The 72,089-nt window shown below is 40.3% G+C and overlaps 1 protein-coding gene and 1 pseudogene across 2 annotated transcripts; both read left to right on the forward strand.

Moving 5' to 3' along the window:
* The first annotated feature begins 3,177 nt into the window (after positions 1 to 3,177).
* Positions 3,178 to 31,677, forward strand: LOC105496939 (ring finger protein, LIM domain interacting). 2 transcript variants are annotated; one of them, XM_011767580.3, is made up of 5 exons: positions 3,178 to 3,368; positions 5,161 to 5,224; positions 21,101 to 21,293; positions 22,764 to 22,847; positions 24,090 to 31,677. In XM_011767580.3, the coding sequence occupies exons 3-5, from the start codon at positions 21,125 to 21,127 to the stop codon at positions 25,709 to 25,711; spliced, it is 1,875 nt and encodes a 624-aa protein (XP_011765882.1). In that variant the 5' UTR covers positions 3,178 to 3,368; positions 5,161 to 5,224; positions 21,101 to 21,124; the 3' UTR covers positions 25,712 to 31,677. The 2 variants fall into 2 exon arrangements, with proteins under 2 accessions (XP_011765882.1, XP_011765881.1); XM_011767579.3 differs by lacking the exon at positions 5,161 to 5,224.
* A 154-nt stretch (positions 31,678 to 31,831) lies between these two features.
* LOC139360818 (polyadenylate-binding protein 1 pseudogene) lies at positions 31,832 to 43,084 on the forward strand (annotated as a pseudogene).
* Positions 43,085 to 72,089: the final 29,005 nt, after the last annotated feature.

Raw genomic sequence — 72,089 nt, forward strand, 5'->3', positions numbered from 1 at the left:
AGTAAGGCTGAATATATTTTCATCAAGTATAAGGTTATTTACTAACAAGAAAAAAAGAATATATTGTCATATGCTTATCAGTCACGTGTTTTATCCTTTTATGAATTACCCATTCATGTTCTTTGCACATTTTGAAATGGAAGTAGTTATCTTTTTGTTTTTTTTTTTTTTTTTTTTGAGATGCAGTCTTGCTGTTGCCCAGGCTGGAGTGCACTGGCACAACCTTGGCTCACTCCAACCTCCGCCTCCCGGGTTCAATCAATTCTTCTGCCTCAGCCTCTCAAGTAGCTGGGACTTTATGCGTGCACCACCATACCCAGCTAATTTTTGTACTTTTTAAAGTAGACACGGGGTTTCACCATATTGGCCAGGCTGGTCTTGATCTCCTGACCTTGTGATCCGCCCGCCTCGGCCTCCCAAAGTGCTGGGATTACAGGCGTTAGCCACCGCACCCGGCCGGTATTTATCTTTTTAAAAATCAATGTTTAACAACTCTTTATAGGCTAATATTAGCCATATGTGTTTATTTCATATGTAACATTTTTGCTAGTGTTTCATTTATCTTTTTATTAAGTAAAGATATTACCCCCGGCTGTAATATGTCATTTTGAAATGATTTTTTTCAGTTTATCATTTGTCTTTTAACTTTACTAACCTTGTATTTTGACATTTAGAAGGTTTACTTTTATTTATGAAGTTGTACTTAATAGTCTTTCCCATTATGGATTTTGTGTTGTATTTCGAAAGTGCTTCTGCATCCCCAAGGCTATAGAAATATGAACCTAGGCCGGAGTAGTGTCTCACGCCTGTAATCCCAGCACTTTGGGAGGCCCAGGCAGGCGGATCATGAAGTCAGGAGTTTGAGACCAGGCTGGCCAACATGGTGAAACTCCGTCTCTACTAAAAATACAAAAGTTAGCTGGCCATGGTGGCGTACACCTGTAATCCCAGTTATTGGGGAGGCTGAGGCAGGAGAATCGCTTGAACCCAGGAGAGGGAGGTTGCAGTGAGCTAAAATCATGCCACTGCACTCCAGCCTGGGCAACAAAGCAAGACTCCAAAAAAAAAAAAAAAAAGAGAGAAAAGAAAAGAAAAGAAAGGAAGGAAGGGAGGGAGGGAGGGAGGAAGGAAACATAAATAGTAACCTATATTTTATTCCACTTCTTTTGTGATGTTATATTTTACATTAAGCCACATAAGCCTCAAGAATACGTTAAGGAGTGGCTAATGTTATTGCCATAATCAGAATATCAGGCTTAATGGCAATTGCAGGCTACTGAAGAATTCATTTTACACGTTCTAGGTAAACGTTCTAGTACATGATTATGTAAAATAAGACAATAATCTGAGTAGATACACAGCACCTAAATCATGTATCCCTCTGCCAAAAATGACAATATCAATGAGTCTTCTAGGGAGTTGGGCAGGTAAGTATGAGGGATATTGTTTTAACTGCTTGGAGTGAAATATTTATATTCCAGGCTGATATAACATCCATCAAGCTGAGGGGGTAATTCTCCCAAAGTATTTTGAGGGCTTACTGTGTGGTCGCTGGGGACACAACAGTGAACAAAACAGAGAGGTTTACTTCTCAGAAAGGGTGAAGTAAACAAATAAATAACATACTTTCAGATTAAGTGTTTTATAAGAAAAGTAAGCAGGTAAGGAGATGGGACAAATCGTTATTCCTTTTTTCTTTTTTTTTCCTCAGACCCTTTTCCGCCTTCAGGAAGAAGTTATTTTATGTAGGGTGGTCAGGGAAGGCTTCTCTAGGAAGGTAATAATTGTGAGGCTTGGATGATGAAAGCAAAGATATGAAAATAAAATATTCCAGCAAAGGTAAAGTAGTTCAGGTAGGAAGAAGTTAGCTTTGCTGGAAAAACAGTAAGAAAGCCAGCATAGCTGGCATGCTATTGGAAAACAGAAAAATTGGGAAAAGGAAAAGAACCTAAAAACTTGGGTAAGGTTTTCCTTTAACTGTGACAATGGGAGTGGCATGCTGTGTGGCGCGTTCCCTCAATTCTTTCAGGCATTACTACCGAAGAAAGGCCTTCTTTAACTGCCCTTTTACAAATTCCAACGTTATCAGATTTTCCCACCCTTTTACAATCACCGCCCTTTTTCGAATACTTTTAGAGTTACCGCCTCAAAGTTATCAGTCTTTTAAACATCGCGAATCCGTTTGCCCCTTGAAGGAACTCTTCCGTCCCCCTTCTCCTTGATTTTTCTCCTTGGTATTTACCACTAACATTATATATATATATATATATATTTATTTATTTATTTATTTTTGTGTGTGTATATATATGTATATATATTTGTTTGTTTCTAAATTATTGTCCCCGGCCCTCAGTAAATTATAAAGACTCAAGAACTGGGATTTTGATATTTCCTTTTTTTTTTTTTTTTTTTTTTTGAGACAGAGCCTTGCTCTGTCACCCAGACTGGAGTGCAGTGGTGTGATCTTGCCTCACTGCAACCTCCGCCTCCGGGGGTCAGCTATTCTCCTGCCTCAGCCTCCCGAGTAGCAGGGATTACAGGCGCCGGCCACCACGGCTACTTTCAGTATTTTCAGTAGAGAGTGGGTTTCATGTTGGCCAGGCTGGCCTCGCACTCCTGACCTCAGGTGATCCGCCCGCTTCAGCCTCCCAAACTGCTAGGATTACAGGCGTGAGCCACCGCGCCCGGCCTGTTTTCTTTCTAAATTTTGGTCTATTTTAATTTCCTAAGCAGCTACAATGGCGTTTGACATACAGTTGGCATTCAGTAAATACATGTTGAATAAAACGTAGGCTACTGTATGAACTGGTCTGGACGGATTGTGTGAACTGATGTGATGTCAGGTTAGACTAATATCACATTTCTCACTCTCTGAAAATGTCTTCAAGCAGTCAGACAGTGACGTCCTTCAGTTTTCAAAATGGGAAAGCGAAGGTTCCCACAATTCTCACAACGCAAATTTCTCGCCACAATTCAAAATGGCGGAGGAGGGTGGGGCCTGTCACATGGTGGGCGTCATAACAGCTTTCCTTTTCCAAACCGCCGCGTCGTCTGCCGTCCCCCTCCTCCTCCCGCGGAGCCTTTTCGAGGAATCGACTGGGATTGGCTAATAGGCTGGGAGTGGGGCTGCGGTGCCGGGAGGCGGCATCATCACTTCCTGTTGTGGGCAGTCGTTTCCTGTCGCTGCTTGGTAACAATGGGGAAGATAATGGCTGCCTGAGCAACGTCTCCGAGCAGGCGCTGGGCTAGAGGCGGGTCTCAACCAGCTACTCATTGGAGCGGGCTTGAGAGCGGCGGCCAGGGAGGTGCGCAGCAGCCTCGGCGGCGGCGGCCGAACCAACCGAGTCGGATCCTGACCCTAAAACCTAGTAAGTGAAGACTTGGGAATCCTGTGAGAAATGGATGTAGAGCGAGAGGAAGACAGCGGAGCCGCGGCTGCCGCGTTCTCTCAAAATGGCCCGAGTGACGCGTCGTGGCAGAGGCTCAGCGCCGCCTCCGGACCCCAGGCCCGTTGCTGCGGGGGGCTCCGTGGCGTAGTCGCCGCTGCCATTTTAGTTGAGTGGTATAGTCGACAGGCTCTTTGAAGGGGAAGAAGGTGGGTAGTACTTCCTCTCCGTGGCCGCGCGAGCTGCAGCCCAGGCCCTCCCGAGCCTTAGGAAATCAGGGGAGGCGGTTTTCGAGTTTTGGCCTCAGGCATCAGAATCTTAGAGCGTCTCAGGCTTTTTCTTCTCTGTTCTCTGGAGGCTTCCCTGACCTCCCCGCGTTTTTCATGGCGGGCTTGGGTTTGGGAAAAGGGAAGTAAAAAATCAGGCTGCCCCAAGTGAGATGCTGGGAACTCCTGGGCCTTTAGATTTCCCCAGATTTGCAAAACCTCGTTTTGTGCCCTTCTGCAGGGTATTACCAATTAGGCGCCCCCTGGGGCCGCGATGACATCTTCCCTGAGGATCTGAGGCAAATGTGGTCTTGCTCGAATAACCCTGGCATATCCTTTGCCAGTTATCACTGGAAGGATCCCCTGCAAAAGAGAGGGAAAAGCCGTTAGGTGTTTGTTGTTTTCTCCTGGGTAAGGGATGGAATTAGGCCAAATTATTTTCAAGTTAATTTCTGTTTAATCCACCAACAACCCAATCCCTCCCCCGTTTAAAAAAAAAAAAAAAGTCTAAGGGGTCTCTGCTTCTGCAGGCGGTACCTGCCACGCACGCCATAGCTTAGTAACTAGTATTAACCGGTTGGGCTTCTGCTTCCTGAATACTCGGTCCCTTTTTCCCTTATGCTGATTAATTTCAAGATGGAGGAGACAGCCACGTTCCTTCCCTAGACAGTTTCACCATACTTATTCCACAGGTTAGTCTGGGAATGTGAGGCCTAGCAGTCCTGTTATTGAGGTCATTTTTTTTTCATTTTGGGGCAAGAGGAAGCAGTTATATCAGATTGTCATCTACCATTTGCAAGACCCCACAATGATTTTTTGCCAGAAATAAGGAGCCCGCATTTCCTGAATCAGAATTAACCGCAGTGCTTTGGACTGATTGAAAGGGGGAAGAAATAATAAACCTACTGCTACTAATCATTTCTTTCACTCTTCGTGATTATAGACAAAGTAACTACTTATCACCCCATTAGGTACATTGTGTCTTCCCTGGAAGACTGGCACAATTATAGCCCCTCCCCCTCCCCGTGACTTTTCTAAACTGTAAAAATATAGCTTAGGTAGGTAGAAATACCAATCCACTTTTTAAAACTTGATTTTAGGACACTCTCCACTTACTGAAAAATGTTACAAAGATTTTTTAGCCCATGATGTTCTGATGAATTTTAATACTTTAGTCCCTACCTTAGGCTAGTGTAATGTGCCCGATAAGTTCTTGAAAGTGACTATCAGAATCTGAAAATAATTACTGATATGATAAGAAAGGCCTATTTTAAGCTTATAATGAAACGTAAATTGTCTCTCAGTCTTAAAAGACATGTTTTATCTAACTCCTGGTCCCCTCTGACCTTCTTGCTCTCACCAAATGCCGTAATACTAGCATTGAGTGAGGTTGGGTTGTGGTGTGTCTGTATTGTTTTTTGTTTTTTGTTTTTTTTAGGTTGTGTCTGATTCAAAGAAAATACGTATCTTTTAAAAGAGGAAGAATAATGGATTCTTTTTTTTTCTAGAGCAGAGTGTGAAGAAAACTAAAATCCAGTTTATTATATTTCAATACTATGTCATAACAGTCAGGTAATTTATTTTTTGTTGCGTCTCCTGATGATTTATGTGTAGAATGCATGTTTACAAATATTTATTGTTCTATTTTGCAGGCCCTGTAATTCGATGGGCTCATTGGTAGATGTTAGATGGTGTTGGGTATTCTTCATGATAAGAATGGGTACTTTTCACTGGGAATTAAAAGGGTAATGTTTCTGGATACCTGGAACTCACCAGTGCTTTATCTGTGCATTTGACTCTTTAATGTCTGAGGTTTACCAATACCTGTATAGAACAACAAAAAAATTTGTTGTCTTATATCATTGTTGGAATGGCATGAGTATAAGTAAAATAACATTTAAATGTTCATTGGATAACTAAATGAAATATCAGTAGGATAGCTTACAAGAGTATGATCTTACATTACTTTGGTGGTTGATTTTTTTCCTTTAAGATTCAAAAATTCATAATTGATACATGATACTCTTAATTGGTATTAACTCCTTTCATTATTATTATCATTGTCATTAGGGTAACCACATAATTTATTGCCCTAACCAAGACACTTTTAAGAACAAAAGGAACATTAATAATTCCTGGACAACAGGTGCAAACCTTGATTGTCCCAGACAAACTGGGATGGATACTTAGCCTAAATTCATAACCAACTTCTGCTGAAGGCCTGTGATGCTAGGCCATGTGCTTTACATTCATTATTTTATAATCCTCACAACAAAGCCTTATGAGAATGTTAACTGTTTTATAGAGGAAACCAAAAACACAAAGAGGTTAAGTATAATTTGTCCTCAGTTAAATAGCTTTAAGTGGTAGAGCCCTCATTTTATCCCAGGCCTGTGTGACATTATGCTTCTAGGTTTGATTGCTGTCTAATTAGATAGGAAATTCAATGAAAATGAAAGGTTGTAGTAAAAAAGTCTGTAGGTTATGTTGCATCAGAAACTTTTATTAACACTTAAAGATTATCCAGCAATCCCCCCTTTTTGTCTGTTACATTCCTGTTTCAGCTATTATGCATGTTTACAAATATTTATTGTTCTATTTTGCAGGCCTTGTAATTGGATGGGCTCATTGATAGATGTTAAATAGATAGCTCTTTGTATATAATTTGATAAACTTAATTTAAAATCAGAAATTATTTTAAGAAATAGCTTAATAATGAAATGATCCGGAAATATTAGGCTGGTTGGATATCTTTGAGGTTAGTGAACATGTAGTGAACCTTAAATAATATAGTAGGTCAAATGAGGCATCTGCCTTTATGGAATTACATTATGTGTACATTAATTTTTCCATGGCCATGGTGGATCAGAAATAGAGCAAATCACCAGCCAGCCTCCTCCTGTTCTCTTCATTTAAAATAGAGTGGATGACCAATCAGAAAATAAAAAGTCTTCTGTCAAACCCAAACCAATGAGGTCCTAGAATTTTGTGCCACTGCATAGAACTGGACAAGTTTTTCTTTAACACAAAGATTTCCAAAACCTATGGCCCATTGATTTCAGAAAGTATCTAGTTTACATAATAAATTGAAATTCTGATGTCCAATATAAGAAAGCAATAACACTTCTGTGTCTATTTTTCTTTCATTTTTTTTTCTCAACCTCAAACATGAAAGTTTCCCAGATAATCCAGCAATTCATTTCTCTTTTCATCAATTGAGGTATTTTTAAAATACACCTCACTTGGGGGAATATATTTATGAACTTGTGGTTTTTCTCCTGAAATATATAGTTGGTATTTTTGCTCTAGATTTTCTTATATTTTAATGCTCCAACCCAAGGTGGGTTTTTTTGTTTTTTGGTTTTTTTGGTTTGGGGGAAGGGCAGGACAAGTTTTGCTCTGTCGCCCAGGCTGGAGTGCAGTCGCGTGATCTTGGCTCACTGCAACCTCCGCCTCCCGGGTTCAAGCGATTCTCCTGCCTCAGCCTCCCAAGTAGCTGGGATTACAGGCATGTGCCACCACGCCTGGCTAACTTTCGTATTTTTGCTGGAGAAGAAGTTTCACTGTGTTGGCCAAGCTGGTCTTGAACTCCTGACCTCAGGTGATCCACCTGCCTCAGCCTCCCCAAGTGCAGGGATTACAGGTGTGAGCCACTGCGCCCAGCCCCCAATCCAAGAGTTTAATCTCATTAGTCATAATAGCACCTACATATTTGTGAGACAAATAATCTGTAGGCGGAGAGCACTTGGTGCATTATATAGATTCGTGAATTTCTTGCAGTAATTTTGCAACTACAGGTTGGGTTGCTATTAAAACATTTGACAGGCTAATGGTGTTTCCATGATGGTGAACATGTTACTTCCTGGGAGAAAGGAGGTATTTGTGTTTGATGTTTTAAATTTTTTTCTGGAATGACAAAAGGTCCCTTCTGATATCCCTTGACTGTAGGAAGAAAGGTGTTAACTACAATTTTCATGTTTTATTGACGAATAAAAGTTCCCTTTAGTGCTGATTATAACTAAGACCATATGAATTATCTAAACTGGGACACTTTTGAGAGTGAAAGGGAGAGCCATATTACTAATTGCTTCAGTACAAGTGTAAACCATTACTCTTCTGGACATAGGTATACTAGTTCAGGAAGGACAATTGTCATCATGGTTGGTCTTAAATACAAAATTATTTCCTCAAATAATATAACTGATTGGTATAGATAGTATTTTTTAGTTAAGTGATTTTAATTTTAAAAATTGGCTTCACTCTTTAAAAACTTGATTTTTGATGGAAAAATCTTAGGTCCTTAAAATAGTGCCTTAGTTACTGATGAACACCAGCGTTGTCAATTATCAGTGATTTTTACATTAATAACTTAAACACATGCACTCTGGGTTTTTGAGTCATTTTCTTTTTGACTTCTTAGGAATAATGAGAGAAGCAAGTCAAAATGAGTTTATGGATAAGACCAAATTTTAATTTAGTGGCATAGCTCGATAATAAAAGAACATAAAATGGGTAATTGAAGATTAAATTCACTGTCTAGATTAAAGTATTTGACTGAGATGAAATGTCATAATGGTTTCCTTTTTTAACTAACTTGATCCTGTAGATCGACAGAATTTGGCATGGTCTTCAGTCTTTTGATTTACTGAAGTTCTTAACACTCTTTCAGTTTAACTGTTTTAGAGGGTTTTCGTAAAAGTTGTTTGAGCTGCAAGTCGGTAGGTACATGAGGAACATTCCTGAGTCCTTTTAGTTTTTCTCTGTCCTTTTCAAGTGGTAAAGATAGAAGAATGTAAATGGAGGCTAAGCTAACTGCCATTCAGAATCTCTTATTGCTATAGTAGCATGAGCAGTGGTGGATGCCTTGGTAGCATTTTCTGATAGACCACTCTTGGAAATTATCAACAAATTGTTTAGTTGGTGAGAGGTATCATGCAATAAGGAAAGTCAGTGAGACATTAACCCTTCCTGTTCTTTTTTTTTTTTAAGAATGCTTTATATTTCTTTTCAACAAGTTAAGATAACCACATAAGTGGAGGTAGAAGTACATTGAGTGAAATGGTAGTGAGAAAAGCAGAGCTTATAAGCTTATGTCCTAGTTATTTGTGCTGTTTCCTAAACCTAATTTTTCTTAATATCGAAATGTGGCCTAGGTTATATCTTATTTACAGTCACAGATACATAGAACTGGAAAGTACCTTGCAGATGGTTTAATCCAATACTCTAATATTGGTGGGGATTCTGTGGCACAAGAGGTTAAATGAATTGGCCAAATCCACATAACCAAGTTATAGCCAAGACTAGATTTCAGTGTGTCTTTTTTCCTTTCACAGAGCTGAATTTCACCCCGCTACCCATGTGTAGAATAAAAAAAGATACCTGGTTGTTATCAAATATTTGTCTGTTACAAATACCGTAGCATTTGAATTAAACATTCTATATATGAAGAATCCCCAACACTTTTGGTGCCTACGTACATGATGGTACTTTTGTTTTCTGGCCTGAAATTCAGCAGTTCTTTGTGATTTAACTTTTAAAAAACTGAATAAAGTATTTTTCATTTTGGTGATGGTATTTAACATTTTCTTCATTGACACAGATCACATGTTATTAGTTCTTATCTCCTTTATGAGGTTCTTTTTTGGGTTTTGTGTGTGTGTGTGTGTTTGTGGTGCGTGGTTTTTTTGTTGTTGTTGTTTGTTTTTGAGACGGAGTCTTGCTCTGTCACCCAGGCTGGAGTGCAATGGCACGATCTCTGCTCACTGCAACCTCCACCTCCCAGGTTCAAGCGATTCTCCCGCCTCAGCCTCCCGAGTAGCTGGGATTACAGGCAGCCACCATCATGCCTGGCAAGTTTTTGTATTTTTGTAGAGACAGGGTTTCACCATGTTGGTCAGGCTGGTCTTGAACTCCTGACCTCAGGTGATCCGCCTGCCTCAGCCTCCCAAAGTGCTGGGATTACAGGCGTGAGCCTCTGTGCTTGGCCTCCTTTATGAGGTTCTTAATGAAGCTCTGTTGCAAACAAAATGGATTGCCCTTCTCTTGTCAGTGTGACACATTTTTGTGTTCATACCTGTAATTTTTAAAACATTGGCATGTCCTGCTTTAGAACTTTATTATAGAATTTGGAGCTTGAATGAACACATGCACAAGGTGAACATATTCAACACGATTTAGTAGTTACTTGATGTTAGGTTACCTTAATTCCTCCCTCCCACCCACCCCTTTTTAAAAAAAAAAAAAGAGGTAATTTCTTCCAGGTGACTTTTTAAATTTTGATATGGAGTCTCACTCTGTCACCCAGACTGGAGTGCTGTGGCGTAATCTGAGCTCACTGCAACCTCTGCCCCCAAGCTCAAGCAATCCTCCCACCTCAGCCACATCAGGTCCCAAGTAGCTGGGACCACAGATGGGCGTTACCCTGCCTAACTAAGTTTTTGTATCTTTGGTAGAGACAGGGTTTCACCATGTTGCCCAGGCTGGTCTTGAACTCCTGGGCTCAAGCGATCCGCCAACCTCGACCTCCCAAAGTGCTGGGATTACAGGTGTGGGCCACCACACTCGGCCGGCACCATGCCCAGCCAAGATGACTTACTTTTTAAAATTGGTTTTTACACAAGCATTTCACTTGGTGTTTCAGAATTTAGTTTTGTAAGGTCTGTTTTATTAATGGTATTTTTGGATGCCTTAAGTCTCCTTAATTGGGTACTATAGTGTGTCCATCAAATATAACATGCTTGTGTTTATGCTTAGCACCAGGTCTCCTGACCTGTTAGTACTGAACAATATGTTTTAAATGACTTTTTGCCTTAACATTATAACAATTAAATTTTTAAAAGTTTGGTGTGCATGGATTAGAAGAATTAAATGAGATATTACATTTACCAGTAATCAGAAAGTCATTTGCACAATTTATATTAATATATAATAATAATGACTAGAAGAAGTTGGGATTATTAACAATACTTTAAAATTCTCAAGGTGAATAAAATCTGTTTTAAATAAATCTCAGGCTTGGTGTTCTTGCTGGCCTTTCCTCCCCAGAATTAAATTTACCTGATACAATCCCATTCATTGACCAGATGAGTAGCTCTTTGAAATGATTGGGCAGAATTTCTAATTTGGTTTCTTGTTTCCAGGAATGGATTTGGATATATTGGCACACAGTACTGTAAAAGAAATAAGCTTAATAAAATATGCTGTTTATCTAAGGAGCAACTGTATTTTTAAAAATTACTAAAAGTTGACTTATTTAAAAATAAGTCCATCTAGGTTTGTGCTACTTATAAAAGGTGTTTTGTCATTTTGGAATTTTTCATACAGGGAGTGAACATGCTATAAAAAGCTCATAGAATAGTTTAGTCATCCCTATTGGGATTGAAGGAAGGAATGTGTTTTAAAGTATAGAGTCTTGGGTTATGTTGGAGGGCGGTTATCTTAGTGAAAAGTTGACTGGATTTGGAATGCAGAGACCTGGATTTAATTACTGGCCCTTTCCATTTACTAGCCACATGGTTTTTGGTAAATCACTTTCTTTCTCTGTGCTTCTGTTTCTCACCTGTAGAGGTGGTGATTCTTACTTCATGGGATTATTGTGAAGATTAAATGAAATACAGGTGTATGGGCTGTGTAAATACAGGGTGATGAGTATTGCTTATAGCCAGAGAGAGACCTAAGTGGCTTCAAAACAATTATATTTCATTGTCTAAATTACTGTATGTTTCACTGGTAATCTTGGTAGAAAAACAGCTGATGCTAATCATATGCTGAAGTCAAAATTTCTGACTTATGTGAGATAAGAAATAGATTTATGACCTTCTCTTTTACAGTGATGTTGAAAGATCCCAGGGATGTATAAGGATTCTCTTTTTCCTCTTACTACTTAAACTAGAAATGTACCACAGTGTTACTTACTGTAAAGTAGAATCTAGAGACCTGTTTTGTTAATATGTTATTCTTCACTAATATTTTCACACCCAAAATGGAGATAGAGCTGTATTTGATCATTTGGACTATGGTTTCCTGATATTTTTGGCATGCCTAAACTTTAAAATGTTTGTTTGCACTTAGTAAACAATAGTGGCAGATTACATCTACCTGGGGCAGAATTTGTGGTTTTTAGATTTGTTCCATTTCTTTTTTTTATGCCACTTAGTGAAGGAGTGCTTAAAATAAGACCGGGCTCATTGGGTGTGTGTGAGTAAAATTATTTTACAAGGCATTTGAGAGCATTGCCTGAATTCTTGATTTCCATTTTCTTTGCAAATGTAATTACCTCTAGTCCAGGGGACCTCTGCAGGTATTATAGCCATAGCTTACTCTTTAAATTCCCTTTTAAGGGAAGGAGTGCCTTGCCAGTGCTGAAATGTCTTGACCCCCGATTCCGGTCCATGGGAAATGCTAAGTTAATGCAGAAAGGATGGAATCTTTGAAATAAGTGTGTTGCAGGAATATCATGGGGAAAATATTTTCCTTGATTGTCTCTGGCATATATATGGAAGGGTAGGGGGAAAGGAGACAGCAGCATATTATTATTATTGAAGAGGTAGTGATTTGGATTTGTTCACATGTTGCTTTATGAGTGTGTCTCATTTAAATTTTGAATTAAATAAAATTTAGAAATCCCTCTTTCATGGAATGAAATCCAAGCTCATCAAGCAGGAGCTGTTTAGGATTCAGAAATCTCTGAAATCACAGTGTCAGGAAAATTTTGAATGGAGGTGTTTTGTCTCTAGTTTCCATGTAGGAAATAGTAGAAATTCTAAAAGGTCAAGAATGAATCTTGAAGATTCATGAGCATAGGAAAGACTTATCTATCCCATGAGTATTGAACATTGTAAGGTATTGAACCTTATTGTTTTATTTTTGGAAAACATAAAGGGGATGCAAATAGTGGGTTTGTAGAGCATGAACAATATATTGGTCACATTTAAAACTCTCCCTATTTGGGATTTCTCTGTCTTACAAAGAAATACTTTAAAGTTATGCTGCCCAATATGGTAGCCACTAACCACTGTGTGACTGTTAGACACTTGAAATAAGACTAGTAGACTAGTGAAACGGAAATTTTAAGGTTTTTTTAATTTTAAGTTTAAAAAACTGAAGAAGTGTAAAATGTTTTTCCACGAAACACAACTTTAGAACTACATTCCATTTTATCTTTTGAAAATTTAGCATCCAACTTGTGATAGGCTTTAAGTGTAAAACACACACCAGGTTTCAAAGACAGTATTTTTTAATGTAAAACATCTAAATGATTTTTTTTATGTTGATATGTTGAAATGATTTTTTTTCTTTCTTTTTTTTTTTTTTTTTTTTGAGACAGAGTCTTACTCTGTCACCCAGGCTGGAGTGCAGTGGCTTGATCTCGGCTTACTGCAACCTCCACCTCTTGGGTTCAAGCAATTCTCCTGCCTTAGCCTCCAGAGTAGGAGTAGCTGGGACTATAGGCGCCTGCTACCAGGTCCGGCTAATTTTTGTATTTTTAGTAGAGATGGGGTTTCGCTATATTGGCCAGGCTGGTCTCAGAACTCCTGACCTTGTGATCAGCCTGCCTCGGCCTCCCAAAGTGGTGGGATTACAGGCGTGAGCCACCGCAGTCAGCTGAAATGATTTTTTTTGGTTATGTTGAGTCAAGAAGATACGTTACTAAGATTAATTTCACATGTTTTTACTCTTAAAGCAGCTGCTTGACATTTTAAAAAATTACGTATATGGTTCAAATTGTATCTCTTTTGGACCGTGCTGTTTCAGACAGATTACTAAGGGAAATGAACTCAGTGTTCACATTGGATTACTTTCAGTCATTTAAATATCCACAATATGCAAGGCACTGTGCTAGTGGCATTTGGCAGTTTTTAAGGGACTGTAATTCTGGTTCATTCCCTAAAAGAAATTACTTGGGAAGAGAAGACACATACACTTCAAAAATATAAAACATTATGGAAGGCAGGAAGTGCCACTCTAGTAGCATAGACAAGTGCTATATGCAGAGATGGATGGAAAAATTGCTAGCTGAGATAGTAATAGCTCCTTAGGAGGGAATATCTCATTGGATCTTGAAGGGTAGGTGAAATAGGGAGAGGCTAAGAGGGGGCTGAGGGGAATAGCAGTACATTGTGACAGTAGTAAAGCACAAGGTATGTCGGGGAAGGGGAGTATGGGGTAGAGGCAACCTAAGCGGATTGGTGTTGCTAAGAAAATGTTGTAATTTTGTGTCACTGGAGTATGTAGCTTACTATGACCCTAAGCCCAGAATAGAAGACCAAGAGACTTCACTACCCTGAATAGCATTTTAGTCCAAATGGTCTTTTGGAATCAGTCTCTTCTGGCTCTCACCTAATAACGAATCGTTTCTTTAATATCCAGCTTCTGCTTGATTATCTCTGGAGACAGATAGTTTGCTTGCTTCAAGAGACTGGTAGCATCTCTCTTTTTTTGACAATTTTGTTAGATTGTTTTACTGAAAGGAAGAATTATTTGCTTCCACATGTCTTTAACTATTGACTCTAATTTAACCCTGTGGTTGCGCTCTCTTTCATGTTATTCCTCTCTAAATATTTGAAGATGGTAATTGTGTCCATTTTTAGTCTTTCTGCAGGCTAAGTACCTCCAGGTAATTCATCCATTTCTTTTGTGATGCTCCCAGGCTTCTCACTAGTGTTTCACTTACTCTACATGTAGTCTGCTTTTGTTTTTGAGACGGGATCTCGCTCTGTTGCCCATGCTGGAGTGCAGTGATGCAATCTTGGCCCACAGCAACCTCTGCCTCCCAGGTTCAAGCGATTCTCCTGCCTCAGCCTCCCGAGTAGCTGGGACTACAGGCATGCATCACCATGCCCAGCTAATTTTTTTGGTATTTTTTTTAGTAGAGACTGGGTTTTGCCATGTTGGTCAGGCTAGTCTCAAACTCCTGACCTCAAATGATCCACCCAACTCTGCCTCCCAAAGTGCTAGGATTACAGGTGTGAGCCACCATGTCCGGCCTTCTACATGTACTCTGAACAGCAAGTTTCAGTGGGGCTGTTACCTGCTTTTATTTGAACACCATTCTATGAAAGCAACTTGTGATTCTCATAGGTTTTGTAGCCAGGTCAGACAGGCTTTTTATTGAGCTTGTGTTAACCAAAAACTTGAGGTATCTTTCATGTGAACTGCCAAGACAGGTTCTTCCCCGACTGTATACTTTTACTATGGGCCCTTCATTAAAGTGTCTGAGGTAGGATATTTACCATTGTTTTTATTTCAGCCCATCCTAGGAATCCACTGATAATTCGTGCTAACTCACAGCTTCGAGTTGTTTATGGATTTGTTTACCATGTCTTGGGCAGATTCATCCAACTGGTTCATTTAAAAATGCTAAAGTTTATAGGGCTGTTTGCAAGTTAACATTGCTTCATAATCTTCGAGGGTGGTATTCAACAACTGTTAATCTGTTTAATTGTATTGTCATCAAGCTCCTTACTACTCAAAGAGTGTATGATTCTAGGTTCAGCATCAACATCACCTGGAGGCTTAATAAAAATGCAGAATCTCAGGCCCTACCCCAATCTACTGAATCAGAATCTGTATTTTAACAAGATTTCCAGATAATTCCTATTACACTGATCTATATTTCTTCATAATAGGAAGAAAAAGCTCAGATCCTGTGCAGAAATCAAGTCAGTAAGTCAGCAATGTTATCCTGATGTACCTATCAAAGAGATTCTCATCCCTGACTTTCAAAATAGAATTACCTGTGAAATTTAAAAAATATCCATGTCTAACCAACCCCAGAGAAAGTTCCCTAAGTAATTCTAATGTGCAAGCCAAGGTTTGGAACCATCCCTATGTAATGCAAATAAGGTTAATCTTTTCGGGGATTTTTTTGTATTTTTTTAAGTTTACCAGCAGTGAACTCCACTTCTTGTGAACATACTGTCTTCTACATGTTTGTAGTTTATCTGATAATGTATTTGCAGAATTTTCCCCTAGATGTATTGTTAGATTTTACTGCTCTGTAGTTTATAGATCTCACTTTTTTTGAAGATTGGATCATTTAGCATCTCTCCTGTTCTCTATGACATCTCAAAAAGATTGTCATTAGAAATTATGCCTTGTTGGCTTTTGATTTTCTTTGAAAAGTTATTTTTTCCACTCTTTCCAGTTAGATGATTCTCATTGTTGAATAAAATAGAAACAAAATGGAAGTTGAGTGACTCTTCTGTCTTCTGTGAATATATCTGATACACCCCCCTCCATACTCAGTACAAGACCCCTTTCTTGCTTCACATTCAGTGTTTTAAGTCTTTCGCATATTTTTGCAAGTTTCTGTTCCTTCTGGGCTTTTACCTCCCTGATAACTTTTTTTTTTTTTCCTTTGAGACGGAGTTTCGTTCTTGTCGCCCAGGCTGGAGTGCAGTGGCATGATCTCGGCTCACTGCAACCCCCATCTCCCAGGTTCAAGTGATTCTCCTGCCTCAGCCTCCCAAGTAGCTGGGATTACACGCATGGGTCACCACACCAAGCTCTTTTTATTTTTAATTTTTTTTTTTTTTCTAGTAGAGACAGGGTTTCACCATGTTGACCAGGCTGGTCTCAAACTCCTGACCTTAGGTGATCCACCTGCCTCAGCCTCCCAGAGTGGTGGGATTACAGGTGTGAGCCACTGCACCCAGCCCCCTGATACTATTATTAAGACTTTGTGCCACTGCTGTAACTGTCCTTGGCATGTGAGTTTTCTCTTTTCTTTGATTCATGTCCTTCACATGTCAGAACTTAACCAGATATCTTTGCCTTCTTTGGAAGATTTATATTTTTCAAGCCTTTTAACCCTGCAGCTATTTTCAGAACTATTTACATATCCTACACAAGTGAATTTTGTCTTAACTTTCATGCATTAGCGTTCAGACTACTAACTGCTTTATTAAGAACATTGGTTAAATGTTCTTAGCAAATTTGAGAAATTATGGCTGACTTTTTTTTTTCTTTGTGCTCTTCTGTATTTTTAAAAATCAGCTGCCTTTACCATTTCCAATACCAAGTTGTATTACCTGAGATTCATGTGGGAAAACTTGGCTTCCTTTACTTTTTTTTTTTTTTTTTTGTATTTTTTAGTGCCTGTTTTTTGTGTGTGTTTTATTTAAGCGTCAAAGTTTCAAGTATTATAAAGTAAGCATTTGTCAGAAATGTATATAGTATAATCTTACTACAATTAAGCAATCTCAATTATGAGATTAAGAAACTCCAAAAATATTGTGATCTCCCCCCACCACCACCACCACGTTTCTTGACATGCTCATCTTAATTAAACAATGATAGGATAGTTCTAAGAATAATGATCTAAGGAAAACAGTGGAGATCTAGGTATGCCCATGTCTAGACTAAAATCTGTTTAGGCTTAGCAAGCAGGCAGGGTTTGACAAGACAGGCTTCTTTGTGTTTTTATATCTGGAGTAAGACTTGACTTACTTTTCTCTTTAGAATTGATTTGTGAACATTCTGGCACTTCAGGTGTTGTGTGTGGGTGTATGTGGGGTTAAGTCATAGTACCAATATAGACTACCCTTTTTCCATAAGTCAAATTTTCATGTTGTCCTAGTCTGTTCAGGCTGCTGTAATAGACTATCGTAAACTGAGTGGCTTATAAACGACAAAAACATATCTTTCACAGTTCTGGAGACTGGAAAATCCAAGATCAGGGTGCCAGCAGATTTGATATCTGTTGAGAGCCCAATTCCTCATAGACAGCTGTCTTCTCACTTTAACCTCACATGGCAAAAGGACAAAGGAACTCTCTGGGGACTGTTTTATAAAGGCATAAATCTCATTCATGACGGCCCAATCCTTATGACCAAAGGCCCAACCTCCTAATATATTCATCTTGGGGTTTAGGATTTCAACATGTGAATTTGAGGGGGACATTCACATGTTGGGGTTTAGGATTTCAATGTGAATTTGAGGGGAACATTCGGTCAGTAGCACATATGTTCATGGAATTTAGTTGTGTTTGTGGGGAACATAAGGGGAATCTGGGGTTGTAAGGGGAAGAATCAGGATGAACATTTTTGTTTGTAGTCTCCCTGTATTTTAGATTGTTGACTACCATTGTTTTTTTGTGTGCAGTTAATTGATGAATATGTGTGGAATGTCTGCCAATATTCTGGTTTCCTTAAACTCGTACAAATAGTGAATGACAAATAAGAATTTTTGGCTAAGTTTATGTATTACCTAGAACAGGAGTTGGCATACTTTTTCTGTAAAAGGCCAGATAGTATAATATTTTAGGCTTTGCAGATCAAAAAGCAAAATTGAGCATATTGTTACTTACACAAAAAAAGAGAGAAACAAAATTCTCAGTTTTTCCTGGTAAAATTCAAAATGTAATAACACTGATTGAGTACAGTGTTTTGTGAGATAGGTTTACTAATGAGAAGAATGACACTCTTTTGAGGGTAACATTTTGCTTAATTGGGATTCATAGCTAGTCTTCCTTATTAGTCATTTGCAAATGTTCATTTATGGCTAACTTAAATATTTAATATTTGAAAGTATCTTTTCATACATATAGGTATTATTATCTTAAGCAATCCACAAGTGTATGATTTTAGTGAAGTGTATTCATCTTTTAGAAGGTATCTACAGAATTTTGTTAGATTTTTTATGGGTTTTTTGTTGTTGTTGTTTTTGTTTTTTTTTTTCAGATGGAGTCTCGCTCTGTCACCCAGGCTGGAGTGCAGTGGCACGATCTCTGCTCACTGCAAGCTCCGCCTCCCGAGTTCACGCCATTCTCCTGCCTCAGCCTCCCGAGTAGCTGGGACTACAGGCGCCTGCCACCACACCCAGCTAATTTTTTGTATTTTCAGTAGAGGCGGGGTTTCACCGTATTAGCCAGGATGGTATCCATCTCCTGACCTCATGATCCGCCTACCTCGGCCTCCCAAAGTGCTGGGATTACAGGTGTGAGCCACCATGCCTGGCGATTTTTTATCTTTTAATTTTTTATGAAGATGGGGTCTCACTATGTTGCCCAAGCTGGTCTTGAACTGCTAGGCTCAAGTGATCCTCCTACCTCGGCCTCCCAAAGTGCTGAGATTACAGGTGTGAGCCACCACACCTAGCCAGATGATTTTAATATTTACCTTTTGGCATATTACCACTGCAGAGATACCACTTCCACTTCCAGTTGAGAGTTAGATGGAAGCTCCTCAGTTGCACAGTTAAATGGATTTTGAAATAAGGAAATTTATTTTGTGCTTACATTGGGGTCTGCAAAACACTTCTGGAATTGTAGCTTGAGCTCAGAAAATGTATGTGTTACAAATTTGTATGGGAATGGAGCTGTCATTACTTTGTCAGCACATGAAGTATATAAAACAGCTTGACATTACATGTGATACAAATGTTATTGTTGAAATGGCTTTACCACAGTGTAAGTTTCATATATAAGTGTTTTTTGCTTTGTTGTTTTAGGATGAATTCATTAAGAAACATCAAGTCTGCAGGAAACACTAATTTTCCAAGCTATTCATTGTTTGATAATAGTAACTGAGAGCAGTTCTCACGCAGAAAAAAAATTCCATCTTTGCCTTGAGCACAACAAGTCACAATAAAACTTTACCAATATTAGCCCATCAAAATGCTGTGTGGTAGAGCAAGACAAGATTTCTGACAAAAATTCATGGAACTTGAACTTAAACCAGAGTTTGTAAGAGAGAAGTTCATCATTAGTGCTACTGGTTCAGTAATATGATAGATTGAAATATTTTCTTCAGATCACCTGCTGATGAGTAATAAAATAAATAACCATAAACATTAAGTACCTTACATTTTCATAAACTTGGTAAATTTGTCCAACTAGATCTTTTTCCATTCCATATGTATTTTTACCATTCCAGTAGTAACATATCTTATTATCAGATTCTGCTTCAGGTTGTGCTGAATTAGAGTTTTCTCAGCTTTGAAAATATTCTCACCTATGATTATTTCATGTAGACTACACATAGAGGCTAGTTCTGCAGTTCAAACTCCTTGAATAATCAACACTTGGTTCTTTGAATAAACAATAACTTTTAAGTAGTATCAGTTACATTTTGTCAACAAATCAAGAGCCAAAGAGAGAACCACTCCATCATTTACCTTATTTTTCAGTTGATTAGTGACGTTGCTTTCAATATTCCCAACTTTTTGGACCACTATACTCAACAAAATTCCAATATTACATTTTCTCTGGACACAGTTCTTCAGCTTCTGCACTCAAACATAATTTCACTAACTCACCATCAATAAACAGCTTTCCTTGCTTAGCCAATAAATGAGCCGCTTGGAAATTTACTTTGACTGAAGCCTCATTTTTATTTTTGTGAAGAAATATTTTGTGATGAGATTTCACTTTAAATTTTCTAACTTTTTAAACTGTAGCTTTCCTGTGAATTGGGAATATTGTCACTAGTGTTTAATAGTGTCAGTATATATTGTATTTAGTATATAGTCTTTTTTGCATAATCATGCATTCTTTGCCATCTAATCTGATTTTTGAAAAATCCATCCTCTGCTGCACCTTTAAGCATGACATTCAGAGTCCACTTTTCTCTTTGTTTGAGATGATGAGCGTGTACTCAGTTTTTTTTAATGTCACAGTATGAAAGCACTTGAAATGCTGTCGTTATAACTACATCATTGCAACTTGGAGTGCACAGAGCAGCAGTCCAAAGCAATGGAAGTGCCACATACAGTCTCAAAACTGCTCAACTCTGCCATTATAGCACAGAAGCAGACATAGATAACATGTAAATGAATGTGTATGACTGTGTTCCAATAAAACTTTATGAACACTAAAATGTGAATTTTGTATGTCACAAGTTAGTATATAAAAACCATTCTTAGATTGCAAGGAGAATAAAAATATGCAGCATGAGGCTGGGTGCAGTGGCTCATACCTGTAATCCCAGCACTTTGGGAGGCCAAGGAGGGCGGGTCACTTGAGGTCAGGAGGTTGAGACCAGACTGGCCAACATGGTGAAACCCTGTCTCTACTAAAAATACAAAAATTAGTTGGGTGCGGTGGCAGGTGCCTGTCGTCCCAGCTACTTCGGGAGGCTGAGGCAGAGAATCACTTGAACCTGGGATGTGGAGGTTGCAATAAGCCGAGATCACACCACTGCACTCTAGCCTGGTTGAGAGAGCAAGGCTCCATCTCAAAAAAAAAAAACACAAAAATACCACAGTATGTCTGGATTTGGCCCAAGGGCTTTAGTTCGCCAACCCTGTCTGGCTCAAGGGCTGTAGTTTGCCAACCGTTGACCTACTCTTAATATAACAGTGCTTTTTAGGAGTTTTTGTTAGGAAATTTCATTTGAGGTCTGAAAATCCACGTCTAGACCTACATTCTGGATTTTTACATAATTAAAACTGTTGTATAGAATGCATAGTGACTTTTATTTTCAAGATTAGTCTCCTTCCTCTTTTCAGGTAATTTTCCACTTGTTCATCAATATGGAAAACTCAGATTCTAACGACAAAGGAAGTGGTGATCAGTCTGCAGCACAGCGCAGAAGTCAGATGGACCGATTGGATCGGGAAGAAGCTTTCTATCAATTTGTAAATAACCTGAGTGAAGAAGATTATAGGCTTATGAGAGATAACAATTTGCTAGGCACCCCAGGTATGCTTACATATATTTAAGGATTTATAAATGTAAATTGCTGGTTTAAAAAAAAATACCTGAACCTGTTTTAAAAATCCATTTTTTTAGCCATTATGAAATATTATTTAATATAAGGGATATGGAATGACATTTATTGCTGTATTTATTACCTGATTGTATTTACTCATGTTTGGAATTATACTATATCAGAGAGATTTTTAACTTATGAATTATAATATGAATTTTTAGTGTTCTTAGTTAGCTTTATCTAACTTACTAGATAAAAATCCAAGTGTAGAATAGCTAATGGGAACTTAGGTTTTAGGAAAGACTTATTCTATTTTGTTAAATCTCTGATTTTTTGAATATGTCCCAGTTGTAATACTCCAGAGCTAGCCTTGGGTAACATAGCAATTGGAAGTTTGTGCTTGATTATCTTTTACCCCACGAAGTCCCATTTGATCCTAGTTAAAACTCAGTGTCTGTCTTCCTTCTCATTTCTGTTTAATTCTACTTACCTTTGAGTAATTGCTTAGATTTTAAAAGGTAAGGTTTTTGCATGACTTTTAAGAGAGGGAGTGTGTTTTGAGCCAACAGTACCAGGCTTGAATCAGAATGCCTTAGTTGGAGTTCTGGCCCTGCTGTTTGATGTGGCTTCTGGCAAGCCAGTCTATCACTCAGTCTGTTTCTTCATTTTAAAATGCAGATAACAATATCTTCCTCTCAAAGCTTCAATTCTTAAAAATTATTTACTTATTTACTTTTAAGACAGGGTCTCATTATGTTGCCCTGGCTGGACTCAAGGGATTCTTCTGCCTGAGTCTCCCAACCTAACAAGCTGGCACTACAGATGCAGTACCACTGTGTGCCCAGCTTAGAATTGCCTTTGCCTTTTTTTTTTTTTTTTTTAAGCGGAGTCTTGCTCCATCGCCCAGGCTGGAGTGCAGTGGTGCAGTCCCGGCTCACTGCAACCTCTGCCTCCCAGGTTCAAGTGACCCTGCTCCTCAGTCTCCTAAGTAGCTGGGATTACAGGCGCCCACCACCACGCCTGCCTAATTTTTGTATTTTTAGTAGAGATGGGGTTTTGCCATGTTGGCCAGGCTGGTCATGAACTCCTGACCTCTGGTGATCCAGTTGCCTCGGCCTCCCAAAGTGCTGGGAGTACAGGCGTGAGCCACCATGCCTGGCCTAGAGTTGCAGTTTTTAAAAGTTAGATCTTATATGCAAAAGAACTTTGTAAATTGCTTGTAATATGTTTCCAAAGAAGTGAATTTTTCCCGGGTCCTACCTACTCCTTGGTTTTTCTCTCAGAGAGTTGGGAACCACTGGTTTTCTTTTTTCTTTCTTTTTTTTTTTTACGTTTTCTCTTAACTTTTAAAAATATGATTTTTTTCTAATCATCTTGTGTCAGATTACTATGAGTCACTGATAAAGTATTTGACTGTCATACCCCTAATGTCATTTTTGCCCTGTGGTGTTAAATTTCAGGTGAAAGTACTGAGGAAGAGTTGCTGAGAAGACTACAGCAAATTAAAGAAGGCCCACCACCGCAAAACTCAGATGAAAATAGAGGTATATTTTGGTTTTGGTGGGGAGGTGGATAGATGATAGAATGATAGGAGCTTTGTAATAGTAAATGTCAGCCAAAGATTATCCAAATTTGGCGCAAATTAATTTGGTGCTAAGTAACTGCTCATAAAAAGAAAACTGACATTTTCTTATACTTAGTGAGAATGTCAGCATTTTTTTTCTATCTCACCTTTGGGATGTTTATGTTAATTGGAACACAGTGAGAAATGGCCTATTTAAATGTGATTTTGTTTGTTTTTCACCTCCATTGAAATTTATTCCTACTTAATTCCTTCTTTATAAACATGCGAGTTCTTCACCAGCAAAAAGAAATGTCTAAACCCAGTGGCTCCTAATGAGATATAATTTTGTCCCATGTGGGACATTAGCAACGTCTGGAGACATTTGTGTAGAGGGCAGGAATGCTGCCAAACATCCTGACATGCCATAATGCACAACACAGCCCCCATGACACAGAATTAACTGACTTAAAATGTCAAGTAGTACCACTGTTGAGAAATCTTGCTCTAATCTCAGGTCTGGTGTTTCCCTCCCAGTGTCGAGTAGGGATTTTGACTGTGTAACCTGAGAGGCTACGATAATAATTTGGTTCTTGAGCATGCCAGTGTATGTGCTATGCAAGGTTCAGACTACTTATTTGATCTGATCTTTAATTTCATGTCCATTGAAAACCTTGGTAACTTTAAGAAATATGCAAATGCTTTTAAACCTATAAATCTTGTTTGTATTTTTCTTATGGCTACAATAAGTAGTCCTGTATTTTAAAACAACCTCAAATGTTATCGAAGGCACAGTATGTAGACTAATAAAAATTTGACAGAAATGTAGCTTGAACTAAATGTGACTATTCTTTAAACACTGTCTCCTTACCTAGTCTGATTACATTAGTGTTTTGGCAGAGGACTGAAAAAATGTCTTCTGGCCATCCCACAGTGGTATGCTTGGCCTTTATATGATAAAATACTGGAAACAGACTTCCTCTAGATTCCCTTTAAAAATCAAATAATTCTCTAAATTTCTCTAATATAGATTGCTCTTTTCAAATGGAATTAGAATTTTCTTGCCTTATAAGTTTATGCAGTGTAGTTTGTAAAAATCTGTAATTATGAAATGTGTTCCGAATCTTTAAATTCTTTAATGCAGAGTTTTAGAGCACTTATTATATGATTGTCCTCATTTTAGTAGTTCCTTTTTCTCCCTCTCCCCCTCCTTTGTTTTGAACAGGAGGAGACTCTTCAGATGATGTGTCTAATGGCGACTCTATAATAGACTGGCTTAACTCTGTCAGACAAACTGGAAATACAACAAGAAGTGGACAAAGAGGAAACCAATCTTGGAGAGCGGTGAGCCGGACTAATCCAAACAGTGGTGATTTCAGATTCAGTTTAGAGATAAATGTTAATCGTAATAATGGGAGCCAAAATTCAGAGAATGAAAATGAGCCATCTGCAAGACGTTCTAGTGGAGAAAATGTGGAAAACAACAGCCAAAGGCAAGTGGAAAACCCACGATCTGAATCAACATCTGCAAGGCCATCTAGATCAGAACGAAATTCAACTGAAGCATTAACAGAGGTCCCACCTACCAGAGGTCAGAGGAGGGCAAGAAGCAGGAGCCCAGACCATCGGAGAACCAGAGCAAGAGCTGAGAGAAGTAGGTCACCTCTGCATCCAATGAGTGAAATTCCACGAAGATCTCATCATAGTATCTCATCTCAGACTTTTGAACATCCTTTGGTAAATGAGACGGAGGGAAGTTCTAGAACCCGGCACCATGTGACATTGAGACAGCAAATATCTGGGCCTGAGTTGCTAAGTAGAGGTCTTTTTGCAGCTTCTGGAACAAGAAATGCCTCTCAAGGAGCAGGTTCTTCGGACACAGCTGCCAATGGTGAATCTACAGGATCAGGACAGAGACCTCCAACCATAGTCCTTGATCTTCAAGTAAGAAGAGTTCGTCCTGGAGAATATCGGCAGAGAGATAGCATAGCCAGCAGAACTCGATCTAGGTCTCAGACGCCAAACAACACTGTCACCTATGAAAGTGAACGAGGAGGTTTTAGGCGTACGTTTTCACGTTCTGAGCGGGCAGGTGTGAGAACCTATGTCAGTACCATCAGAATTCCCATTCGTAGAATCTTAAATACTGGTTTAAGTGAGACTACATCTGTTGCAATTCAGACCATGTTAAGGCAGATAATGACAGGTTTTGGTGAGTTAAGCTATTTTATGTACAGTGATAGCGACTCAGAGCCTACTGGCTCAGTCCCCAATCGAAATATGGAAAGGGCAGAGTCACGGAGTGGAAGAGGGGGTTCTGGTGGTGGTAGTAGTTCTGGTTCCAGTTCGAGCTCCAGTTCGAGTTCCAGTTCGAGTTCCAGTTCGAGTTCCAGTTCCAGTCCTAGTTCCAGTTCCGGTGGTGAAAGTTCAGAAGCTAGCTCAGATTTATTTGAAGGCAGTAATGAAGGAAGCTCATCATCAGGCTCATCAGGTGCCAGGCGAGAGGGTCGACATAGGGCCCCAGTCACATTTGATGAAAGTGGCTCTTTGCCCTTCCTTAGCCTGGCTCAGTTTTTCCTCTTAAATGAGGATGATGATGACCAGCCTAGAGGACTCACCAAAGAACAGATTGACAACTTGGCAATGAGAAGTTTTGGTGAAAATGATGCATTAAAAACCTGTAGTGTTTGCATTACAGAATATACAGAAGGCAACAAACTTCGTAAACTACCTTGTTCCCATGAGTACCATGTCCACTGCATCGATCGCTGGTTATCTGAGAATTCTACCTGTCCTATTTGTCGCAGAGCAGTCTTAGCTTCTGGGAACAGAGAAAGTGTTGTGTAATTAAGATCTGAACTCTCAGCTATGTAGCTGATATAGTGATGGGCAAACAGGAATCACTTGCTTTTATGTCCACTTTTTGAGTGGTACTTAAATGTAAAGTAACAACCTGAATTGAGTCATTGCTTTCTGAAGGAATCATTGTCCTTTCTCCAGTTTTTGTTCCAGAATAAAAGGAAGTATTTTAAAAGTCACGTTTTAGGACCTAAAAATCTGATTTCTGTACCAGTTAAATTGGTAGCATCACTGTTACTGTTAATTTATCATATACACTCGTTAATTTTTCCTTTGTTATCTTAAAAGATCTGCCTTAGCAATGGCTCCTGTTTCATGTTGATCTTTAAATTTTCCCACGCCATAAGAGAGAGGAGCGAAGGAAATTACCAGTTTAGACTAAGTTACAGTATGTGTTTCATAAGTGATTAAAGCTATACCATTCCTAGTTATTAGTTGACACAAATTCAGCCACATTCTGAATATTGTTTGTTCACCTTTCAGACTTGGTGATACTGGACATGTCAGTGTAAATAACACTAAGGTTAGGATCTTCTAAGTGTACAACTGTCTCCTAAGCCCATCACTGTGGCACACTGTAGAGTGAGCTTATAGTTTAATTGAGATATTTATCTTGTGGAAATATTAAAAAGCCTATGCTTGTGTAAGTGAAAAAAAAATCACATTCATTTGTTTAAAAATGTAAAGCTATTTTGTAGAGGCTCAGTACTTTTCCAATGCACTGTTGTATGAATGCATTAAAAATTGTAAAGTACCATGCTTAGAACTGAGAAAACTGCTTTTTGTGAGCCAACATAGTAACAAACACACCAAACAAAGTACAAAGCTGCTTTTGTAAGTGTGTAGATGTCAAGAGCAGAACATATCTATAATATTTAATGTATGTGAACAGCTACTGTGACATGCAAAGGAAAGGACAGTGCAGAATCAAACTGTGTTGAAGACCAGTGGAAATCGTATAATTTAACTTGGATTTAGGCAGGAAGTGAAAGATGGGAGGAATAAAGAAAACGGCTCTGGAGGATTTAAAAGTTTTCCTGAAGACGGTAATAATGCAGACACAAACTGGTTTCATATGGTGAGAGCAGCCGCAGCAGCAGCTTGACCTGGTATTCTACCTGAGTAGACGAAGCAGAAGATCAGCAAATTTGGCAGAGTTCTGGTTTAAGAAAAACAAACCACTACCACCTAGCACAAGTTAAATTGATGTTTTTACAAGTCTGCTCCTCAAAAATGAAAAGATGGAGGAAAGAGACTATAAAACCACTTGTAGCATATGAAATGCAGTTGGTACACATGTGTGTGTTAATAGGAAAGTCTTGAATTTGTGTTATTTTTGAGATTTGTCATTTAAGGTACCATTGCACACTTGATAATATTTCATTACTATCTCTTAACACAGACCTAACATCTCGAATTTAAAGACCAGTTGAAGATTAAGGGATTTTTATCCTTTGTTGAAAGTGAGTCATGTTGGGTTATTTGAAATTCAAGTTTTAATTGTGCTGCCCATATATGAAAATGAGACTGCTGACTCACTATCTATGGACATGCACTTTATGTTGGTTTCTTAGTAGTAGGAGTAACTTCATGATAACCCCAGTCCTCTTGCCTAGTTTCTTTTTTGAGGCTAGCTGGGGTTAGGATTAGAATGACTATGGAGCAGGTATTTATTCTTCTGGGAAAAGCTTTAACAGGCCAAAATAGGGATTGAACTTCTCCTTGGCCTTTATCAAAGCAAGCTAGCTACCCAGACATAGTCAGATACTCTACAAAATAAACAAGTCTGCTTTAGGAATTGTCTGGCTACCTTCACTGTTATCAACTTAGCTGTAAAGATTATTTCAAAGCTCACTCTTTCATGATTTCTTCTGGCTTTCAATCCTACCTAAGTATCAAGGAAATTAACTTGTAAATATGGTAGTTGTTTACTAAGGATATGTACTGCTCTTGCAAGGAAATAATGTCCAAACAAAGCTTCACTTATTTTTTTTATAAGCAGATTTCACTGTTTATGGCGCTTATGTAATACATTTTATCTTTTTAAAAATGTGTCCGTGTAAAGTCAGGATTCCTTTATATTTGTGAGCCTCCTTTTCTCCTTTCCTAAGGATGTAATCTACAGTTTTCAGATCTGCAGGGTAGTCTTGATTGGCTAAAAACAAATCAGTTTTCTTCTTGGCATAAAGTGTTTCATTATTATAGGGGCGTTCATTTTAAATAGTTTAAAAACAATTGCAGCACATTCTAAGCATAAGAGAAAGTTATTGACAACAGATACCTTCCTAACCTCCCAAGATGTACAACTCATTTGTGAAGTGTTAAAGTAAGAGGTAACTCAAGCAGAATGCTGGCTATGAATGTAGATATTGAAGCTATTCATAAACACTGGAAATAGAATTTTAAGCTTGTAGCCTTCAGTGGAATGCACACATTGGACATGTGCATGTGAACACCTTTTTCAATAGCACTCACGGATTTCCATTCGATTGTATAGAATGAATACAAGTATTTTAGTGGAATTTGCTACTTAATTTTTTAATCTTGCGATGTCCATGATTATTACATGCTTACTGGTGTTGTGGACATTGAAGACAAGGTCATTCGTAGGTGTCAGATTACGGTGGAGAACAAAAATCGTTTTCCCCCCACCAACATCCAATCACCATTCTCGAGGGAACATTTCTTGCAGAACACCTTATATTTCATTTTCTGTCTTTGCACTTTTTCTTAAGTACAGAAATGTTGTCTTTAAGACCTAGTTTGAACTTCATGCAGTAAGAGGAACAAGGATAAACAATGTTGGGAGTTCACATTGTTCAAAGCATAGGGAAAAGTACCAAAACCCAAATTTTCTTGAATATTTCAGATGTTTTTAAAAATTCACTTACTAGTCTGAAATGTTTGAAGTGTTTTAACTGAGCAACTGACAAAGTTGAGGTTTTTTTGTTTTGTTTTGTTTTTTGAGACAGAGTCTCACTTGGTCACCCAGGATGAAGTGCAATGGAGCGATCTCGGTTCACTGCAACCTCCACCTCCTGGGTTCAAGCAATTCTCCTGCCTCAGCCTCCCGAGTAGCTGGGATTACAGGTGCGTGCCACCACACCTGGCTAGTTTTTGTATTTTTAGTAGAGATGGGGATTTCACCATATTGGCCAGGCTGGTCTTGAACTCCTGACCTGAAGTGATCTGCCTGCCTCAGTGTCCCAAAATGCTGGGATTACAGGCATAAGCCACCATGTGCGGCCAAAGTTGAGGTTTATTAGTACTATTAGAAACAAAGTTGAGCAAGGTAAGTTAAAAGTTTGCAGACTTTCTATCAGCACTATAGAAGATAAGCCACCTTGTTAATTTGGAATATTGCTCTAAAAAGAACATGTAAGTTATACCTCAATGGTGTTAATGGAGGTGGGGATTGAGAAAAGTGTTCACATTAGTGTTGGAATGTAGGTAATTATACAGTTCATAAGAAAACCTTCACCAGGAAATAAAATATGTGTGTGTGTACACACACAGTTTTTTAAAATGATTATTGGAATTCATCCAAACCTTAAGATAGGAAACTGGTTGGCTGTAAGTGTTGCCTCAAGTAATGTGTCCCCCTCCCCTGGAATAACATGTCTTTTCTGTGCCAAGTATCCTCTCCTAGTGTCAGTGTCTCAAATTATATTTATGGAGGGTTGTCACATAATATGCTTTGTATTTAACTACCTGCTTCCCGAGCGTCCATGACATGAAATGGGTCAAGCATCAGCCATGACTTTCAGTCAGTTCCCAAAATACCCATATGATAGGGAGGTAAAGATTGCAAAATTCCTCTTAAAAGGCCATTTTTACAGCTTGCTAAAATATAGTGGCACCTTGTGGTTAATATTTTTTCTTTTAAAGATGGAGAATGTTTTTATTCTTCCCCTTTTCTCCTTTGTTCTTTTGCGAACAAAAAAATTTATAATCTGCCTTATTTGATTTTTTTTTTTTAAGTTTTACCTTACAGGCTTCCCTGTCACATGTTTTATCATATTAAGTACATAGAAGCCATGTTTGCAGGGCACTTTTATTCTCCTAGTCTTATAAGACTATGCTGATTGTTACTTTCTGAAGTATTCTGTACCTTCGTATGCAAGATTGTTAAGGCACATGTTAAAGTGTCAGGTGTGTTTTTTTTCCTTTAATTCTTCAGTATGTTTATATTCAATAACAGTATTGTAATTCATTGAATTAACTAGTAAATTGTGTGCTTTTGAAAAAACATGAAAAATGTAAATTGACAGCATACTTCATTTGGAAAAAAGTAAAAGATCAGAGGAACTAGTATGTCACTTATTTATTTTTATTTTATTTTATTTTTTACTTTTTGAGACAGGGTCTTGCTCTGTCACCCAGCCTGGAGTGCAGTGGCATGGTCACGGCTCACTGCAGCCTTGACTTCCTGGGCTCAGGTGATTCTCCCACCTCAGCCTTCCAAGTAGCTGGGACTACAGGCATGCACCACATCACCTGGCTAATTTTTTGTGGAGATGGGGTCTCGCCATCTTGTCCAGGCTGTTCTTGAACTCCTGGGCTCAGGCAATTCGCCTGCCTCATTTTCCCAAAGTGCTGGGATTATAGGCATGAGCCCCTGCACCCAGCCTCACTTATTTTTAAATCAGATTTTTTAATCAACTAAAACAGCTGTGAGTTAAGTACCTGCCCTGCAAAAATTTTTAGGATTATGAAATTAAGAATTATTTTCCTTAACTGGAACAGTTCTAAAATTTATCTGATACTCCTCTAACAAGTGAGTGATCTCATTTAAGTAACCCCAGTTTGTATCTTAAAGGCTACAGCATGGAATTGAACTGTTTAACAGTGTTAGAACTGTCAAGTGATAATCACAGAACAGTTTGTATTGGTTTTATAATTCTCATGTCTTGATCAAATCTGAAGGAACTAGGCATACCCTCCAACACTCTGAAAATTAGTGAGATATTTATTTTTATTAGGATTTGTTTATTAAAGTTCCACAAGCTGCTTTATGGTCAGTTGGGCTGAGTAGTAGATATCTTAAAGACATGCAGTGAAAGTGAACCCTGTCATACCATGGTGCCTCTTGATTTCAAGGTTCCTCTATAAGTTCTTCATCATGCAGAATTATTTCAATACCAAGATATGGGTGAACCAGCTGTCCAGCCTTAACTCTATTTAGTGCCCCATTACTAATGTTCTTTTAACTGGTTTGTATGTGTTTTAACTGTCCAGTGTTTGGATTTTACCTCTTGATAGCTCCGTTTGTCCCTGGTGCTGCTTTTAAGGATGTAGGGCCATGTGATCAGGTATCAAGTTGAGTAGGTACGCAGTTGGCTTATTGATGTATCTGTGCCTGTTTTATCTTCTCCCAGGAAGAGCTGCTTTGGTATAGTTGTTTACTTGGATTCATACAAAGAACAGGGCAGCAATCTTGGAAAGCTTTCTGAAGCTTATAAGAACCTGAAGGGATTTGGAGGGGGAACAGTAACAAAGGCTGCCTTTATGTCTTTGGACACAAAGCACATAGATGTATGTTCTGTAAAGACTAAAGTGATTGTTACACCAGGGCTTCCTGACCTTCGGGAGAGACTCAAAAAAGCAGAGAGGAGCACAAAGTGAAGTTAATTTGGTTGGTTTGCTTTATCTGGTTTCTCATTTTCTTTCAATTTAAACCTGAACATAACACCCTTCTCCAATATCTATCCAGCAGACTCCTGGTTGGGAAGCCCTGTATTAAATTTTGAGAATGTACACAGTTTTCTTTTGTACAGTGCTTTACACCTGCTAAAAGTTAACTTGTTTAATGCAAAACAAGACCTTGAAAGGTCAATCATATTAAAGCTGGTTTGATTATTAATAGTTATCTTTTAGGAAGAAGCTTTTTTCCCTATGTAAGATGTCATACTGCAGATTTAAAATATAGACTATCAATAAAATGCATGAAGTGATCATTTGTGCTTGATCATCTCTCCTTGGGTTTTTCTTTAAAAAGGGGAATCTGCTATAAAGGTTCTGTTGCTTCAAACCAATGTCAAATAGACTTGATTTTTAGAATCAAATGGAATTACAGTGCAACCTTGGTTTTTATTCCCTTCACTGCTATAAGTGTGGGCAGGTACTGGTTTATATGTTATAACTTCTGTTTTATCTGTGTTGTGTAGTTGAATGGCTTAATCGTTGAGTGGTAAAATAAAAGACTATATTCCAATACAAGAATCCTGGAAAGATTTATGTGAATGACATTTTAAGTAGGTGCATCTTTGCTGTTTCTTGTATTCTTGCCATTGCTCTGACACCTCCCTTGCTTGCCCTCTATATATACAAAAACTTGTAGATGTGCACATGTGTTTGTACTTCTGTCTTCCATTTCTATCTTCAACCTCTTTTTTTTTTTTTTTTTGAGACGGAGTCACTCTGTCGCCCAGGCTAGAGAGCAGTGGCGGGATCTCGGCTCACTGCCAGCTCCGCGCCTCGGGTTCACGCCATTCTCCTGCCTCAGCCTTCCGAGTAGCGGGACTACAGGCGCCCACCATGACGTTCGGCTAATTTTTTGTATTTTTAGTAGAGACGGGGTTTCACTGTGTTAGCCAGGATGGTCTCAGTCTCCTGACCTCGTGATCCGCCCGCCTCGGCCTTCCAAAGTGCTGGGATTACAGGCGTGAGCCACTGCCCCTGGCCCTATCTTCAACCTCTTAAACATATTGCTTAAGCCACTAAGATTTCCTTGTTTCAAGTAAATCATCTCATTGTGATACCTGGTGTCTTTTTTTTATAGTTTCATTTCCTCTGAAACTATAGCAGAGCCATCTGTCATTGGCATCATAACTCAGTTTCTTAGGATAGTTTTGATGTAGTCAGCTCTTCAACTCATGACCTTCCCGGGTTTTAAGTTTAGTGTCATTCATGATTTTATTATTTGAAACTCAGTACCACCACCAAAAAGTTTGTGCTGTAGACGGTGAAGCCAAAGCACAGGCATCTTAGGTCAGTGAAAAGGATCCAGACATAAATTAGCCAGGTGTGGTGGTGCATGGCTGTGGTCCCAGCTACTCGGGAGGCTGAGGTGGTAGAATCACTTGAGCCCGGGAAGTCAAGGCTGCAGTGAGCTGTGATCACGCTGTTGCACTCCAGCCCAAGTGACAGCGAAACCTTGTCTCAAAAAAAAAGGCCCCAGATACCTAGAAGAGAGGATTCGATAAATCTGGGTGGATTATAAACTGAACTCTTATAATGGTCATTTTAAAAAATAAGAAAGCAAGTCCAGTTTATTTGAGGTCTTTGAATTTAGACAAGATTTAACCATAAGACCTTTTATGGATTACTAATAACTATATTTGAATTAGCTAAATTTTTCTGGTTGCTGTTAGACATTGTATTAAGTACTCTATATAAATTATTTAATCATCACAGTGACTGAGGTGAAAGTATGCCACCCATTTTATAGGTAATGCAGCTGAGATACAGATGTTTGGTAATTTGCCCAGGTCACATAGTAAGTAGCAGATTATTTGCAATCATCTTTGATGCAGAGTTATCTTCCTTGTGCTCTTAATCCCACTACTATATGTAATATTTATCCCAAGCCCTAGACTAGACTGCTTATGAGGTGTAATTTCTTAGAATAAACATCAGTTTTGGCTGGTTTGCCAAGAAAAAAAAGGCCAAATCGGTTTTTGTTTGTTTGTTTTTTTGAGACAGAGTCTCGCCCTGTTGCCCAGGCTGGAGTGCAATGGTGTGATCTCGGCTCACTGCAGCCTCCGCCTCTGGGTTCAAACGATTCTCCTGCCTCAGCCTCCCGAGTAGCTGGGATTACAGGCGCCTACTACCACGCCCAGCTTATTTTTGTATTTTTAGTAGAGACAGGGTTTTACCGTGTTGGCCAGGCTGGTCTCGAACCCCTGATCCCATGATCTGCCCGCCTCAGCCTCCCAAAGTAGTGGTATTACAGGCGTGAGCCATCGCGCCCGGCTGCAATTTTTTTTTTTTTTTGGAGGATTAATGGTAATATACTGTAAATTCAGTAAAGCACTGGGCATTACCAGATACACACACCTTAGCACTGTGAATAACATGAACTATCATTTTAGCAGTTTAAGTGTACCTTGTAATCAGCCCTAGGGCAAATGGTATCGAGGTGTTTTATTTCCAGAAGTCTCAAAATAGGCTGGAATAAAAATTTGGGGAATTCATCAACACAGACAATGGGTCCACGTCCTGCAGCTGCAGCTGCTGCAGCTACTCCTGCTCTGCACACCGTTCCACAGTATAAACATGATGCGGGAGTTCGCAATACTCAGCAACATCTTAATGCACAGCCACAAGTTACAATGCAACAGTCTGCTTATTCATGTACAAGGTCAGGAACATTTGATTGCTTCCATGTTGGCATCTGCCCCTCCTCAAGAGTAAAAGCAAATGTTGGGTGAACGGCTGTTTCCTCTTATTCAAGCCATGCACCATACTTTTGCTGGTAAAATCACTGGCATGTTGTTGGAGATTGATAATTCAGAACTTCTTCATATGCTTGAGTCTCCAGAGTCACTCCATTCTAAGGTTGATGAAGCTGTAGCTGTACTACAAGCCCACCAAGCTAAAGAACCTGCCCAGAAAGCAGTTAACAGTACCACCGGTGTTCTAACTGTTTAAAATTGATCAGGGACCCCGAAAAGAAACTTGGCTTCATCGAAGAAAAATATCTAAACATCGAAAAACTTAAATATTATGGGAAAAAATTGCAAAATATAAAATAAAAAAGGAAAGGAAACAGCCTTATGTACCGAGCAAATGCCAGGTCTAGCAAACATAATGCTAGTCCATGATTAAAAAAAAACACACACAACAAAGTAAAATATAAAAAATTAATGTTTTATACACCCTGGGAAAAAGAATTTTCAGCAAAGTACAAAAATTTAAAGCATTCCTTTCTTTAATTTTGTAATTCTTTACTGTGGAATAGCTCAAAATGTCAGTTCTGTTTTGAGTAACAGAATTGATAACTCAGCAAGGAAACGTAATTTGGATTATAAAATTCTTGCTTTAATAAAAATTCCTTAAACAGTGGAAAAAAAAATTGGGGAATTGTTAAACGGTTATCTCAGCCCCTTATTACATGTGCTCTTGGCCCCAATTATGACAATTTGAAATATTAAATGACTAGAAAGATTGAAATGCAGCTTTTTAAAAATATACCCTGCTGGGTGCAGTGGCTCACATCTGTAATCCCATCACTTTGGGAGGCCGAGGCAGGCAAATCACAAGGTCAAGAGATCGAGACCATCCTGGCCAGCATGGTGAAACCCCACCTCTACTAAAAATACACAAATTAGCAGAATGTGGTGGCACACACCTGTAGTCCCAGCTACTCGGGAGGCTGAAGCAGGAAAATCGCTTGAACCTGGGAGGCAGAGGTTGCAGTGAGCCGAGATAGTGCCACTACACTCCAGCCTGGTGACAGAGAGAGACCATCTCAAACAAAATATAAATATATATGTATATATATGCATATATATGTGTATTTATATGCATATATATGTGTATTTATATGCATATATGTATACATATACGTGTGTGTAGATATACACGTATATGTATATATATACACATATACACATACATATGCACATATATACATACACATATGTGTGTATATATGTGTGTGTGTGTGTGTGTGTGTGTATGCCAGCCAGTTTATTAGTATGCAAGTAAATGCACTTTAAAGTTAGTTGCCTTGGGCAGCCATCAGCATTCCAAGAACTTTATTGCTGAGAAGATATTTAGAACTCGTTTAAATAGCTTTTAGAAACAACTTTATGAACCACTGCAAACAGCAACCATATTCAATTTGTTCACTTTATTTGCTACCCTTGAGATGAATCTGCTGTTTCCAAGAATTATCTTTTTTTTTCTGGATGAATGGAGATTTGCCATCCTTAAGCATATTCAGAAATGTACTATGCACTCTAAAAGCAATAGCAAACAAAGCATTTCCAAATAATCAGTTTAGTAGTATTTAGAGTAAGTAAATGGCTGCTGAGGGTAGTACTTTGAAAAGATTATTACAGCTCCTTCAACATTTGAAGCACAGGGAGAAAGACAATCCCCACCCACAAAGAACCAGCATTTAGTGAGGAGACATGTAAATAGATAAAATAGTAGGCTGGGCACAGTGGTTCACGACTGTAACCCCGGCACCTGGGGAGGCTAAGGTGAGCGGATCACCTGAGGTCAGTTGTTTGAGACCAGCCTCACTAACATGGTGAAATCCCATCTCTACTAAACATTCAAAAACATTATCCAGGTGAGGTGATGTGTGCCTGTAGTCCCAGCTACTCGGGAGGCTGAGGCAGGAGAATCGCTTGAACCCAGGAGGTGGAGGTTGCAGTGAACTGAGATCACGCCACAGCACCCCAGCCTGGGAAACAGCAAGACTCTGTCTCAAAAACAAAAAATAGATAACATAGTACCAAAACCTTAAGAAATGTACATACTGTAATTATCCATCTCCATTCAAATATGTTGTAACTGCTAGATCTGGTGTGTGTTTGAGGAGTAAAGTTTATGGGTGAATAAGGGCTCATCTGAATCTCGTTTGTTTTCTTGTTTCCTCAGGAGATAAATGTGTATTGTGCTCCTACTATTAATACGTTCTTGGCATTCTGCTGGTCTGTGGTTTCTCTTCCCTGTGTCTTAGGTAGGGTGGGGACCTGAAGTCTAAAATATTGCTGAGTTTCTCAGTGGACAGTGTTGGTAACTGTGGTGTACCTACTTCTTAAAATTCACAATTTGTCTTCTATATGCACCAAATGCTCTAGAATAGCACTGTCCAGTAGAATATAATGCATCACCACATGTAGTGTTAAATTTTCTGGCAACCACATTACAAAAGGTAATGTGTAAAGATACTAATTTTAATAATGTTTTCATTTAACCCAGTAAATATTTAAACATGTAATCAATATAAAAATTATTAGTGGAATATTTGTATTTTTTTCATACTGAGTTTTCAAATTCTGGTGTGTATTTTACACTTATAATACATTTCAATTTGGACAAGGCACATTCCAAATGCTTAATAACCACAAGTGGCTAGTGACTACCATACTGAACAGTGCAGCTCTAGAACAATATGGAGGAATGTGATTAAGGTAAGTAGGATGCAAATGGGGTTGACTTTTAAAAGTTCGCTCATGAATGTGCATAGGCACATCTTACCTGCTTAAGTACACCACGCCAGAACTAAAGCCTCATTCTTTTAATTGTGCATCAAAACTGTCCAGGCTTACAAGGCTTCCACCTTTCTCCTTCCCTTTAAAAAAAAAAAATTAAATTTTTTTGAGACAGAGTCTCACTCTTGCCCAGGCTGGCATGCAATGGTGTGATCTTGGCTCACTGCAACCTCCGCCTCCCGGGTTCAAGCGATCCTCCTGCTTCAGCCTCCCTAGTAGCTAGGACTACAGGCGTGTGCCACCACACCAGGCTAATTTTTGTATTTTTAGTAGAGACAGGGTGTCACCATGTTGGCCAGGCTGATCTCGGACTCCTGACCTCACATAATCAACCCACCTCAGCTTCCCAAAGTGCTGGGATTACAGGTGTGAGCCACTGTGCCCAGTCCCCTTCCCTTTTGCGGTTAAAAGAATACACTTCCAGCTGGGTGCAGTGACTCATGCCTGTAATCCCAGTACTTTGGGAGACTGAGGCGGGTAGATCATCTGAGGTCAGGAGTTTGAGACCAGCCTGGCCAACACGGTGAAAATCCATCCCTACTAAAGATACCAAAAAAAAAAAATTAGCCAGGCGTGGTGGCGTGCGCCTGTAATCCCAACTACTCGGGAAGCTGAGGCAGGAGAATTGCTTGAACCTGGGAGGCGGAGGGTGCAGCAAGCCGAGACTGCGCCACTGTCCTCAAGCCTGGGCAACAGAGTGAGACTCCATTTCAAAAACAAATACATATATACATACACTCCCTACCAAAGTTTGAAATCTATTAAGAATTAGCAAAAGCAAAAGAACTTGGCTGGCTGAGGATCCTGTGATTAGAAGTTAGGAAAGCCTACCTCAACTGCAGCATTATATAGCGGCCGATAAATAGCAGTTGTTTATTTATTGCAGGAACGAGCACCCAAACTTTTACATAGAGCTTCTCTTAGTTCAGTTTGTAATATATGTTAAAATAATACAAATAAATAACTTCCAAGCAGTTCATCTGAAATAGCTGTATTTGAATATTCCTGGCATTTGTTAGGAACAGCTAACCTGGATTTACCATCTGTTTCCACTTTGTAGTTAAGTACTAAGTGATACCATATGTTTAAGTGAGTTTTAAGTTAGTTTTCTGGGGTGGAAGGAGAAAAGTTGACAATATGAGAATAAAGGGCTGCCAGATCAGAATGAAAGCAAGTATTTTCCAACACCAAGTCTCTAATGCCATTTCTGAAAGTGTGTTTTGTTTTGTTTTGTTTGGCAACATGGAGTGAAATATTAACAGTTCTCTGAAGAAAGAGCCTTTGGAGTTGAGGTTTTGGAGAAAGATGATTCGTTTGACTTAGTTTGTGCTTTCTGTGTGAGTGTAACATAACACTTTCTGTGGCCTTTTAATTTAAGAATCTGAAAACCAGCCGGGCATGGTGGCTCATACCTATAATCCCAGCAATTTGGGAGGCCGAGGCAGGAGGATCACTTGAGGCCAGGAGTTTGAGACCATCTTTGGCAACATAGTGAGACCCCGTCTCTATATAAAACAAACAAAATAATCTGAAACCCTACTTAGTAGTAGAGGACAGATGTTGGTTTCTAGCGTGGGTAACTCCAACCTGTCTGTAGTACATGAATCCAACTGCTTACTTGGAAGATGCCAGAGAAGCACATCACTCAGTCTTTCTCTTTTTCTTTCTTTCTTTCTCTCTTTCTTTCTTTCTTTCTTTCTTTCTTTTTTTCCTTTCCTTTCCTTCCCCTTTCTTTCTTTCTTTCTTTCTTTCTTTCTTTCTTTCTTTCTTTCCTTTCTTTCTTTCTTTCTTTCTTTCCTTTCTTTCTTTCTTTCCTTTCTCTTTCTTTTTATAATCTTGGGTGTAGCCCGATCTAGATTGAAGGTAAAAATTCAGGAAAATTCATTCATTCTGTTTTGCCTTGGCCCTCCCCTTTCCTGGAAGAAACAAAATAATGGAACAGTGTCTGTTGGCACGCAGGTACAAGATTGCTCCTAAAACGGGAGACCAACTCAACAATCAACTAAGCCCAAATTCTGCCCAATCGTTCTGATGGAAAAGAAACTTTCCCCTAATAATGACGCTATCTTTTTTTTTCCTTGCTGCAGTAGGCACTGAGAAGTTATCTTCTTCAGCATCTGAATTAATCCCCTTTCCCCACTTTTGGGGACCAGAAGCATCTATGTATTTAAACAGGAAAATCACTCAGTCTGATCTGCTAAATAGAAATTACATTCCAAGCTTCATTTTAGTATAGGTGCTGTTTAATAGCCCTTGTACAGACATGGGCCCTGACTGAACCCTTTCTCTGTCTTTTAAAGACAGGTCAAAACCACCTGCAGGGAAAAAAAAAGCTGGAGAGGACATTTGGTTCTTTGCTTCTAACCTACCCCAAGATGTTCCCTTCAGTATTGTTATTGGTATGGTTGATTTTTTTTTTTTTTTTTTTTTGAGAGAGAGAGTCTCACTCTGTTGCCCAGGCTGGAGTGCAGTGGTGTGATCTTGGCTCACTGCAACCTCCACCTCTTGGGTTCAAGTGATTCTCCTGCCTCAGCCTCCCAAGTCGCTGGGATTACAGGCCCGCACTACCACACCAGGGTAATTTTTGTATTTTTAGTAGAGACGGGGTTTCGCCATGTTGGCCAAGCTGGCCTCAAACTCCTGACATCAGGTGATCCACCGGCCTCAGCCTCCCAAAGTGCTGGGATTACAGGCGTGAGCCACGACAGCTGGCCGGTATGTTTAGTTTTTTAATACCTTATAAGTTAACTGCCCAGCATATATAAACTAGACCTGACTTAGGCCTTATTTCGTGTTCCAAAATTTCAGCTTATAAACCAAAGCCTAGAAATGAGTGGGCTAGATTCCTGACTCTGACATCTTTGTGGATGACTCAAATATCTACCTATAACTGTTCCAAAGAGGTACCATGAGACTCACAGGAAAGTATACTGCAATTTATACCATCCACCCTCTCCGGTCACCACCACTCTACTACACACTCTTTGCTCCCACTGAAAGGTTAACATGAACTGCCAGCGTGTCCTTGAAAGGGAGGGGGAGATAGAGAGATAGTTACAGATTGATGAGTAGGTCATATACCAAAATATGTTGAATGCTTATTAGCTGCCAGGCCTTTTTACATTTGTCCTCTTAATGTGTTATTCATAACAATTTGGGAGCAATTGGATATTTGCATTTTATAACAGAATCAGAGGTTAAGTGACATGCTCCAGGTCCCACTGCCAGTATTGATCATTCAAGAAAATATTTAAGCTGGGCACAGTGGCTCATGCTTGTAATCACAACACTTTGGGGGGCTGAAGTGGGAGAATTGCTTGAGGCCAGGAGTTCAAGACCAGCCTACACCACATAGTGAGATCCTGTCTTTACATAAATAAATAAATAAATAAATAAATAAATAAGTACTAGGAATCTATGTCTCAAGCACTGTTCCAAGTACAAGGGGTACTGTGGTCAACAAGACCAAGACCCCTGCCATCATGGAGGTTGCATTCTAATAGGGATAGGCAGATAATATTTTTGTAAATACAAATTCAGATAGTGCATTAATGCTGGGAAGAAAAGAAAATGGGGTGATGTGATTGTGACTGAGATGCGATAGGGTGGTTGGAGAAAACCTGAGGAGTTGATCACAAGCTGAGACCTGAATGAATAGATGGAGGCAGAACCTTCCAACCCCAGGGAATGAACTCAGCTCATTATCTGGAAGGAGGAAAAGGGGCAGTGTTAAAGTGGGGAAGCAGTACGAGATAAGGCAGGGCTGGTTCATAAAGGTTGTATGGTCCAAGGAAGGGAGATAAAATTTCATTCTGAGATGAGAAGCTGTTGGAGAGTCTTAATCATAGGAGTGAAATACTCTTACTTAAATAATACTAAGTGGCAAAATCAGGGCTAGAAGACAGATCTGACTCTAGGGCCACTGCACAACACCACAGCAGAAGACTTTCCCATACCTATCCTTTCCTTCCCCAGGTGGAAGTGCAGGGAAGCTGGGTACACAGTACCCTGGAGACGGCTCTGCCTTGCAGAGACGGCTTTTGACTTCTCTTTCCAGGTTTCCTTCCTTTCCTAAGAAACTCAGCTTGTGAGATCCATATAAACAGTGATGTAGCTCTTCGTGTTATTTTAATCTAATCTGGTTTGAATGACCTTAAAAAAAAAAAAAAAAAAAAAAGTTAAGACGGAGTCTTGCCCTTTTGCTCAGGCTGCTCTCAAATTCCTGAGCTCAAGCAATCCTTCCACCTTGACATCCCAAAGTGCTAGGATTACAGGCGTGAGCCACCACAGCCGACCTGAATGACCTTTTTCTGCCATCACTGAGAAAATTATCAGATAGGACCCAATATCACAAATTAAACAAAACAAGTTTCTCCCTGATAACTGGGCCAGCATTATTTTGTTTGTTCACTAATAACTGTAGGGATAAGGGTTGTCCAGATAATGAAGAAAAGGGACAGCTGAGTTCTGAATTTTTTAAAGAGCTGATTACACAAATCCTTTTCATTAGATGCCTCTTGGTGATTTCTTTACTTGTTAGTGATTTTACTGATGGGTAACCTAAATTCAACAAGTAAATTTAACATATATTTTGGAACAGCTAATATGCCCAGTCACCCAGTCCAGCTTCCTACACTGCAAATCATCCTGACTCAATTGGTGGCAGAAAAATGGGAGACTGGATTAGCTGTTTCCAGTTATTGTGGGGATATGGGGTCCCAATCTTGGCATCCAGGTTCTTAGTTCTGGAGTTCTGGGTTTCAGACATAGGTGCACAAGTTCTGGGGCAGCTATGGGAGCTAAAGGAAAGACAATTACTGAGCATAGGAGGCCAGCATAGGAGGCCAATCTACATGGAAATTAGCTCCTTTTCTGCTTGTTTTGATAGCAAACATTGCTTCTCTAGTCTAGATAATTAGGTCCATCTTACAGTCCTACCTCATCTCTCTTTCATGCCACTAATTGTTGGGGTGGATCTGATGGTGATTTCCTAGCCACATTCCCTCTGGATCCCAGCGAAGTCTAGGGATTTTTAGGGTTGCAGGTGAGTGCCCATGGAGCCTGACTCATCTGCAGAGGTGTCTTCTCAGGCTAAACAACAAGTTTTGGGAAGAGGCCCTAGTTCAGTTGGTGTGAAAAGAGATAATGGCCTCCTGAGTTGCTATGATATGGGCTTTAGTCCTATTTAGGACACTCACTTAGGAAAGTTAACTCCTGGGGGCTTCCCTGCTCAACCCCCCTCAAACTTCCCTCTATCTTTGTTCCTTCAAACAATCTATTCATCTGGAGATCCAACTGAATTATTAGAATGTGTCTGGATAAGGACATATGGCCCCAGGAACTTTGTTTAAGAGGCAATATAAGGGTCCAAGACCTTTACAGAAATGAGTGATAATCTATTGAGCAAATGGTCCATGGAGAGTTGAAGTGGGGACCTAAATTTGTAGTGAGAAGAATAAAGGTTTAGGAGCCAGTCAGGCTTAGATTCATAGTCCTTTTACAAGCTGTATGGTTTTAGATAACACACTTACCTTCTCTGAGTCTCAATTACTCCCAATTCTGCAAAGTGGGAGTAATGACGCCTACTTTGTTGGGATGCTTAGGGATCACATATGTAAATTTCCTAACATTTTAATGGTAGAGACATTATATTGAACTATAATTAATAAGGTAGAAAATCAGTACTATCCAGCAAGGGAGGAGGTAGCTGGGCCAACCTCCAGTGGCTGTGAGGTCGTGATTTTCAGACATTTTTCAAAGATTTTCAGACATTTTTCAAAGACTGAGTGTGTGAACTGGGACACCAGCTTCAATAAAGATGAAAACAAGCTGGACACAGTGGCTCACACCTGTAATTCCAGTGCTTCGGGAGGCCAAGGAGGAAGGATCACTTGAGGCCAGGAGTTCAAGCCTAGCCTGGGCAGCATAGAAAGACCTTGTCTCTACAAAAAAATAAATAGCCGGGTGTGGTGGCACATCACATGTCTAATCCCAGCTACCTGGGAGGCTGAGGCAGAGGATCACTTGAGCCCAGAAGTTTGAGGCTGTAGTGAGCTATGATCACACCACTAGACTCCAGCCTGGGCAACAAAGCAAGACTCTATCTCTTAAAAAAAAAAAAAAAGATAAATACATTGGCCAATGATCTTTGGATATCCAAGAAATTTTACCAGGTTTGTGTGAAGATGACAGGCAAGGAGACAGACACAGGTGCTCTAGAATAATACTTGTCCATTGTGAGACAGTACGAAGTAAACAAAAAAGCTCATATAACAAGTCCTTGCTTTACTAGGTAGGTATACTAGGATTACACCTAATTGCCTGCGAAGCAACAAATCAATGGCTGAACATTTGTTGCTATGGCAACCTTTTTTGCTCAACATCTAGCTGCTGTTTAGAGGCTACAACAGGAACTAGATAGGCAAATAATTAGATATATCAGGCATAAAACCAAACAAAAAAAATATGCTGGTGAAATAGGATAATTGGCATACACACACACAAAATCTTACAAAGGTTCTTTTAAAATGTGCATGTGTCTTGACAAAGATTCAATACATGTTGAGTGACGCTAAAAAAGAAATTTTGGATACAGCTAGAAAAGATTGAGAAGGGAAAGAAATGTGAAAAGTGTAGATTTTTAAGCCCAAGGAAAACTCTTCTCAGGAACCAGGGACTCTCAGAATCTTGCCTAGAATTTTCCTGTAATTGGAGGTCCTTTAATTTGAAGGTCCTCTTTGCTAGGAATGGCAGCTCCCAGGTATTCTTTGTCAATCTTTTGAAAAATTTTTATTGAGGCAATATCTTGCTCTGTTGCCCAGGCTGGAGTGCAATGATGAGATCATAGCTCACTGCAGCCTTGACCTCCTGGGCTCAAGCAATCCTCCTGCCTCAGCCTCCCAAATAGCTGGGACTACAGTCACACACCACCAAGCCTGGCTATTTTTTATTTTTTAATTTTTAGTAGAGACAAGGGCTTGCTATGTTGTCCAGGCTGGTCTCTTAACTCTTGGCCTCAAGCAATCCTCCTGCCTCAGCCTCCCAAAGTGTTGGGATTACAGGCATGGGCCACCACACCCAGCCTATCAACCTTTTAGACTCTGTTTCTAGGAACCTTCTATTTTTAATCAGCATCTCAAGGTCTGAGTTAAACTGAGATTTTCCTTTGTTCTTCTGAAAGGAGTGAAGCTATTCCTAGGTCAGAGATAACCTGCAAAAAAACCACGGAGGCCATTCATCCAGAGGGAACCCCTCCTCGTATTACGTCATCCACCACACAAAACCCTGCTAACTTTTCCTCAACATGCGCAGGATGTTTCAAGACTTCAGCCATCAGAGATTATAGCTGAGAAAAAAAGCAGTATTAGACCCTTCATTCTTCTCCAATACTGTTCAACTTTACCAACCCCATAGTATTGTTCCTTTAAGTCAAATTGTTTTTCTTTTGATTACAGAAGAAATTTCCTGATGGTTTACACCAATGACTCATAAATCTGTATCTCTAGACGTGATCCCTCCCTGGAACTTTAGTTTTTCGTAGTCGTTTGTTGAATATCTCAACCAGAATATTCTGCAGGCACTTTAGATACATGGAATATCTTCCATCTCAATAGGTGTCACTATGTAGTGTTCAGCAGTGGACTTGAACTGCTAGGCCTAGCTAATGAGTGGGCCATTTCTCAACAGACAGGATCATGAAATAGGCAAGAATTGTCTATGAAATCTTGAACATGACTGAGCCAGAACTGAAGGCTTCCTGTAAAGAGTTAGGAGTGGAGGCCCAGCTTAGTGTCTCACGCCTATAATCCTAATACTTTGGGAGGCCCGGGGGGCAGATCACTTGAGGTCAGGAGTTCAAGACCAGTAGAGATGGTGAAACCCCATCTCTACTAAAAACACAAAAATTTGCCAGTGGCAGGTGCCTGTAATCCCGGCTACTCGGGAGGCTGAGGCAGAAGAATTGCTTGAACCTGGGAGGTGAGGGTTGTAGCGAGTGGAGATCGGGCTCCATCTCAAAAAATAAAAAATAAAAACAGGAGGGGAGGTTAGAAAATCTACCCTAGGGCCGGACGCAGTGGCTCATGCCTGTAATCCCACCACTTTGGGAGGCCAAGGCGGACAGATCACCTGAGGTCAGGAGTTCAAGACCAGCCTGGCCAACATGGTGAAACCCCATCTCTACAAAAATACAAAAATTAGCTGGGCATGATGGCAGGTGCCTGTAATCCCAGCTACTCAGGAGGCTGAAGCAGGAGAATCACTTGAACCTGGGAGGCGGAGGTTGCAGTGAGCCGAGATTACGCCATTGCACTCCAGCCTGGGCAATAGAACCAGGCTCTGTCTAAAAAAAAAAAAGAAGAAAAAAGAAAAGAAAATCTACCCTAGGCCAGGCACGGTGGCTCATGCCTGTAATCCCAAAACTTTGGGAGGCCGAGATGGGTGGATCACTTGAGGTCAGGAGTTTGAGACCAGCCTCGCCAAAATGGTGAAACCCCACCTCTACTAAAAATACAAAAGTTAGCCCAGCGTGGTGGTGGGTGCCTGTAGTCCCAGCTACTCAGGAGGCTGAGGCAGAAGAATCGCTTGAACCTGGGAGGTGGAGGTTGCAGTGAGCCGAGATCACGCCATTGCACTCCAGTCTGGGTGACAGAGCAAGACTGTCTCAAAAAAAAAAAAAAAAAGAAGAAGAAGAAGAAGAGGAAGAAAATCTACTCTAGTAATATATATTTAAGTATATGACTGCTAAAAAAAATGTTGAGCTACCTAGAAGTGGAAAATCCAGTAGAAAAGTAGAACTCTCAAGGGAAATCTGACCAACAAGAAGAGCTAGAAGAATTTTGGTGTGAGGGAATGTGATGGAAGTGTGGGCAAGTTGATGCTGGAAAGTACATTGGTGAAAGTTGTTGAGTTTTGAGAGCTCCAAAGAAGAAGGTTAGATCTTAGGACAGTAATAAAGGTTGCAAAGTCTCAGTACTGCCCTAATAGTTGTGTAACATTGGGCCAGTCATCTGCCCTTTTGGCATCCCAGTGACCCTGTTTGTGAAATAAGGGATTTGGCCTAATTATTTTCCAGCTAATTCAATGTTTTATTTATTTATTTTTTACTTTCAAATAATTATAAGTTCTTCTCTCTCTCTTTTTTTAATTGAGATGGAGTCTCGCTCTGTCGCCCAGGCTAGAGTACAATGGCACGATCTTGGCTCACTGCAACCTCCGCCTCCCAGGTTCAAGTGATTCTCCTGTCTCAGGCTCCCAAGTAGCTGGGGTTACAGGTGCACCACTATGCCCAGCTAATTTATGTATTTTTAGTAGAGATGGGGTTTCACCATGTTGGTCAGGCTGGTCTCAAACTCCTGACCTCATGATCCGCCCATCTCGGCCTCCCAAAGAGCTGGGATTACAGGCCTGAGCCACCGCACCCAACTGAAATAATTATAAATTCACAGGAATTTGGAGAGATAGTAGAGAGGTAATGTATGCCCTCCACCCAGTTTCCCCCAATGGCTACATCTTAAGTAACTATAATACAATATCATAACCAGGAAATTGATACTGGTACAATGTGTGTGTGGTAGTTCTATGCTATCTTATAGTGTTTAAATCCTTACAGCCACCATAGCTATGAAGATACATAACTATTCCATCATCCTCAAAGATCTCCCTTACCTACCAATTTATATTCATACTCATACCTGCTTCACCCCCACCACTTTCCAACCCCTGGCAATCACTAATTCCTCTATCTCCATCATTTTGTCATTCTGAGAATGTTATATAAAAGGAATCACACACTCTGTGACTTGTTAAGACTGGCTTTTTGTCATTAGCCTAATGCCCTTGAGACCCATCCAAGTTGTTGCATGTATCAATCGTCTCTTCCTTTTTATTGCTGAGTAGTGTTTCATTGTGTGTATGTACCACAATGTTTAACCATTCACCTGTTATAGGACTTTCTGGTTGCTTCCAGCTTTTTGATATTACAAATAATTCCATGAATAATCATGTAGAGGTTTTGTGAGGACATAGGTTTTTACTCCTCAGAGATAAATGCCCAGGAGTACAGTTTTGGGTTGTGTGGTAATACATAATTAGCTTTTTTAAAAACTGGCAAACTATTTTCCACAGTGGCTGTAACATTTTACATTCCCACAGCAATGTATGAAAGAGATAATTTCTCCATGATCTCACCAGCATTTGGTATTATTTGGTAATATTTTATTTTATTTATTTATTTATTTTTATTTTATTTTATTTTTTTTTTGAGACAGAGTCTCGCTCTGCCGCTGGGGCTGGAGTGCAGTGGCCGGATCTCAGCTCACTGCAAGCTCTGCCTCTCGGGTTTACGCCATTCTCCTGCCTCAGCCTCCTGAGTAGCTGGGACTACAGGCGCCCGCCACCTCGCCCGGCTAGTTTTTTGTATTTTTAGTAGAGACGGGGTTTCACTGTGTTAGCCAGGATGGTCTCGATCTCCTGACCTCGTGATCCGCCCGTCTCAGCCTCCCAAAGTGCTGGGATTACAGGCTTGAGCCACCGCGCCCGGCTATTTGGTAATATTTTATAACCATTATTTAGCTGTTCTAATGAATGTGTAGTAACCTTCATTTGCATTTCCCTAATGCAAGTAATGTTGAACTTTTTCTTTTTTTTTCTTTTTTCTTTCTTTTCTTTTCTTTTGTCTTTTCTTTTCTTTTCTTTTATTGAGACAGGGTGTCACTCCATCCATTACCCAGGCTGGAGTGCAGTGGCACGATTATGGATCACTGCAGCCTTGACTTCCCAGGCTCAAGTGATCCTCTTGAGAAGGCATTTCGCCATGTTTCCCAGGCTGGTCTTGGACTCCTGGGCTCAAACAATCCTCCCACCTCAGCTTCCCAAAGTGCTGGTATTACAGGTGTGAGCCACTGTGCCCAGCCTTGAACGTCTTTTCATGTGATTATGTGCCATACATATATTGTCTTTAATGAAATGTGTCTTTATGTCTTTTGCCCATTTTTAAATTGGGTTGTTTGAGGTTTTTCTTTTTTTTTTTTTTTTCCAATATTCTGGATATGAGTTTTTTGTTAGGTATGTGATTTGCAAATATTTTCTCCCGGTGTTGCTTGTCTTTTTATCATCTTAACAAATTCCTTTGCAAAACGAAAGTTTTTACTTTTGAAGTCCAATTTATTATCTTTACTGTGAATTGTGCTTTTGGTGTCATGTCTAAGAAACTCCTCTCCAAGCTCTAGGTCCTGAAGATTTTCTCCTGTTTTCTTTTAAAAGTGTTGTAGTTTTACATTTTACATTTAAGTCTATGATCCCTTTTGAATTTATTTTTTGTCTTTTTGCCTATGGATAGCCAATTACTCCAGCACCATTTGTTAAAAAGTTTATCATTTCTCAATCAAATAATTTGTGAAAAATCAGTTGGTCATACTTGTGTGCCATACTATGTCAAGCTTCTCTATTCTATTCCATTGTTCTATACATCTGTTCCTCTACCAATACCACACAGTCTTAATTACTATAACAATAATAAGTCTTAAAATCACATGGAGCTGGGCACAGTGTTGAATGTCTGTAATCCCAGCTATTTGGGAGGCTGAGACAAGAGGATCCCTTAAGCCCAGGAGTTCAAGGCCAACCTGGACAACACAGCAAGATTTTGTCTCTAAAAAGAAAAAAAAAATCAGATGGAGTGATTCCTCCCACTTTATTCTTCTGCAAATAGCAGAATGATAGTATATGTCAATTTTTCCCAAATTGACATCTTTGTTGAGCCTTTCAGTCTATGAACACAGAATATCTTTCCAATTATATATGTCTTCCTTGATTTCTTTCATCAGTATTTTGAAATTTTCAGCAGAGATCCACTGTACATTTTGTTAAGTGTGCATCTAAGTATTTCATTTTCGTTGTAGTGATTAGAAATGCTATTGCATTTTCAACTTCAATTTCAACTTCAATTTCTGATAGTTTATAGAAATGTGATTGATTTTTGTATGTTGGTGTGTTGATATTGTATACTGAGGCTGAACTTACTAGTTCTATAAGGTTTTGGTATATTTCTGGGCATTTTCTATGTAGACCATCATGTCATCACCAAATAGTTTTATTTATTCCTTTCCAATCTATATACAACTTATTTATATTCCTTGCTTTCTTGTTTTGACTAGAACTTCCAATACTGTGTAAATAAGAGTGGTGGGAGTGGATTTGTATTTGTAGATGCTCTTTATCATGTTGAAGTAGTCCCTCTTCATTCCTAACTTGCTGCAAGTTGTTTGGTTGTTGTTTTTTTTAAATCATGAATAGGTGTTGGATTTCGTCAAATGCTTCTTCTGCACCAATTGGTAGGATCATATAACTGAAAAAAGATCATAGGATTCTTAATTTGTTGATATCTTTCTCTTGTCTGATTGTTCTAGCTAGGACTTCTAGTACTATGTTGAATAACAGTGGGCATCCTTGTAGTGTTACAGATCACAGACAAAAGGCTTTCAGTTTTTCCCCATTTGGTATGATACTAGCTGTGGGTCTGTTGTATATGGCTTTTATTATGTTTAGGTATGTTCCTTCTATCCCAAGTTTTTTTGAGGATTTTTATTATAAAGGATGTTGAATTTTATCAAATGCTTTTTCAGCATTCATTGAAATGATCATATGATTTTTACCCTTAATTCTATTTATATGATGTATCACATTGATTGATTTGTGTATGTTGAACCATCCTTGTATCCCTGGGATAAATCCCACTTGGTCAGGATGAATGATCTTTGTAATGTGTTGTTGAACTCAGTTTGCTAATATTTTGTTGAGGATATTTGCATCAATATTCATCAGAGATATTGGCCTGTAGTTTTTTTTGTTTGTTTTTTTTTAACATGTCTTTGTCTGGTTTGGGCATCAGAGTAGTACTGGCCTTGAAGAATGAGTTTGGAAGTATTCCTTCCTCCTCTACTTTTCAAAATAGTTTGAGTAGGATTGGTATTAGTTATTCTTTAAATGTTTGGTAGAATACAACAGTGAAGCCATTGGGTTCCAGGTTTTTCTTTACTGGGAGACTTTTTATTATGGCTTTGTTTTCATTACTTGTTATTGGTCTGTTCAGGATTTGGATTTCTTGCGTTTACAATCTTGGTAGGTTGTATGTATCTAGGAATTTGTCCCTTTTTTCTAGATTTTCCTATTTATTGGCATGTAGTTACTTGTAGTAGCCACTCATGATCCTTTGAATTTCTGTATTATCAGTTGTAATGTCTCCCTTTTCATTTCTGATTTAATGTATTGGGATTTTCTCCTTTTTCTGAGTTAGTCTGGCTAATAGTTTGTCAGTTTTGTTTAACTTTTCTAAAAATCAACTTTTTGTTTCATTGACCTTTTGTATTATTTTTATTTCTATTTTATTTTATTATATCTATTTCTGCTCTGATCTTTATTATTTCTTTTCATCTACTAATTTTGGCTTTGGTTTGCTCTTGCTTTTCTAGTTCTTTAAAAGGCATTATTAGATTGTTTATTGGAAGTTTTTCCTGTTTTTTTGATATAGGTACTTATAGCTATAGAATCCCCTCTGAGTACTGCTTTTACTGTATCCCATAGGTTTTGGTATGTTGTGTTTCCATTATTATATGTTTCAAGAAATTTTTCAATGTCCTTCTTAAGTTCTTCATTGACTCACTGTTCATTCAGAAGCATATTGTTTAATTGCCATGTATTCATATAGTTGCCTTGCCAAAATGCCACTTTTTTTTTTTTTTTTGAAACAGAGTCTCTCTCTGTCACCTAGGCTGGAGTGCAGTGGCATGATCTCAGCTCACTGCAACCTCCACCTCCCAGGTTCAAGCCATTCTGCTGCCTCAGCCTCATGCATAGCTGGAATTACAGGTGCCTGCCACCATGCCCCACTAATTTTTGTATTTTAGTAGAGACGGGGTTTCACCATGTTGGCCAGGCTGGTCTCAAACTCCTGACCTTGTGATCCTCCCACCTCAGCCTCCTAAAGTGCTGGGATTACAGGCATAAGCCACTGCGCCTGGCCCCAGTTTTTTTTTGTTTTTGTTTTTGTTTTAAAGTTCTAGTTGTATTCCATTATGGTCAGAGAAGATGCTTAATATTATTTCAAGTTTTTGAATGTTTTAAGACTTGTTTTGTGACCTAACATATGGTCTATCTTTGAGAATAATCCATGTGCTGAGGAAAAGGTTTATTCTATACCTCTTAGAAAAAATGTTCTGTAAATATCTGTTAGATCCATTTGATCTATATTGCAGATTAAGTCTGATGCTTCTTTGTTGATTTTCTGTCTGGAAAATCTGTCCAATGCTGAAAGTACAGTGTTGAAGTCTCCAACTATTATTGTATTGGGGCCTATCTCTCTGCTTAGCACTAATAGTATTTGCTTCGTATATCTGGGTGCTCCAGTGTTGGTTGCATATTATTTACAATTGTTACATCCTCTTGCTGAATTGATCCCTTTATCATTATATAGTGCTCTTGTCTCTTCTTATAGTTTTTTTTCTTGAAATTTATTTTGTCTCATATAAGCGTAGTGACTCCTGCTCTTTTTTGGTTTCCATTGGCATGGATTATCTTTTTCCATCCCTTTATTTTCAGTCTATGTGTGTCTGTTTTTTTGTTTTTTGTTTTTTGTTTTTTTTTTTTTTTGAGACAGAGTTTCGCTCTTGTTGTCCAGGCTGGAGTGCAATGGCGCAATCTTAGCTCACCGCAACCTCCGCCTCCCAGGTTCAAGCAATTCTCCTGCCTCAGCCTCCTGAGTAGCTTGGATTGCAGGCATGTGCCACCATGCCCGGCTAATTTTGTATTTTTAGTAGAGACGGGGTTTCTCCATGTTGGTCCGGCTGGTCTCGAACTCCCAATCTCAGGTGATCTGCCCACCTCAGCCTCCCAAAGTGCTGGGATTACAGGTGTGAGCCACTGTGCACAGCCCTATTCGTGTCTTTATAGGTGAAGTGTATTTCTTGTAGGCAATAGATTAAGGAGTCTTGTTTTTTCATCCATTCACCTACTCTATGTATTTTGGTTGCAGAGTTTAGTCTATTTATATTCAATGTTATTATTGATAAGTAAGGACTTACTCTTACCATTTTATTATTTGTTTTCTAATTGTTTAATGGTCTTCTCTTCATTCTTTCTCTCCTTTCTGCCTTCCTTTTACTGAAGTGATTTTCTTTGATGGTATGTTTTAATAGTTTGCTTTTTATTTTTTGTGTATCCTTTGTATGTTTTTTGGTTTGAGGTCACACCTCTCCGATTCTCCGAGATTGGTACCTGGTGCCTTATTTAGTTCATTTAGTGAGGTCATGTTTTCCTGGGTGTTGGTGGTGCTAGTATATGTTCTTCAGTGTCTGGACATTCAAAGGTTAGATATTTATTGTAGTCTTCACTGTCTGGGCTTATTTTTTAGCTGTACTTTTTGGGATGGCTTTTCAGATATTTGAAAGGACTTAGGTATTGTGATCTAAGCTGTATCTGCTGTAGAGGGAACCCCAAGCCTAGTAACACTGCAGTTCTTGCAGACTTGTAGAGGTACCATCTTGATGGTCTTGGACCAGATTTGTGAGAATTATTTGAGTTACCAGGCAGATATTCTTGTTTCCTTCCCTTACTTTCTAGCAAACATAGAGTTTCTCTCTGTTCTGAGCTACCTAAAGTTGGGGGTGGAGTGACACAAGCACCCATGTGGCCACCACCACCGTGACTGCACTGGGTCAGACCTGAAGCCAGCACAGCACTGGATCTCACCCAAGGCCTGCTAAAACCACTCCCTGGCTACTGCCTATGTTTGCTCAAGCCTGTAACCACTCCATGGCTACTGCCTGTGTTTGCTCAAGGCCCTGGGGCACTACAATCAGCAGGTGGCAAAGCTAGCCAGGCCTATATCATTTCCTTCAGGGTGGCGGGTCCCCCAATCCCCGGGTGGGTCCAGAAGTGCCATCTCAAGTCAGGGACTGGAGTCAAAAACTTTAGAAGTCTATGTGGTGTTCTACTCTATTGCAGCTGACCTGGTACTCAAACCACACAACCCAGACTTTCCCACTTTTCCCTCCCCTTTCTAAAGGCAGAGGAGTCTCACACCCTAACCACTACCACCCCAGGCCATGAGGAGTACTGCCAGACTATTGCCAATATTCCCTTAAGGCCCAAGGTCTCTTATGTCAGCTTGTCGTGAACGCTGCCTGCCCTGGGCAGTGGGCTCCTCTCTGGCCCAAGGCAGGTCCCAGAAATGCCATCCGAGTCGAGTACGGGAATCGGGGAGTCCTGGGGCCCGCTTTTTACTCTAAGCTCCTGTTGCTGTGCTGGTATCTAAGGTACAAGACAAAGTCCCCTTTATTTTTCCATCTGCTTTTCTCAAGCAGGAGTTTTGCCCATAGCCACTACAGCTGATAATGTGCTGAGTCTCACCTGAAGCTAGCAAGTCTCAGGCTCACCCAAGGCCCTCGATGTAGTACCTGGCTGTCGCTGCTGGTTATTCAAGGCCCAAGGGCTCTTCAGTTAGCAGGTGACAAATGCTGGCAGGACTAGGTTCTGTCCTTCAGGGCAACAGGTTCCCTTCTGGCCCAAGGTGTGTCTATAAATGTCATTTTGCAGCTAGGTCCTGGAATGGAGGCCTCATGTCTCTGACTGGTGCCCTATCCTACTGTTGCTGAGCTGGCATCCAAGATGCAAGATAAAGTCCTCCCTACTCTTCCCTCTCCTCTCCTCACCTCTCTTCCCTCTCCTCTCCTCAAGCAGAAGGAAGGGGTCTCTTTTGGAGCTGCAGGCTGTGTAGCCTGGAGTTAGGGGAGGGGTGATGCCAGCACTCCCTTGGCTACCCCAGTTGGTGTCTCAGTATATTGTATTTTGGAATATTCATAAACTCAGGTTAAAAGACATCTTCCAGGAACTATTTTCTCATTGCAATCAGATCCATGCATTACGGGTCAACAGCACCCAACTGGTAGAGACAGCATCAGAGGCAGCCCTTAGTCCAAGAGAACTAAGCAGCACCTTGCATGGCCTCTGGATCAATTGCCAGTGAGGGGCTGCCAAACTGTGGGTGGTACCTGAAAGTGCTATCCCAGATGAGCCCCCAAATTTGTAACCACCTGACAGGTTCAACTTGCCTGCTGCCCAGATAGATTAATTTATCAAGACAGAGGAACTACAATAGAGAAATACTTTAAAACATGTAGAGCCACCTAAATGGAAGACCAGAGTTTTATTACTACTCAAATCTGCCTCTCCCAAAATTTAGAGGCTAGGGTTTAAAAAAAAAAAGTTTGGCAGGCAGGGGGCTAGGCAATGGGTGCTGCTGATTAGTTGGAGATGCAATTATAGGAGTGTGGAAAATGGTCCTTTGTCACTGAGTCTGCTTCTGGGTGGGGGCCACAGGACCAGTTCAGTCATGAGTTGTGAGTCCGAGTGAAGTCATCTGGTCATCAGAAATGCAAAAGTCTAAAAAGACATACCAAAAGGCCAATCTTAGGTTCTTCAATAGTGATGTTATTTACAGGGGTAAGCGGGGAAGTTACAAATCTTGTGACCTCCAGAACAATGGCTGGTAGTCATTTAAACCTACATCTTAGAATTCAGGGCCCTTTCATAATCCTAATCTTGTGGACTTTTATTAGTTTTATAAAGGTGGTTAGTTTGGCAAAGGGCTATTATCATTTAAACTATAAATTTCTCCCAAACTTGGCCCACATCCAGGAATGATCAAGGAAAGTCTGGAGGTTAAAGGCAAGAGGTTAAAGGTTAGATGAGATCGCTTCCACTGTCATAATTTTCTCACTGTTATAATTTTGGCTGGGATGAAAGTCTGGGCTCTCTACATAGTCTTCTGTAACTGCCCAGTGAGTTCACCTTGCCTGTTCCCTAGACAGAGCCAATTTATCAAGATAGGAAAATTGCAATAGAAAAAGAGTAATTCATGCAGCACTGGCTGTGTGGGAAACCGGAGTTTTGTTCTTACTCAAATCAGTCTCCCCGGGCATTTGGGGATTGGAGTTTTTAAGGATAATTTGGTGGGTAGGGGCCAGTGAGTCAGGAGTGCTGATTGGTTGGCTCGGAGATGAAACTGTAGGGAGTTAAAACTGTCCTCTTGCACTGGGTCAGTTCCTGGGTGGGGTTACGAGATCAGATGAACCAGTTTATTGATCTGAGTGGTGTCAGCTGATCCATCAAGTGCCAAAAAAAAAAAAAAAAAATCCACCAAGTGCAAAAAAGCACTGATCTTAGATTTTACAATACTGATGTTATCCCAGGATCAATCTGGGGAGGGTCAGAGTCTTGTAGCCTCCAGCTGCATGACCCCTAAACCATAATTTCTAATCTTTTGGCTAATTTGTTGGTCCTACAAAGGCAGTCTAGTCCCCAGGCAAGAAGGGGGTTTGTTTTGGAAAAGGGCTGTTATCATGTTTGTTTCAAAGTATAGACTATAAACTAAGGTCCTCCCAAAGTTACCTCGGCCTACACCCAGGAATGAACAAGGACAGCTTGGTGGTTAGAAGTAAGATGGAGTTGGTTAGGTTGGATCTCTTTCACTGTCTCAGTTATAATTTTGCAATGGCGATTTCACTTCTGTAATGCTACCCTGGTGATGGAAAGGAAGGGTGGTATGTTACAGGAAGATGAAAATGGTTATCTCAGCTTTCTGCCTCACTTTTGCTGGCTGGGGTGGGAGTGGAATCACAGTTTTATCCATGGTGTTTGGCTAGAGTAGAGCAGCTATTGTGTAAAAGTTTTCTATCTTGCTAGGCTGCCCCTTTCCTGGTTATTTGGCTAGAGAGAGCAAGATTTTATTGGGCTTTTTATGTCTGTACCCATTCACATTTCTGGGTTGCTGGCTTCTCCAGCACCACGTCTGAGATCTATGAGGAAAAAAAAAAAAAAAAAAAGCTAAAAAATCAGGGCACTTACCTCAGGGCACTCAGTACTTAAGTTCTGAGGCTTTTAGCTGGTCTGCTTTTTTCTCTCCACCTTTCAGAATCATTTTAGGTTTGTTTTATATTAAATATTCAGCATTTTAAGCCGTTCTTCATGGGAGGAATAAGAAAAAATACATATAATCAGTCTTTCCAGAAGTGTAAGTCTTGATTTGACATAACTTTAAAAAATGTTTTAAATTTCAAACAACAGAATCACTTTTTTTTTCAGTGTTAAAACCATTATTCTGATTGAAGAGAAGGAAGAAAGGCCCAGCACTCCACAATCTATTGTTTTCCCAGATATTCATTGAACCTTGCTGTACCTCCGTAAATCCTCCAAAGATTCACAGAGCACAGTTTGAAAATCACTGGACCTGAAGTTCTCCACTATTTCAACTCTGACCTTTTTTGGGTCTTCGATTTCCTCCTGGTAGGATTGATAGACTTAACCAATTTGGTTAAGTTTTTCTCACTGAATTTTCTCACTGAATTTTCCCACTGTCTTGTAGGCTGTTTCCCCAGTAAGATGAAATCTTCTTAGGGTCTATCCCAGTTGATAAATACATCTATTCTTGCATTAAGGTATTTCCCACTGGTATGTGGATTAACTGGTAGACATCAGGAAGTCCTAGCTGGCATACATTTGTAATCAAGTAGAAATGGTGTTTGAACTACAGCAAGTCTGTAGAAAGAGGTAGTGTGACCACCTGTAGAGTTATCAATCACTTTAAAAGGTGCAACCAAAGGGGTTGCAGAGTCAACAGAGAGGGCAGTTCTGGAATAGAAGGCAAGGAGAAGAAAGGCAGTTCAGAAACAGAAGAGAGTGGCAGCAACAAGGACTAAGGTGGAAGTGGCCTTGACAGAGTGCAAGGAGGGTAACAAGAGGGTACAGAGTTCTTTTCAGTTTTAGATTTAGGGCCTGATGTAGATTTTCAAGCTTTTGAAGACACTGATTAAATTTTGAATTAGTCTCTTTCAAGGAGGTAACTAGAGACTCCATTTTTTTTTCTTTTTCCTTTTTAAAATTTTTATGGGTACATAGTAGGTGTATAACTTTATGGAGTATATGTTTTGATACAGGCACACAATGTGAAATAAGAACATCATGGAGAATGGGGCATCTATCCCTTCAAGCAATTTATCCTTTGAGTTACAAACAATCCAACTATACTCTTTATTTTAAAATGTGGCACGGACCAAGATGGCCGAATAGGAACAGCTCCAGTCTCCAACTCCCAGCGCGAGCGACACAGAAGACCGGTGATTTCTGCATTTTCAACTGAGGTACCGGGTTCATCTCACTAGGGAGTGCCGGACAATCGGTGCTGGTCAGCTGCTGCAGCGCGACCAGCGAGAGCTGGAGCAGGGCGAGGCATCGCCTCACCTGGGAAGTGCAAGGGGGAAGGGAATCCCTTTTCCTAGCCAGGGGAACTGAGACACACAACACCTGGAAAATTGGGTAACTCCCACCCCAATACTGCGCTTTAAGGAAAGGGGCACTCCAAGAGATTATATCCCACACCTGGCCGGGAGGGTCCCACACCCACGGAGCCTCCCTCATTGCTAGCACAGCAGTCTGCGATTTAACCGCAAGGCAGCAGCGAGGCTGGGGGAGGGGCGCCCACCATTGCTTAGGCTTAAGTAGGTAAACAAAGCCACTGGGAAGCTCAAACTGGGTGGAGCTCATAGCAGCTCAAGGAAACCTGCCTGTCTCTGTAGACTCCACCTCTGGGGACAGGGCACAGCTACACAACAACAAAAGCAGCAGAAACCTCTGCAGACGCAAATGACACTGTCTGACAGCTTTGAAGAGAGCAGTGGATCTCCCAACACGGAGGTTGAAATCTGAGAAGGGACAGACTGCCTGCTCAAGTGGGTCCCTGACCCCTGAGTAGCCTAACTGGGAGACATCCCCCACTAGGGGCAGTCTGACACCCCACACCTCACAGGGTGGAGTACACCCCTGAGAGGAAGCTTCCAAAAAAAGAATCAGACAGGTACACTCGCTGTTCAGCAATATTCTATCTTCTGCAGCCTCTGCTGCTGATACCCAGGCAAACAGGGTCTGGAGTGGACCTCAAGCAATCTCCAACAGACCTACAGCTGAGGGTCCTGACTGTTAGAAGGAAAACTATCAAACAGGAAGGACACCTACACCAAAACCCCATCAGTACGTCACCATCATCAAAGACCAGAGGCAGATAAAACCACAAAGATGGGGAAAAAGCAGGGCAGAAAAGCTGGAAATTCAAAAAATAAGAGCGCATCTCTCCGGGCAAAGGAGCGCAGCTCATCGCCAGCAACGGATCAAAGCTGGACGGAGAACGACTTTGACGAGATGAGAGAAGAAGGCTTCAGTCCATCAAACTTATCAGAGCTAAAGGAGGAATTACGTACCCAGCGCAAGAAACTAAAACTCTTGAAAAAAAAGTGGAAGAATTGATGGCTAGAGTAATTAATGCAGAGAAGGTCATAAACGAAATGAAAGAGATGAAAACCATGACACGAGAAATACGTGACAAATGCACAAGCTTCAGTAACCGACTCGATCAACTGGAAGAAAGAGTATCAGCGATTGAGGATCAAATGAATGAAATGAAGCGAGAAGAGAAACCTAAAGAAAAAAGAAGAAAAAGAAATGAACAAAACCTGCAAGAAGTATGGGATTATGTAAAAAGACCAAATCTACGTCTGATTGGGGTGCCTGAAAGTGAGGGGGAAAATGGAACCAAGTTGGAAAACACTCTTCAGGATATCATCCAGGAGAACTTCCCCAACCTAGTAGGGCAGGCCAACATTCAAATCCAGGAAATACAGAGAATGCCACAAAGATACTCCTCGAGAAGAGCAACTCCAAGTCATATAATTGCCAGATTCACCAAAGTTGAAATGAAGGAAAAAATCTTAAGGGCAGCCAGAGAGAAAGGTCGGGTTACCCACAAAGGGAAGCCCATCAGACTAATAGCAGATCTCTCGGCAGAAACTCTACAAGCCAGAAGAGAGTGGGGGCCAATATTCAACATTCTTAAAGAAAAGAATTTTAAACCCAGAATTTCATATCCAGCCAAACTAGGTTTCATAAGTGAAGGAGAAATAAAATCCTTTACAGATAAGCAAATGCTTAGAGATTTTGTCACCACTAGGCCTGCCTTACAAGAGAACCTGAAGGAAGCACTAAACATGGAAAGGAACAACCGGTACCAGCCATTGCAAAAACATGCCAAAATGTAAAGACCATTGAGGCTAGGAAGAAACTGCATCAACTAACGAGCAAAATAACCAGTTAATATCATAATGGCAGGATCAAGTTCACACATAACAATATTAACCTTAAATGTAAATGGACTAAATGCTCCAATTAAAAGACACAGACTGGCACACTGGATAAAGAGTCAAGACCCATCAGTCTGCTGTATTCAGGAGACCCATCTCACATGCAGAGACATACATAGACTCAAAATAAAGGGATGGAGGAAGATTTACCAAGCAAATGGAGAATAAAAAAAAGCAGGGGTTGCAATACTAGTCTTTGATAAAACAGACTTTAAACCATCAAAGATCAAAAGAGACAAAGAAGGCCATTACATAATGGTAAAGGGATCAATTCAACAGGAAGAGCTAACTATCCTAAATATATATGCACCCAATACAGGAGCACCCAGATTCATAAAGCAAGTCCTTAGAGACTTACAAAGAGACTTAGACTCCCATACAATAATAATGGGAGACTTCAACACTCCACTGTCAACATTAGACAGATCAACGAGACAGAAAGTTAACAAGGATATCCAGGAATTGAACTCATCTCTGCAGCAAGCAGACCTAATAGACATCTATAGAACTCTCCACCCCAAATCAACAGAATATACATTCTTCTCAGCACCACATCGCACTTATTCCAAAATTGACCACATAATTGGAAGTAAAGCACTCCTTAGCAAATGTACAAGAACAGAAATTATAACAAACTGTCTCTCAGACCACAGTGCAATCAAACTAGAACTCAGGACTAAGAAACTCAATCCAAACCGCTCAACTACATGGAAACTGAACAACCTGCTCCTGAATGACTACTGGGTACATAACGAAATGAAGGCAGAAATAAAGATGTTCTTTGAAACCAATGAGAACAAACATACAACATACCAGAATCTCTGGGACACATTTAAAGCAGTGTGTAGAGGGAAATTTATAGCACTAAATGCCCACAAGAGAAAGCAGGAAAGATCTAAAATTGACACTTTAACGTCACAATTAAAAGAACTAGAGAAGCAAGAGCAAACACATTCAAAAGCTAGCAGAAGGCAAGAAATAACTAAGATCAGAGCAGAACTGAAGGAGATAGAGACACAAAAAACCCTCCAAAAAATCAATGAATCCAGGAGTTGGTTTTTTGAAAAGATCAACAAAATTGACAGACTGCTAGCAAGACTAATAAAGAAGAAAAGAGAGAAGAATCAAATAGACGCAATTAAAAATGATAAAGGGGATATCACCACCGACCCCACAGAAATACAAACTACCATCAGAGAATACTATAAACACCTCTATGCAAATAAACTGGAAAATCTAGAAGAAATGGATAATTTCCTGGACACTTACACTCTTCCAAGACTAAACCAGGAAGAAGTTGAATCCCTGAATAGACCAATAGCAGGCTCTGAAATTGAGGCAATAATTAATAGCCTACCAACCAAAAAAAGTCCAGGACCAGATGGATTCACAGCTGAATTCTACCAGAGGTACAAGGAGGAGCTGGTACCATTCCTTCTGAAACTATTCCAATCAATAGAAAAAGAGGAAATCCTCCCTAACTCATTTTTTGAGGCCAACATCATCCTGATACCAAAGCCTGGCAGAGACACAACAAAAAAAGAGAATTTTAGACCAATATCCCTGATGAACATCGATGCAAAAATCCTCAATAAAATACTGGCAAACCGGATTCAGCAGCACATCAAAAAGCTTATCCACCATGATCAAGTGGGCTTCATCCCTGGGATGCAAGGCTGGTTCAACATTAGCAAATCAATAAACATAATCCAGCATATAAACAGAACCAAAGACAAGAACCACATGATTATCTCAATAGATGCAGAAAAGGCTTTTGACAAAATTCAACAGCCCTTCATGCTAAAAACGCTCAATAAATTCGGTATTGATGGAACGTACCTCAAAATAATAAGAGCTATTTATGACAAACCCACAGCCAATATCATACTGAATGGGCAAAAACTGGAAAAATTCCCTTTGAAAACTGGCACAAGACAGGGATGCCCTCTCTCACCACTCCTATTCAACATAGTGTTGGAAGTTCTGGCTAGGGCAATCAGGCAAGAGAAAGAAATCAAGGGTATTCAGTTAGGAAAAGAAGAAGTCAAATTGTCCCTGTTTGCAGATGACATGATTGTATATTTAGAAAACCCCATTGTCTCAGCCCAAAATCTCCTTAAGCTGATAAGCAACTTCAGCAAAGTCTCAGGATACAAAATTCATGCGCAAAAATCACAAGCATTCTTATACACCAGTAACAGACAAACAGCGAGCCAAATCATGAATGAACTTCCATTCACAATTGCTTCAAAGAGAATAAAATACCTAGGAATCCAACTTACAAGGGATGTAAAGGACCTCTTCAAGAAGAACTACAAACCACTGCTCAGTGAAATAAAAGAGGACACAAACAAATGGAAGAACATACCATGCTCATGGATAGGAAGAATCAATATCGTGAAAATGGCCATACTGCCCAAGGTTATTTATAGACTCAATGCCATCCCCATCAAGCTACCAATGAGTTTCTTCACAGAATTGGAAAAAACTGCTTTAAAGTTCATATGGAACCAAAAAAGAGCCCGCATCTCCAAGACAATCCTAAGTCAAAAGAACAAAGCTGGAGGCATCATGCTACCTGACTTCAAACTATACTACAAGGCTACAGTAACCAAAACAGCATGGTACTGGTACCAAAACAGAGATATAGACCAATGGAACAGAACAGAGTCCTCAGAAATAATACCACACATCTACAGCCATCTGATCTTTGACAATCCTGAGAAAAACAAGAAATGGGGAAAGGATTCCCTATTTAATAAATGGTGCTGGGAAAATTGGCTAGCCATAAGTAGAAAGCTGAAACTGGATCCTTTCCTTACTCCTTATACAAAAATTAATTCAAGATGGATTAGAGACTTAAATGTTAGACCTAATACCATAAAAACCCTAGAGGAAAACCTAGGTATTCAGGACATAGGCATGGGCAAAGACTTCATGTCTAAAACACCAAAAGCAATGGCAGCAAAAGCCAAAATTGACAAATGGGATCTCATTAAACTAAAGAGCTTCTGCACAGCAAAAGAAACTACCATCAGAGTGAACAGGCAACCTACAGAATGGGAGAAATTTTTGCAATCTACTCATCTGACAAAGGGCTAATATCCAGAACCTACAAAGAACTCAAACAAATTTACAAGAAAAAAACAAACAACCCCATCAAAAAGTGGGCAAAGCATATGAACAGACATTTCTCAAAAGAAGACATTCATACAGCCAACAGACACATGAAAAAATGCTCATCATCACTGGCCATCAGAGAAATGCAAATCAATACCACAATGAGATACCATCTCACACCAGTTAGAATGGCAATCATTAAAAAGTCAGGAAACAACAGGTGCTGGAGAGGATGTGGAGAAATAGGAACACTTTTACACTGTTGGTGGGATTGTAAACTAGTTCAACCATTATGGAAAACAGTATGGCGATTCCTCAAGGATCTAGAACTAGATGTACCATATGACCCAGCCATCCCATTCCTGGGTATATACCCAAAGGATTATAAATCATGCTGCTGTAAAGACACATGCACAGGTATGTTTATTGCGGCACTATTCACAATAGCAAAGACTTGGAATCCACCCAAATGTCCATCAGTGACAGACTGGATTAAGAAAATGTGGCACATATACACCATGGAATACTATGCAGCCATCAAAAAGGATGAGTTTGTGTCCTTTGTAGGGACATGGATGCAGCTGGAAACCATCATTCTTAGCAAACTATCACAAGAACAGAAAACCAAACACCGCATGTTCTCACTCATAGGTGGGAACTGAACAATGAGATCACTTGGACTTGGGAAGGGGAACATCACACACCGGGGCCTATCATGGGGAGGGGGGGAGGGGAAGGGGGGAGGGATTGCATTGGGAGTTATACCTGATGCAAATGACAAGTGTATGGGTACTTATGAGTTGATGGGTGCAGCACACCAACATGGCACAAGTATACATATGTAACAAACCTGCACGTTATGCACATGTACCCTAGAACTTAAAGTATAATAATAATAAAAAAAAATAAAATAAAATAAAATAAAAAATAATAATAAAAAATAAAATGTACAATTAAGTTATTATTGACTGTAGTCACTCTATTGTGCTATGAAATAGTAGATCTTATTCATTATTTCTAACTTTTTTTTAGAGTTTGCATAATACCAGTTGAAAAAGGCCTCCCAGGCCAGGTGCAGTGGCTCACACCTGTAATCCCAGCACTTTGGGATGTTGAAGTGGGTGGATCACCTGAGGTTGGGAGTTTGAGACCAGCCTGACCAACATGGAGAAACTCCATCTCCACTAAAAATACAAAATTAGCTGAGCATGGTGGTGCTTGCCTGCAATCCAAGCTACTCGGGAGGCTGAGGCAGGAGATTCGCTTGAACCTGGGAGGCAGAGGTTGCAGTGAGCCAAGATTGCACCATTGCACTCCAGCCTGGGCAACAAGAGCCAAACTCCGTCAAAAAAAAAAAAAAAAGTAAGAAAGAGAAGAGAAGAGAAAAGAAATAAAAGAAGAGAGGCCTCCCATTGCTTTTGAGAGGTCCAGAATCCTCTCTGCTCTAATTGTGCATGTAGATAGACTAACTTAGGCATATCAAAAGTTCCCAGTTGTTCCCAACAAAGCTTTGAGTAATCCCGGGTTATTTGCATCCAGGATCCTAAATATTCACAAGAGTTTTTCCCATAGTTTTAAACATATAGGCTGCTGGAGTTCCCAATGGTGACTGGCCAGTGACCATTACTGTAGTGGGTGAACTACTCATAGCACTCACCTAAAGAAGTCAACTTTAGAGTGTGACCTAAAGTCAACTTTAGAGCAGGTGTTCCTGCTTGGTACACAAGCATTAAGGTCCACCTGCAAACAAGATGGATCGCCTTATTTAAAGAAAGTAAAACCTCCTAGATCTCAACCTAAAAGGAGAACATCTTGGATTACAAGAATGTTTACCCAACTCTTTCCTGCCATGGCCAGAATACAACCGGACCTTACGGCATCCTTGCTGGCACCTAGGCATTGATTGAGGCAGTAGAGGAAAAGAAATTGGGGGCCACTTTGGATCCTATTCTCATCACCAGAAATGTTAACAAAATGATCATGAGATCTACAGAGGAAGAAAAAATGAGAAAACTTTGATTTTCAGAGCAACAGTCTGCAGAATGGAGAATGTAGCCTCCGGGGAAACTGTGAGTATGCATTCTACAGAAGGGAAGGAAACAGCAGCATTTAAGCCTTCCAGGACTTGTCTTACATGTATATTCATCAGGTTTGGGTAATATCTATAAATTTAGTTTACAGGGAAAGTCAAGCACATGTGCAGTGAGTTAACATATATGTAATATACATATTATGTTCACTTTGGGATGGGGCTTTAACATTAAAATGAGGTTGTTACAGGTAGTTAGGCGTAAGCAGGGCAGGAGAGGGCTCTCCCCTCAACCCACCAGGAATGTCAGGCAACCTCCAGGTGATGCCTTAGCAGTACCACACTGCCTCTCTAAAAATGACAATTTGGCAGCTGGTGCCAGGGAGAGACAATCTCCTGATGATCCACAGCTGTCACACTAAAGTATTAATTGAACACAAGTGCCAGGGAGAGGCAACTTCCCAAACAGATAAAAACACTTGAGATTGGTAATTGGCTTCCAGTAAAATCTCAGGAGTTGGGTGAGTGAGCCTGGGCATTAAGAGACAAAATGGTGGATTCCACCAGAAAAGGGAAGAAAGCCTCAGATGGGCATGCATACAACTTCCTAAACACACTGTGCATGCTCACTTCCCAAGCATAAGGAGGGCATTGCGCATGCGGGTAGCCCACCCTTAGGGAAGAATCATGGGAAAGGGGTATAAGATGCCAAAGGGGGCCAGCATATAAAGTCCTAGCATCAAGGTCAAACGCTGCATTTGTCCTTCAAGTTGCTTGCTTGGGTCTCTTCCAAGTGTACTTTCTTTCCTGCTCTAAAACTTTTTTAATAAACTTCCACTTCTGCTCTGAAACTTGCCTCAGTCTCTTTTTCTGCCTTATGCCCCTCAGTTGAATTCTTTCATCTGAAGAGGCAAGAACTGAAGTTGCTGCAGACCTGTACAGATTTGCCACTGATAACTCAGATACCTTCTATCCCAACAAGGTGGAATTTGCCTTTTTAAGTCAACAGGTGAACTATAGGACACAAAGACATTTTGTGCACAGTCTCTGTAAACTGACTGGAACTGGTTTAGGGTCTTTAGCTGTTTATCAGGAAGGAATTTTTGTAAGGTTGATCTGTCCAGTTGGTGCCACTGGCAGGATCCTCAAGGCAGACGTGTCCCAGTTGGCTGGTGTCAGGCAGTCCACAGGGGTCAGTTGGGCAGTGTTTTGTTAGAACTTGTTCCTGCCTACTTGTAGGAAGGAAAACATTATGGCGTTTAACAAACCTTATAGTAATTAACAGTGTAGGAGTACATGACTAAACCCTTTTCCTTGCTATGGTGGCTTACTTTTTTTCTTTTTTAGAGACAGAGTCTTGCTCTGTCATCCAGGCCGGAGTGCTGTGGCATGATCATAACTTACTGCAGCCTTAACTCCTGGGTTCAAGCAATCCTCCTGCAACAGCCTCCTGAGTACATAGCTAGGACTACAGGTGTGTGCCACCATGTCTGGGTAATTTTTTATTTTTGTAGAAACAGGTTGTCACTGTTTTGCCCAGGTTGGTCTTGAACTCGTGGGCTCAAGTCATCCTCCCACCTCAGCCTCCTGTGCTGTTGGGATTATGGGTGTGAGCCACCGTGGCTCACTGTGGCCACTTAATTTTCTCTCAATTCTCTCATCTCAGCCACAGAGTCCATCTCATCTGTAAGCTGGCAGTATAATGATACTTTTATTTTCATTTATTTATTTATTTATTTTTGAGATGGAGTCTCACTCTGTTGCCCAAGCTGGAGTGCAGTGGCGCCATCTCGGCTCACTGCAACCTCTGCCTCCTGGGTTCAGGTGATTCTCATGCCTCAGCATCCCAAGTAGCTGGGATTACAGGCGCGTGCCACCACACCTAGCTAATTGTTGTATTTTTAGTAGAGAGAGGGTTTCACCAGGTTGGCCGGGATGGTCTCAATCTCCTGACCTCGTGATTTGCCTGCCTTGGCCTCCCAAAGTGCGGGAATTACAGGCATGAGCCACTGCACCCAGCATGTTGATACCTTTAACCCCTGATTTCCTCTTAGTAATTTTCCATCCTCTGACTTCCATCCTGGTCCTTGGCTATAAAGTCCCACTGGCGCATGCTGTATTTGGAGTTGAGCCCAATCTCTCTCCCCCACTGCAAGACCCCATTGCAGTGGTTCTTGTACCTATCACAATGGTCCTGAATAAAGTCTTCTTTACCATACTTGAATAAGTATAATTGAATACTTTTTTAAAAATACACACATGAAAGCCAGGTGCGGCGGCTCACACCTGTAATCCCAGCACTTTTGGAGGCCGAGGCAGGTGGATCACTTTAGGTCAGGAGTTTGAGACCAGCCTGGTCAACATGGTGAAACCCCAACTCTACTAAAAATACAAAAATGGCTGAGTGTGGCGGCTCATGCCTGTAATCCCAGCACTTTGGGAGGCCGAGGTGGGTGGATCACCTGAGGTCGGGAGTTTGAGACCAACCTGACCAACATGGAGAAACCCCATCTCTACTAAAAAAAAAAAATATATATATATATATATATATACACACACACACACACGTATATGTATATGTATATGTATATGTGTATATATATGTATATACACAAAATTAGACGGTCATGGTGGCACATGCCTGTAATCCCAGCTACTCAGGAGACTGAGGAAGGAGAATCACTTGAACCCAGGAGGCAGAGGTTGCGGCGAGCCGAGATGACGCCATTGTACTCCAGCCTGGGCAACAGAGCGAGACTCTGTCTCAAAAAAAAAGAAAAGAAAAGAAAAAGAAAAAGAAAAACCGCATGGGAGACACCCAAGGAAAAATGAGTACAATGAGTAAAAATGAATTTGTTCAACTGAAACAAAGAGAGGTGGGGGTGGGGGGTGGTGCGGTAATGGGGAGGTAACCAGGAAAAGGACAGTAAACAAGGGTAATGTTTGTTATGCAGATATAAGTTAATGTCTTCCCTATGGATAAGAATCTCTCATGATTTAGTCATCATTCTTTTTTCTTGGTACTGAGGGAGAGACACCCTTGCAAATGAAGATTTTCTTTATAGATGTAAATTTCCCTTATAAAAGGGTAGCTTCTATTCTGTATTCAGAGCTTCTCTTGCATCTGCAGTTTCTCAAAACAATCGGCTCAAAATAATCCTTATGCCAAAAAAGGCATATTTTTGAGTGGCATATTCTAGTGTTCTACAATCATATTTTGTGGTGGCATATTCTAGTCTCACACTGTCTTCCCAAGTGGCTGTATCGTTATGCATTCCACAAGCAATGAATGAAAATTTATGGTTTGTCATTGTTTTAGTTCAGCAGGTCTAGTAAATAGCAGTTTCAACAGGTGTGCAGTGCTGTCTCATTGTTCGCTTGTTTTTTTGTTTTTCTAGACCGAGTCACACTCTGTTTCCCAGGCTGGAGTGCAGTAGCGTGATCTCGGCTCACTGCAACCTCCACTTCCCGGGTTCAAGCAATTCTCCTGCCTCAGCCTCCCGAGTAGCTGGGATTACATACAAGTGCCACCGCGCCCAAACAATTTTTGTATTTTTAGTAGAGACGAGGTTTCACCATGTTGGCCAGGCTGGTCTCGAACCCCTGACCTCAAGTTATCTACCCACCTTGGCCTCCCAAAGTGTTAGGATTACAGGCGTGAGCCACTTGCGCCTGGCAGTGCTATCTCATTGTTGTAATTTGCAATTCCCTAATGATATGTGATATTGAGCATCTTTCTGTATGCTTCCTTGCCATCTGCATATCTTCTTTGGCGAGGTATCTATATCTTACCCATTTTTAATTGGGTTGTTTGTCTTATTTTTGAGTTTTGAGAGTTCTGTGAGTATTTTGAATACCAATCCTTTCTCAGATATGTATTTTACAAATATTTTGTCCTGTCTGTGACTTGTGTTTTCATTCTTTGAACATGGTCTATCACAGACATGTATAACATTTTTAATACTATAATATCCATATTATTAACTTTTGTGTGTGGATCAGCTCTTGGCATTGTATGTTAAATCTCATCACCAAACCCAAGGTCACATAGATTTTCTTCTATGTTTTCTTCTAGATTTTTGATACTTTTGCATTTCTAATTTGTCTACGGACTATTCTGAGTAAATTCTTGCATAAATTTTAAAGTTTGTATCTATGTTTATTTCATTCCATATGGTTTCAAATGACTTGTTCCTGCAGCATTTTTGTTAAAAACCAGGATAGTGGGCTCCATTTTAGTTTGCATTTCCAAAATTACGGCACTGAATAATCTGCACATTTACTTTTTTTTTAAATTTGAGATGGAGTCTCACTTTGTTGCCCGGGATGGAGTGCAGTGGCACCATCTCGGCTCACTGCAACCTCCACCTCTCGGGTTCAAGCGATTCTTTTGCCTCAGCCTCCGGGGTAGCTGGGATTACAGGCGCGCACCACCACGGCCAGCTAATTTTGTATTTTTAGTAGAGACGGGATTGCACCATTTTGGCCAGGCTGGTCTCGAACTCCATACTTCTGGTGATCCACCTGCCTCTGTCTCCCAAAGGGCTGGGATTTAATTGAATTTAATTGATTCAGCAGGACAGCCAGGAGGGGGCGCACGGCTACCGCTACACAGTGAGTGCTGAGACTCACGCACTGTCTCTGGTGGCCAGCAGGGGGCGCGCGAACCCGCCTTTTCTGACCCCATGATGCGCCCTGTGTTCCACTTGCGGAGTTCAGCACCAAGCCAACTTCAAACACAAGAGTTTCGTTTTCCTCAGCACAGACCTAATGGGGCACCGTCTCGCTCTGGGACAACTGGAGACAACGTCAATGGTGCGTAAAAACCTTCCTGCTGGCAGCCGTGACTACTGAGGGGCAGTAGGTCTTCAGAGTACCCAGGAGAGGAAGGGCTTCATGTGGAAAATTGGAAATCAAAAATCCTGCTGTTTCCACCACACCTCAAGGTTCTTCTCCACAACCAAGGTATAGTGTCCACTAACATTATGTCCACACAGTGGCCTCTTAATACTAATATAACATTCAGACTCTTACAAGAGCAATTGGTTTCACAGCTTTGGCTGATGTGGATTTGGGTCAGGCTTAGCCTCTGTAACAAAGTTTGATATTGTCTCTGCTTTACTGACATGATATTGACGTGGTTGTTTTAAAAAGTAGTTTACTTCCCAATAATTTCATACTTGTAGAAAACCTGCAACAGCAGTACAAAGTACTGTTTATCCTTTCTCTTAGATTCCCCAGTGGTTATTGCTTTATCAGATTCCCAATTTCACACAAAATACTCCAGTATATTTTACCCAAAGCAGGGATACTCTCCTAGGTAACCATCACATAATCCCCAAATCAGGAAGTACCAGATTTCTACCTGACATTCCAATCTGCAGACCCATTTCACCTTACCACCTGCCCCAACTGGGAGAAAAAATGTCTTTTTCCATTCAGCTCCAGTTTTCTTTTTCTGGAACTGTTCCTGAAACTGTCCCTCAGTTTCACAACCTTGGTAGATCTAAAGAGCAGAGATGACTCCAAACTAGATTTGCCCAGTGTTTCCTCCTGAGCAGACACACACCCTGCATTCTTGGCAGAAACACCCTGGCCTGATGCTACGGTCTCCTCAGTGTAGTCCACCGGGAGGAGCACAGATTCACCTGCCCACTATTGGTGAACTCAACTTGATAATGGCAAAATACTGATCCACAAACATAAATCTCATGTCACTTTTTTTTTTTTTTTTAACGGAGTTTCGCTCTTGTTGCCCAGGCTGGAGTGCAATGGCGTGATCTTGGCTTACCACAACCTCTGCCTCCCAGGTTCAAGCGAATCTCCTGCCTCAGCCTCCCGAGTAGCTAGGATCACAGGCATGTGCCACCATGCCTGGCTAATTTTTGTATTTTTAGTAGAGACGAGGTTTCTCTATATTGGTCAGGCAGGTCTAGAACTCTCGACCTCAGGTGATCCACCTGCCTTGGCCTCCCAAAGTGCTGGAATTATAGGTGTGAACCACAGCGCCCAGCCCATGTCACTCTTCTGATTTAACTTTGGCAATGGTTTCCCACTGGCCACAGGGCTTGAAAAATACATTCAGCTCTCCATATTAGCAGATTCCACATCCATAACCAAACAAGGATCAAAAACATAGTATTCGTGGGATGTGAAGCCCACATATATGGAGGGTCAACTTTTTGTATCCACAGATTTCACAGGGCTCACTATAGGACTTGAGCGCATGTGGATTTTGGTATTGGTAGGGGTCCGGGAACCAATCCCCCATGGATACTGAGGGATGACTGTAGTTTCATATTACTATTATTTTGTTAAGGTTTACTACATCTATGATTAGAAGGGATATTGTTCTGTAGTTTTCTGTTCTTGTGATGTCATCCCTTTGTTTGATATGTTTAGTTTGATCTGGGATTGGGGTTGGATATAGTATTTAGGCTGTTTAGGATTAGAAGGTTAGGATTTAGATTTTAGGGGTTAAGGGATAAACAGGTTTGAGGTTTAGAATTAGGGTTAGGCTTAGGGTTGAGGCTGGGGCTAGGGCTAGGGTCAGGGTTTAGGGGTTAAGGGGATAAGGCTAAAGGCCAGGTGCAGTGGCTCAGGTCTGTAATCCTGGCACTTTGGGAAGCTGAGGTGGGTGGATTGCTTGAGTCCAGGAGTTCAAGACCAACCTGGGCAACATGGTAAAACACTATCTGTACCAAAAAAATATTACTTTTAATGGCAAAATCCGCAATTACTTTTGTACCAACCTAAATACAAAAAATTAGCTGGGGCCATGTGAGATAGCTCACACCTGTAATCCCAGCACTTTGGGAGACCAAGGAATTTGAGACTCTTGAGGCCAGGAGTTTGAGACTAGTCTTGCCAACATGGTGAAACCCCGTCTCTACTAAAAATTCAAAAATTAGCCAAGAGTGGTGGTGCACACCTGTAACCCCAGCAACTTGGGAGGCTGAGGCATGAGAATTGCTTGAACTCAGGAGGCGGAGGTTACAGTGAGCCAAGATCGTGCCACTGCACTCCAGCCTGGGTGACAGAGTGAGACTCTGTCTCAAAATAAATAAAATAAAATAAAATAAAATAAAATAAAATAAAATAAAATAAAAATTAGCCATGCCTGGTGGTGTAGACCTGTAGTCTCAGCTACCTGGGGGGCTGAGGCAGGAGGAGGATCACTTGAACCTGGGAGGTCGAGGCTGCAGTGAGCCAAGATCACGACACTGCACTCCAGCCTTGGTGACAAAGTGAGACCTTGTCTCAGAAACAAAACAAAACAAAACAAAAAGCTAGGGTTAGGGTTTTGGCTACAGCTACAGTGAGGGTTGGGATTGTTTCACTATTTCCTTCCCTTCTCTCATCATTACCTTGTGGTTAACTAGCATCCCTCCAGGCTAACACCTTGCCTCTCTACTACATTTCCACCTGGTCTTCTCCTTCTTTGGTCCTTCCACTCTTGTCTGGATTGTGGATCACCAAGTATTTACATGTATTTCAGAGGCTGCTCTGTGGAGCTGAAAGTCTCAGGGAGGAGAAAAGTGCACAAATTTGCACTCACCCCAGCTTACTCCTGTCATGCAGGTATCTTTGCCTCTCTCCACTGCCACCTGCTCTGATAGTTGGGTCCACACCCACAGGGCCTATTTCTCCATCTGCAAGAGGAAGTGATCTCTAAGGCCCTTCTGGTATAACCCCACCAGTGAGCTCTCCCGGGTGCACCCTCACCATTCTGCTCTCCTCCATCT

The sequence above is a fragment of the Macaca nemestrina genome, chromosome X (genome assembly GCF_043159975.1).
Source record: "Macaca nemestrina isolate mMacNem1 chromosome X, mMacNem.hap1, whole genome shotgun sequence".
NCBI classification, from domain to species: Eukaryota; Metazoa; Chordata; class Mammalia; order Primates; family Cercopithecidae; genus Macaca; species Macaca nemestrina.

Excerpts from the sequence above, each read along its gene's own strand:
- LOC105496939 (XM_011767580.3), top strand. The coding sequence starts at position 21,125 with ATGGAAAACTCAGATTCTAACGACAAAGGAAGTGGTGATCAGTCTGCA. Across the intron at positions 21,294-22,763 it reads CAATTTGCTAGGCACCCCAG|GTGAAAGTACTGAGGAAGAG; the intron begins GTATGCTTACAT and ends GTTAAATTTCAG. Across the intron at positions 22,848-24,089 it reads AAACTCAGATGAAAATAGAG|GAGGAGACTCTTCAGATGAT; the intron begins GTATATTTTGGT and ends TGTTTTGAACAG.